The 71,561-nt window shown below is 39.3% G+C and overlaps 4 protein-coding genes across 6 annotated transcripts; 1 reads left to right on the forward strand and 3 right to left on the reverse strand.

Moving 5' to 3' along the window:
• Positions 1 to 13,306: 13,306 nt before the first annotated feature.
• eva1ba (eva-1 homolog Ba (C. elegans)) lies at positions 13,307 to 26,006 on the forward strand. The gene is made up of 5 exons (XM_026185122.2): positions 13,307 to 13,620; positions 13,730 to 13,807; positions 23,130 to 23,283; positions 24,408 to 24,500; positions 24,584 to 26,006. The coding sequence occupies exons 4-5, from the start codon at positions 24,434 to 24,436 to the stop codon at positions 25,009 to 25,011; spliced, it is 495 nt and encodes a 164-aa protein (XP_026040907.1). The 5' UTR covers positions 13,307 to 13,620; positions 13,730 to 13,807; positions 23,130 to 23,283; positions 24,408 to 24,433; the 3' UTR covers positions 25,012 to 26,006.
• Positions 26,007 to 29,012: 3,006 nt separating this feature from the next.
• Positions 29,013 to 41,552, reverse strand: sh3d21 (SH3 domain containing 21). The gene is made up of 17 exons (XM_026185370.2): positions 41,210 to 41,552; positions 40,445 to 40,602; positions 40,276 to 40,333; positions 39,217 to 39,323; positions 38,197 to 38,287; positions 38,055 to 38,116; positions 37,934 to 37,973; positions 37,430 to 37,524; positions 36,995 to 37,096; positions 36,610 to 36,661; positions 34,505 to 34,558; positions 34,297 to 34,414; positions 33,327 to 33,492; positions 31,921 to 31,989; positions 31,605 to 31,801; positions 29,980 to 30,043; positions 29,013 to 29,834 (listed from the first exon to the last, which is right to left on the reverse strand). Exons 1-17 carry the CDS (start codon positions 41,211 to 41,213, stop codon positions 29,802 to 29,804), a joined length of 1,470 nt encoding a protein of 489 aa, XP_026041155.2. The 5' UTR covers positions 41,214 to 41,552; the 3' UTR covers positions 29,013 to 29,801.
• Positions 41,553 to 42,837: 1,285 nt separating this feature from the next.
• Positions 42,838 to 58,646, reverse strand: thrap3a (thyroid hormone receptor associated protein 3a). 3 transcript variants are annotated; one of them, XM_026184899.2, is made up of 11 exons: positions 58,349 to 58,646; positions 53,221 to 53,365; positions 49,854 to 50,765; positions 48,563 to 49,234; positions 48,292 to 48,464; positions 47,989 to 48,100; positions 47,622 to 47,706; positions 46,266 to 46,447; positions 45,968 to 46,157; positions 45,693 to 45,836; positions 42,838 to 44,277 (listed from the first exon to the last, which is right to left on the reverse strand). In XM_026184899.2, the coding sequence occupies exons 2-11, from the start codon at positions 53,340 to 53,342 to the stop codon at positions 44,038 to 44,040; spliced, it is 2,832 nt and encodes a 943-aa protein (XP_026040684.2). In that variant the 5' UTR covers positions 53,343 to 53,365; positions 58,349 to 58,646; the 3' UTR covers positions 42,838 to 44,037. The 3 variants fall into 3 exon arrangements, with proteins under 3 accessions (XP_026040684.2, XP_026040685.2, XP_026040688.2); XM_026184900.2 differs by lacking the exon at positions 58,349 to 58,646 and adding an exon at positions 53,452 to 53,620; XM_026184903.2 differs by lacking the exons at positions 53,221 to 53,365; positions 58,349 to 58,646 and adding an exon at positions 51,796 to 52,206.
• A 3,147-nt stretch (positions 58,647 to 61,793) lies between these two features.
• LOC145431830 (uncharacterized) lies at positions 61,794 to 65,710 on the reverse strand. The gene is made up of 2 exons (XM_080308043.1): positions 65,618 to 65,710; positions 61,794 to 63,047 (listed from the first exon to the last, which is right to left on the reverse strand). Exon 2 carries the CDS (start codon positions 63,026 to 63,028, stop codon positions 62,492 to 62,494), a length of 537 nt encoding a protein of 178 aa, XP_080164169.1. The 5' UTR covers positions 63,029 to 63,047; positions 65,618 to 65,710; the 3' UTR covers positions 61,794 to 62,491.
• Positions 65,711 to 71,561: the final 5,851 nt, after the last annotated feature.

Genomic DNA, 71,561 nt, shown 5'->3' on the forward strand with positions numbered 1-71,561 from the left:
TTTGCCATGTTGCAACTAGCTTTGCTTCTGTCTAGCTAGCTTGCCTAGGCAGAGTAGTCGAACGCAGATCCACCGAGCGCTCAACACAGACAGCATCGTCAGAAGAAAAGTTGATAAATTAAATAAAAAAATTTGTATTGTTCGATACATATGCGTACCGAACCGAAAGCACTGTATCGAACGGTTCAATATCGATACGAATATTGTTGCACCCCTATATATATATATATATATATATATATATATATATATATATATACATATATTAGGGGTGGGAATTTAACGCATTTTAACATAAATTTAACGCAAAAATAACGCTCAGGTGTGTACCAGCTCACTCCCTGTGGCTGCTTGGCGGGGCCTGGCGTCCATGGCTCAGTTGGGCTCTTTTCGGGGGGTGGGAACCCACGGATCTCGGACCTCTGGGTCTGGGGATGGGTCCACTCTGGCACGGCTGGCTCCCAGAAGAGCCCACAGGCACATCACTATAGCCCCTGTGGCTTCTACACCACACTGCTGGGTGGCCCCATGTCTGGGGCTCTCCTCCTCTGCTCTTTCCAGGAAAGTCCTCTGGATGTCTTGGGCCTGGATCTCCTCCATGCCTGCTTCATGCCTTGGGGGGGCTATGGCTCCGCACACCCTCTAGCAGATTGTTACATGGAGAAACCTTTTGAATACAAGTGCGCTCATGCATACAGGTGTGCACACAGGTGCTCACAGACACAAACTACACTTTTCTTGGCTGCTACCTCAAAGCATATTGTGCACAGTTGGTCTTGCGTGCTACAGAATAACATTCAATATTTAGTATTTATTGTTAGTTACAGTTATCTAGGTTATTGCTGTGGTGTCGTGTTTATTGTGTTGCTCTCTTTTTGCTTGTTTTCTTTCTCTTTTTTTGGTTCTCTCTCAACAGGTGATCCAGCGGAATTTTTCTTTAGTGTCTTCTCTCACTGTCCCTCTTTCCCTCTGTTTTTCTTTCCCTCCCTTTCTTTCTCTCTCCCTTTCCTATCCCCCAGTCATGTCTGTCCCATCTATAATAACTTAAAATAAAATAAAATAAATAAATAAATAAATAATAATAACAAAGGTCAATCAAATGGACCAATACGGCAAGGCCATGATAATCCACTTGGCAAAGTAAATCCGTTGGGCATCTTTCTTGGTCTTCAGACAATAATTCTGATGGCTAAAGAATCAAACGGGACAAAAACACATTTAATCACACTTTCATTCCAAGCAAGGGGAATTTTTGTCAATGCATGATTTCCTGGTATACCGATTACACTGATGCACACATCGGAGCTACAATCAGAAGAAAGCGCGTTGCTAGGACTGATTAGAGGGAAATTTCATAAGACTATCCAGGGGAAGCCTTAATAGAAACATTGTTTTGTGCAAAGTGTGCAGAAAGGAGTTTGCATACCACTGAAAAACTTCAACCATACAGTAACATGTAAATGCAAAATATGTTGCAGTGAGCACAGAAACTGTGGGAGCTGTTAGCGCTAGCAGTACCAGTTCAAGTACCAACAAAAGGTGTCGGCAGCCCAAACTGGATAAAATAACTGGCTTCAGGCCAAAATTAGTAAGTCAGCATCGGACAAACTAACAAATTCTCTCGCAAAATGGACTTTTCTTGACATACAGTGCAGTGAAAAAGTCTGCACCCGTCCTGATTTCTTATTTGTTTGCATATTTAATAACCCAAGTAAATACAAAATGCTGTTTTTAAATGAGGATTTCATTTACTAAAAGAAAAAAGTTACCCAAACATACTGGGCCCCATGTGAGAAAGTAATTGCCCCCTAAACATAATAACTGGTTGTGCCACCCTTAGGAGCAAGAACTCCATAATTTCACTGTGCATGTGCAATGTCAATAAAGGGCTATTCTATTCTATTGGATTCTATTTTATTCTAACTGCAATCAAACATCTGTGATGACTGGCAGTGAGTCTTTCACTGTGGGGGAATTTTGGCTCATTCTTTTTTGCAGAATTGTTTTAATTCAGGCACAGTGGAGGGTTGTCAAGCATGAACGGTCTGTTTAAGGACATGTCAAAGCATTTCATTCTGATTTAAATCCAGACTGTGGCTAGGCTACTCTTGATTTTGTTTTTGTTTTTGTTGAGTCATTCAGAGGTGGACTTGCTGGTACATTTCAGATCACCATCATGTTGCTTAACCAAAGAGGGTTTGAGCTTCAGGGCACAAACTGATGGCTGGAAATTCTTCTTTAGGATATTCTGGTGGAGAGGAAAACCAAATCAATCAGTCATCCAGGCCCTGAAGTAAAAAAGCAGCCCCAGACCATTACACTGCCACCAGCATGTTTGACTATTGGTGTAATGTTCTTCTCTTTCTGGAACAAAACACTTCCAAAAAGTAAAACTTTTGTCTCTTCAGTCCACAATATATTTTCTTGAAAGTACTTGTTTTTTCAGTGCACTTCTGGAGTAATTTTTATAGGATCCTGGGAAGGTTCTTTACTTCTCCAAGTTTCATCCATTTGTGGATAATGGCTCCCCCGTTTTTCACTGGAGTCCCAAAGGCTTAGAAATGGTTTTGTAAGCAGATAGATGTCAAAGATTTTGTTTCTTGGCTGTTTCTTTAGATCGTGGCATGATATTTTGCTTTTTAAGATCTCTTAGTCTACCTCACTTTGGATCTATTTAAGTGATTTCTGGATTCAACAGGTCTGGCAGTAATTATGTGGTTAATCTCAATTAACCACAGGGAGGGAGGCTATTGGGTGTTCACATAAGGTGAGATAGGTTTGTGTAACTTTTTTGTCTTAAAAAATGAAATCATCACACACACACACACACACACACACACACACACACACACACACACAGACACACACACACACACACACACACATATATATATGTTTGATGGTCTGAAACATATAACTGTGATAAACTATGATATGAGGGAGGGAACAAATGCCTTTTCAAAGCACTGTATTGCTGTTAGAGTCTGCTTTCATGCTAACAACAAAGAACCCAGTCAGTTCAAGAACTCAGTAGCCCTGCATTTTGAGTGACAGTTATATAATCTCAGGTGTGCCTGAAGGAAGAGATAGATTACAGTAAGAGGGTGCTTTGATATGGGTTGATGGTGGTCAAAAAGATGAGATATGTCCTGTACATGTCAGGTCTTGCTCCAGCTTCTCATAGGTAGGAGTAAATCATTAAGTGCTTCAGCTGTTATCTGTAAAGGTGTGCATGCATTCACAGAAGACGCTTGGACATTTTTGACAACTCCTGTGCTCTGGAATGCAGTTGCTGGTTTGCAACCAAACCAATTTCCTGCTGGCTTATCTGCAGGCTAAAGATATTTTCTGAGAACAGAGGACGGAGGGTTTTTCCCCAAGACCCTTGAGTTTGTGACAAACTCGGTCTGGCATAATTAAAAGCTGTTCATTCACTTTTGACAGCATTTTGCTCTACCAACTGTGCACCAGTGTCAAAGTGCTTGTGCGTTTTATATGAAAAGCAGCCCAGCTTGTTATCACAAGTGTCAGTGTTTGTTGACTATAACTGCAGGGGTTTGTTCCGCCAAAGAGGTAAATGACCAGCAGCCCACAGCAGTGACCACGGTCCAGATGGATCAGATGGATGCCTCTGTTTCAACAATGTTGATTTAGTCAACCATGAGTCAACAGTTCCCAGCAGAGGGGGACAGTAGGATGGAGGGGGACAGAGGAAAGGAAGTGCAGTGGTGTTGAACGATTACATGGGGCTTAAGCTTCTGGGATGGGGGCAAACAGGAAGCAGATGCCTGAATGATTCACAGGCAAAAAAAGTGAGCTGTGTGTACCAAAGGATTTGGGTGTGGACTGTTATAATTATGTGATGTTGGTGTGCGTGAGTGCATAAGAACACAGCCTGCCTGCTTCTTTTAATTTACAGTAAGACAGAGTCCTCTAAAAATCTATTTTTCAGTGCAAACTTTTCAGAGCGATGAACTAATCTTTTACCCTTTTCATTATACTTAAGGAGATTTGTCAGAGTAGGCCTATGCTACCATACATGTACTAACAGCAAGGTTTGCAGAGGCACAGCAGCTCTACCTTTTACATCTGCCCTGCCATCTGTCTCTTTTGACCTGTTGGATCTTGTTCTCAAAATGTGCTGTCAAGCAAACCTGCACTCTGACTTTCAGCATGGTGACTTTCAACCTGGCCCAGCTCCACAGTCCCTTTCAACAGCTGTGGAAGTGTGTTATTATCTCGATTACACTCCTCTAGCACACTCCTCTGTGCACCACCCTAATGAGAGGGAGAAAAAAAAGAGACAGCATCTAATGACTTTGACCTCCATCATTTACACATAAGTACATGCTTATGTTTGTCCTTTTACATGAATGTTCTCCTTGCGTATGTGTGGCCTTTCACTGTAAGAGAAGTCTAAATGGAAACATATCGTTTGTTGACATCTTTTTTTATAACCATTTCTGTTTCACTATATGCTAGGGCTTTTAAGCTTTTAAGAGTGCTATTCTCCAAAGGCTGCACAATTACTTGTGGTTTATAGTGAAAAACAGCCTTTGCCACATTTCAGCTTGATGTTTCACTTTAGCTTGTTCCCAGCAGTCATAAATACCAAAGACGGCCTGTATTTTTAGCCCATTTTATGTGGGATAATTCAAGTTCAACTCTAGAAATCTGTCTATCACTGTATATGTGAATACAAGTGCATGCAAGTGGATATATGTGTAAGAGATGACTGTTAGGCTGGGAATTCTTAAGTAAAACTGTGGCTTTGAGTCATATGTCAGGATTCTTAAAAAAGGGATGCACCCTGTGGATTTATTTGGCACCCGGTAGTTTGATTAAGTCCCAAGAGGGCGACTTTCTGCCGAAAAGCAAAGGACTTGGCATGAGGGCAAACATATTGTCTGTTTTTGTCTGGTCATAGTCTGTTTTTCTTTGGTTATATCCTGCTTCAAAATAAGCTGATTCCTTGTGTATATAAAAAGGAAAAGTTCTGAGTTTTCTTTATGGTGGAAAAACAGAATCCAAGTAAGTAGTCCGTATGTATAATTAGTTCAGCATCCTCATGTGACTTCACAGATTCTTTCCAGAATAAAAACGCTCCTGGGGCTTTAGGCCAGATTTGAGGATGATCGTTGCACTTAAAAAAGCGACTCTTTAATTTTGAAGCATTTTTTTCCCTTTTTCTTCTTCATCTTTTAACACTGCACAGAGTCACAGTTTTTTGAATCCCAAATAAGATACAAAGCCATTGGTCAAATCAAGTGGGATAGGCTCCAATCCTCCACAACACTGAATTGGATAAGCGGCTAAGAAGATGGATGGATGAAAGATGTATTAAACTTAAATTTAACAGAAAAGATATCTTTTCAGTTTATAAATTTAAGCCTACAGAATTATTTGCAGCATCATTATTAAAAGTACAGGTATTTAAATGGAGTTGCTAAAACACCTCAATTCAGGTTCCAGTTTAGCTCAGTGACTGAGGTTGACAAGATACCCATATGCTGAAATGCAGCAGTCCTTTGCTGTTTGTCTTCCCCTGCACTCTCTCCCCTGTTTCCTGTCTACTCTTCACTGCTGTCAAAAAAGACAAAAAAAATCTGTTTTAAAAAAGTGTTTGGCGATACACAAGAACAATCCATTGGAAGACAATAAAAAACACGACTTTAAAACTGAGCAAACGTGCAGTCAGGAGTAAGTGTTTTATTTGCACACATGTTAAGCAGATGTTTGAGAAATATGTTAATATCTCGTTTACAATGGATTTGTAAAGTGTGTAAGGTAGTTAAATGCACTAGTTTGGCATTCAGAAGTGATCTCTGAAGCATTAAAATTATATTTCCTAACATCAGCAAATCCTTTCTATATTCGTTAACAGGGACTTTTGGACTGTTATGGCTCAAGGTACAACCAATATTCTTGTTCACTGTGAACCATAAACAGTTAAAACCAGCTGAAAATTGCATTCTTGTAAATTGGCCCAAATTGTAAACTAAATTGGTAGCTCTGAAATCCCCTGAGGCACCTACACTGCAGTTGGAGCCTCCACTTGCAACATGTGTGGTGCTCACTGTGTAGTCGAGGATGGGAAGATGGCTGGAAAAGAGACTGGTTTGTGTTTGAAAGGTATTTCAAAAAAAAGTTTCAAGCTGTCACTTCCTAATCTGTGATACCAATAAGCAATGGAATTTTATACTTGGGGATAAACAGTAATCCTTATATTTGGTCAAGCTCTATTGACCAAATTGCTCTTGAGGAGGTTTTGTTTGCATGCAGGTAAACATTTAATGTGAAGAGAAAGAGTTGACAGGTTTCCAGATTGGATGAATGGTGAACATGCTTTTCTTGCACGGTGAAACCAATGATTTGTTTGTTTTTTCGTAAAGAATTCATTCATCAGCTTGTTTGGAACGTGTCTATTTTGCAAAGCTGGAACTAACATAGAGTCAATGCAGGGCAGAAGGCCACAGCAAAGGTATTGTTTGGGCCAAAGCTGGCTTAAGCTGTAGAAGTGGAGTATTTTACATGTGGCAGCCAAACAACAGCACTGTCATTTTGACAGTCAGTATCAGGTCTCTCCTTTTCTCTGCATCTGTGTAACTGTCTGTGTGCGTTCCTCTGCGTGCATGTGTGTGTGTGTGTGTGTCCGTGTGCGTGCAGGAAAGACAAGCAAACTGGCTCCAGCCTGCTCTGGGATTAATGCCTTTATCAAGCCATAATGACTACTTTAGCTGTTTTTAGTGTCAGCCTCAAATTTGATAGTGTGTAAGTGTTGGTGGCCATGGGTATGCTCCAAAACCTCTGCTGTTCTGTATAAACAGCCGTGTCTTTAAAACGCACTGGCTGCAATTGTTCTATCTTGGCTTTTCATTAAAGTGACATCCAACTGAGCTACTACAAGAGCTTGATGTATCGTATGAAAGTGTTAAATGCAAAGTTTTGCAAAGGAAAGTCTGAATACATTTTAAATCAATGTTGAATTCGTCACGATTTTCTAAGCTTTAACAAGACAGCTGTGCTTCATCTGTGAGAAATACAAAGAAACCGGCTTTCATCTCTGTCTGGACTTTGTGTAACAGTGTTTAATATTTTTTTGTTGTTGTTGGTTGTTATATACACATACACATGTGGAGCAGAATATGAACTGTGCTTCAGTGTTTTTACTCTACTTCTTAAATCAGAAACCAGCGTTTCACTGGCTGTATGGCATTGATCAAGTTTTTAATGATTCTCTAAAGGAAGCCATACACACAGTGCTGCATTGTTCATGCTTATTTTGAGGTATATACTTAGCATCTTTTACAGTTCTCTGCACACGAAAGCCCATCATTATGTCTCATGTGCAAACAGATGGGGAGTTTTGGTGTTGCTAGGAGGGGTGCTGCTTGCAGAGGTGGACGGAGGTGGAAATAATTATTCATTATCTTGGACTGCAGCTTTTCCTCTCCTACTAGATGTTGCTCTCACTGGTCTCACAGTGATCCTCCGCAGACTTTTACCCATATAGCCTGTGTATAGAGCACTCTAAGCCTGGCTGTGGTGGTTTGTCAGTAACATAGTTTCCACGTAGTACATACTTGTATACACACAAAGAGCTATTCTTAAATATGCAAAGTAAGGCTGGTTTATAAAAGAACAGTGTGGCCTGTTACATAGTCTTTGTAATGTTATTCAGATGTTTACAGCGACACCGATGGGACCATTGTTTAAGAGGAATATCAGTCCTTTTGAATCAATATTTGTGCTCACGTGTGGTTTTAAGTTGTTTCCCAATTTAAGTAAATTAAACAGGGAATCATACTTAAAACAGTATTAAAATGGATTAAGGACCCAAATCTGGTATTGGAGGAACAGAATAATTTTTAATGATAACATTCAAAGGCTTTTGCAACTCTCTTGGAACAGAGACAGGGGACATCTGTTTAAATCTACTCCTGTTTGTATGTTCTGAACTTATAAAATGCTTTATAATCATTAGCCCAGACTGCCAGAGTCACAGCAATCTGCTTCCCACAACAATACAAGCAAAATCATTACTACCAGTGAGTCACTACATGCAGTGTTGATCTACTAAACATACATGAAAACTATTTATGCCCATTTTTTTTTTTCATATTAATCAGCCTGGTGACAACAGCTTAACAAAGCTAAATGGAGGTTACAGTCATGCCGACTAAACATGCCCCCTTGGGTCCTTTGTGCGGCTGACAGTGGGCTGCCTGTGCACATAGGTGTGGGTGACCTGTGGGGCTATCCATGCAGGGCAAACCTGCACTTATCCCACATGGTACCATGGTCAGTGTGCCCACACAGCGCCCAAAGCAGTTTTGCTCTTATATGGGGCCAAGAGAATTCTTTCTTGGGAACCCAAAAGGGCAAAACTGCCATGGACCCCAAATGGGTTAGTCTCATATGGGCCTCATGGCCTTCATATGGGTTTTCACACACAGAAAACCCATATGAAGTACCCAAGGTATGACGTACCCAAAAGGACAAAACTGTTCTAGGCCCTGTGTGCTGCCTGGTGCTCATAGGATGAATGTGAATTTGCCTTTCCCCACACAGCCTCATGTGTGGCAAACATGAGCTTGATCCTGACACAGAGTGCATTCTGGTTCATCAGCTGGGGAATATCGTGCATTGTCATGCATGTGTTTTTGTTCCTAACTAAACCGTCGGAGAAAGTTTTAGAGGTGTTTATGTTTCTATCTGTTCTCTGTCCAGTATCTGAACTGGTTAACAAACAGCATTAGTATCCCAGGAGTACTGCTGCTAGCATGGAAAAAGTAAAATGGCAAAGTGACTGATGCATAATATTAGCAAAGGTTTAGGTTCCAACATTATCAATTTCACACACAAAGAACTGCATACTTGCATTGATTATTATTTTTCTTATGAAATCCAATAGTCTGCCATGACAAAGAAAACACATGTTTTCTGTTCTGGAAGGAAATTTAGCTCCTGTTACTTTATTTTCTTATTTTAATTTTGTCTTGTATTTTATTTAAAAGCTCCACAAACTTCACCATAATAAGATAAGCAGATCTTCATATTTTGGGAACTAACTGCTGTAAAACAAAGAGAGAGACAGTGAAAGAGATTTAGGAAGAAAGGGAAACTATGCAACTGTCAAGTTGCCAAGATGTTAAGATGTTTATGTAATCTCTCCCCTGAATTTTTGCAATCTTTGTGTTCCTTCCCCACTCATTTAACCCCTGTCAACCCTTCTGTGTCCATTGACTTGCGTAGGAGTGAGCGTGAGCACTGGGAACTTGGGAACAGTGTGCAGTATGTGCATAGACTGCGCCTGAACAACTCAGGATCATTTCCTGTCCTCAGCTTCCAGCCTAATACCAAACAGACCTCTTCCTTAATATCCTTTCTATTTACCACTCCATGGGTGTGCCGGAAGTGAGGTCATGGTCTTCTTGGCATGGTCTTCTTATTATAATAAAAGAACTGTACAACAATAAAAAAATAAAATAAAATAAAAAACAGCATACCTTTTTAGAGGTGTACCTATTATATACATAATCTGCATACCAGATTGTCACCAATGACAGACTTTCTATAGTTTAAAGTACTTCCAGTAAAAATACTTCATAAAAATATCCACAAAGACGGCCGAAGACACATGTGCTGAAAACAGTAAAATTCCACAAAGTAATGGCTCCTGACAGTTGCAGTCATGGTGGAAACATTTCCAAAGATGCGCAGAAGATTTTGGCTGTTCCACTTTCTGGTGTCAGTGAGCCTCCTTGAGAGCATTGCTGACCAAAGATATCTGCATGATCTGCAGAGTTAAAACAGTAAGATTTAATACATCTTAAGAGCTAATCCATCTGTTTGTAATTGTGGAGAAATACTGAGTCGTCGATATGTGCTTATACACCTCTATTCATGTGTTCTAGTGTGTTTCTATGTGCCCAGGTATGTGCATGTGATTTATTATTTATGAACAGGGAGTGGAAAATCACAGCAGGAAAGAGATCAGGCTCGTGACAAAACAAACCCTGTGCACAGGAGCTGCCTTCTCAGGATCCCATCTGTCCCATAAAGAAGCAACTGCAAGCAGATGCCTCCAGTGTGATTGGTTTTTATGGGGGGGCACAGAGGCCAAAAAGACAAGTATGTGCTTTCACGCACTGGAAAAAGTGCAGAAAGCACCTGAAAAAGACCTTGATGAGGTTAATCCAGGTAATCCACGAATGCATTAATGAGCCATTTGTGAAGGGCAAGTTGTTTGTACCTTGACAAACTTGAGGATACATTAAAAATGTTTCTTTTCTCTTTTGTCTTCACTCAAGCTGATGGTTGCTTCAGTGTTACTTCTTTGCAATATTTCTTTGCAGTTTTATGTCATTGTATGCTTTTGATTAAAGAAGGAATGATGCTAATTCTGTCAGGGCGCCCTCCCTGGATATTAATTTCAGTTTGCTGTTGAGTCATAGGGGTGGTGTTTTCCTCCCCCTATCTCTCTCCCCTCTCTCTAACAGGAAGACAAATGTTTATTATTCTTTCATAACTATAATCACATTATTGCAATACTTGAGAAAAAAAAAACGCAGCCGTTCCCTAAACAGATTGTTTTGCATTTACATTTTAAGAAAATTGCGGATGTCAGAAGTGCAAACAGCCTAAGCACTTCTTCTCTACTGTGGTTTCAGCCACCCGAATCCAAGCCTTTCATCAGAGGTTTCCATCTACTGTTCATTCACGCTGCCTCGCTGCGGTGCAGATCCCCAACAAAGGCTGTGCATGGCAACCTTTGGAAAATGAGTGGGTGTGGCAGCTCTCTCACGAAATGTACTGCAAATATTAATCTAGGTTAAATACTGTAGTTAGCTTTTGTTACTATGAAACCTGCCTCGAACACACAGCCTCACCTGATCCTGGCAGTTAGCTTTGTGAGCAAGTGCTATCTTGTTTAACTCTCCCCACCACCACCACTACAGTCTTTACACACTTTATGTTTCATTCTTCCCTACCTGCAGACAGACCTTTGCCAATCATTAGTCACACTCCCTTCCCCCATCACCGTTTCCATCTCCAAAAATGCTGTGAATTTATATTTATATTGAGCACCACACGGGAAGGTTTGGGTTTGTCTGACATGATCCAGGAAAAGTCTGTCTTAAAGCCATACGTGCTCTGTAATTAGACTGCTCTCATTATCTTTAAGTCATTTTCACCTCCTCCTCTTCTTCTGTTTCTTCCTGTTTTTATCCCCAGTCTCCTACCCTTAACATACCCACCCTCCTCAGACTAACCCAGTACTGGCGTGTAAATCAGCCCCAGGGACAGGTGGACATCTGCCAGTTATGAGGAGATTCAGGCAGGAATGTGATAGCTGATGCAGCAAAGAGAAGCATTCAAATTCTGGCGTAAAGGAACTCGGCTTTTCCACTAAAGGTGCTACAGGTTCTCCTTCAGCACCTCCTTCATCGATGCAGACGACTGGGTGGATTTTTGGAGAGATGCCTTCCACTTTCTTTTTGTTTTGCTTGCATCCAAAGACAAAGGGGGAAGCAGTAACTTGAGAAAGTGGTGGTGGGAGGATGTTTGATTTGGAACGATGATCCTGAAAGACCAGTGGGTGCAAAATTAAATGCAGTTTCAAGTGAAGTGAGTGCATGCTTAGATTTTGGAGCCTCCAAACTACGTGGGTTAACGAGCGAAATATGTGGGATCTAGACCAGGATGTTCTTTCAAGTCCCAGAAGGGTGTAGCACAATAAGAGCTCAGCTCTGACACTGACACTCTGGAAGGATAAAATGAACACTTGATTTCACTCTTCTCAGCTTTTCTTCCTTATTTTCCCATGAAGACTATGGGCAAAACTAATGAAAAATGTCACATTGCCCCCGCAATCATATGGCTTCAATAAACCTGGCAAACCCAGAGCTTGGTTAAAAATGCTGGTAGTTAAACTGCTTGCAAAATATGACAAACAAAGGTCGGTGCATGCTGAGAATACAAAAATACTGTTCATGATATGCAGCAATCAAACATGAGAAAAACATTATTATTACCAGTGTTAACTCAGTGGTGCGGTCAATTCCTGATGCAAGATACTTTTTCATGTATCTTGCAGCTGTTCTCAATTAGTATGTCAACTCCTTCAGCGTAGCAGTTGACATATTATTGGGATTACATGTTTACTATGTTTTGTGTGAGGCTGCTTTTACCAGTGCTGTTACCAGTCGCACTATCTCGTAACACGACTCCTTTAAGTTACAAATACTCATCAAAAACACACATTTTGAATTATAAATCAACATTAAGCTTTGTCATTGCATCGTAAGTACACTGAGCCACATCAGTTTTTGTCAAAATAAAGCCAATGGAAGCTTTAGCTTACTTTACTTAAGCTGCATGTACCAGCCATACAAGCCTGGGATAGAATTAATGTAAAGTTATTTAAAACTTTATTTTCAAAGTAGATTTTAACATTCTGAAAGATGCACTTACTTTCTATTTAGTATAGAAGATCAAGGGCATTCGCATATATGCATTAAATATAATTAAGCTACAGGTTATATGAGCATTAACAGTATAAACAAGGGGAATTAGGAATCCTGGGTCTGTCTGCTAACATCTCTAAAGGTTACTAATTAACATGTTTTATTTAATATGTGCAAAAATTAGAGCACAAAAATTGCATGTTGTGTATTCTTGGTTATTCTCTTGAGATTGGGAGGCATACACTGAGAACTAGAATTCACCGCAACAAACAATTTCAGCATGTATTCTCTCCATAGCAATGCAACTTGACATTTTCAAATGTCAGTTATTAAGCAGATTACTCAGACGTGACAGATCCAGGTAGCTGCTGTTCCCTTACAGTCTTTAAACTACACAAAACAAACCGGCGGCCTGCACAAAGTTTTCTATCAACACACTTGAGAGCAGAACTGATCTCATTCCTCATAAAAGAAAATGTTCTTTTAAAGAAATAGCTTGGAGGGAAAGAAGACTAGGATTTGTAATCCAGCATTTTCCTGAAGCTATTCACAACACCCATTAAACGTTTAGATGCGTGGGTGAAAAAGTGCAAAGCCACAAAACAGCAGTTCTTACACCATGTAACATATTGTTTCGTTTCTTGTCAAACTGCATGGAAAAACTTGGGCTAATATTCCTGGAGTTGCGTTTTGCCTGTTTTCTCAACAACAGAGGGAACCCCCGCTCTCCAGTGCTCCTACACACCCTCACCACACTACACACACCACAGCTTTCCTCCCTCCCCTCTTCTTGGAGCTTGCCCTTTTTTGGCTGTTCCTCTTTCTTTCTTTTTTTCATCTGAAAGAGGGATAGTGTGACAGCTTTTCCTGCTTGTAGATTGGAACCGGGAGAGAGAGAACTCTGTTACTCGCTCCGTCTCCAACTTTCAGAGGAAGTTACCACCTCTTCCCCAGACCCTGTACACATACTCAGGCAAACACACGCTCCCTTCAGGACTTGACCACAGCAGCAACAGAGCAACAGTCAAGGCTGCTTTTAATGCCGTGCTCTTTTTTTCCTTTTCTCTAATTCAAAATTTGGAGGGAAGGAAGATTAAGATTTGCAGTTTGCTTTCTGCGAGGACTGAACAGCTTCTCTCAAGAGTGACGGGTGAGTTTAACATTCATATCATAGAAACTCCTGTGAATCACGAACACTATTTTTTTTAAAATTAACTCTTTCCTGTATTAGAGAGAGTCTGAGATTTAATTTGTTTTAGTTTAGAGAGATGCTTGGTCTTGGGAAAACCTTCCTGTGCTACAAAGTCTGATATCTGGTCTTCATCACAGCGAGTCTGGTAAGTTTTTACAAGAAAAAGCAGCTTATCTGCAGTTGTTTCTGTTTTGATTAACTGTGTTCAAAGGTTTAGAGAAGCTTGAGTGAAGTGACTGAGTTTTAGTAACAGCAGTGTGAATACATTCTTCAAACCTTTTAAGCACCTGGCATCTTTTTTACATAAAAACACGTTGTTCTACTACAATCTACTGTCTCGAACTAAGCTGGATCCTCATCTGCCGTGTCAGTGCATCAGAGCTGAGTTAAAGTGTTTTTAGCTTGTAACAGATCTAAGAAGAGCTGATGCAGCACCAGTTCAGACAGGACAGAAGAGCTGGATTTCCTGTGCCTCTGCACATCATTTCTAAACTTAAAGCCACTAGATAGTTGTCTAATAAAAGGTTCAATATAAGCAAACATCCTGTTGCTGTTTTGTTGTGTTTTTAAGGCCACAAAAGAGCAGATTCTTACAGTAAAATAAGAGAGGTGAGAGAATTTTAAAAGCAGGGCACACATGGTGCGTATGGCTCTATTCATCTGTCAGTTTTTCTTTTCCTTTTTTTTTTTTTTTTGCATAAGCACTAAGAGAAGATCATGGTCAACAGCAGCTGACCATATGCCTCATTTCCATTAGTTCTAGCTTTCTGCTGGATGATTGTGGTTAGCACCTCTTATCAGAGAGAAGAGCGCTGATGGGTGGAGGCTGGAGCTGCTCTCCAGTGTCTTTTTATTCACACTATCTGAGTGGACTGCTTGCACTGTAGCCTCCCACATTCAATCAGATAATCTCCCATAGGAAGAGCATGTAACAGGGTTAAATGACCCCTTGGAGCCTGATTATCAAGACTTGACTTCTGCATGACCTCTCCAAGCTATTCATACTAGCAGACTTTTCTTTTTCCAAAACCCAGTTGACTCACTTGTCAGTTGGCCTGTCTTATCTGTCCTGAGGATGGTTGGTAACTCTCTCCATTTACTCAGAGGTGAAAGGTCAGATTCTGACTTGATTTGCTTGTCTAAAGTCCCATGGTACCAATCTGTTTGCAGAAAGTTTCAATCCACACAAAGCCAGGATAAGTCAAAAGAACTTAGCCCAATGGATAGCATTCATAAACAAACCCAGTGCAAGAGAAGGGCTAATATAGGCAGCTAGATATATTATCGTTACTCTTTGTAATTTATGTTTACACATGAACAAATAGCCTGTAATGATGTAATGCTATTGAAGCCCTGCAGAGGTATAGTGTGTACATACATTTGGCTGATTTAGCAGGACTCAAAATTGGGCAACAGTGCTGTTTTATCAAATGTGAACAATGCATTGTTATCACAAAAGCATCCCAGTAAACATTCTCAAAGTCCCATGTGTAGACCACCGCATCAAACTTCATGTTTCCAGTTCTTGGCTTTGGGAGAGAACAATTGTACTAAAAATTGAAGTAAGAGCAATGAGGTAATTTTCCATCAGTGCATGAATTAAGCGAATTAGATCTTAATGCATATGCATTTAGTGTGCCTCTTATGTCCCTTGGACATAACTTGGACAGATGGAAAAATGCTGAATCAGGAGTTCACTGTTGGTTGCTCAGTATTGCAAATTGTCCCAAACAAAAGTTACAAAAGATGGGAATGTCAAAGAAAGTAAATGAAAAAATGTCAGCCAACACCAATGAACCACTTTACCTACATTTATTCCTTGGAGTATTTTCAGCTTGTTCCAACTTTAACATTCCATGCAATGGAAATACGGTAGTTGTCTTGTGCATCACTTTTTAATTTCACATTGATTATCGCTGACATCTTTTTAGGTGAGTTGGGTTTAAAGTTAAACTTGCAGTGGTTTGTTTCATATCTGGATGTACAGCATATGTTTGTCCTAAGGTCAGAGTGCCTTTGATAACCACTGCATGGGGAAAAAAATGCTTTGCCAAAAAATGGTTTATTTACAGTGAAGATGCTGTGATAATGGTTTCATGGGGCATATTTAAGCTAGGATATGAAGTCATGCAGGATCAGATGATCATCAGCAGATCTCTCTGAACAACACCCAGCCCCAAAACAAAGTGCTCCATTTAAACAGCAGGCCTTCTCCTTTTAACTGTTAGTGCTGGTGGTTTTATTATAGCCGCTAACTGTTGTTACCAGGGTTGAAAATGTGGGAAAAATGGTGAGTGTTTATCACTTGTCTAGTTTTTCATCAGGTAAAAACACAGCTCCAAAATCATGTCATTCATCAAGCAGCAGCTGGTTTCACCTTAACGCCCTTTTAACACACTCATATATGTATACAGATTTAATTACTGCACTTTTAACAGCGGTTTTGTTTAACAGTTATATGGCCTTGGTCAAAAGGTGATAGCTAACACATAAAAAATATATATATTTTAGGTCACTGACAAATATGAGTTTGATAAATGAGGTGTCTCCAAAACTATGTTTAGCAAAGCTTCAACTAGCCGGTGATGCCTTCCAGGACTCAGGGCTTATTGTCTTCTAGCGGGAGCCCCACTGGCCTAGACAGTCTGGTCTTTAGATTTCAGTGGATGGTTGACATGTTAAGTCCAGTGGGTTTACCTAAGCTTACACTCCTATCTTGGATACATGTATGCTGAGACATATTTGCAGCTGGACACACACATACTGGAAGAAGAGGGGCATGCAGGAAAAGACACACGTTGAAAAATGTGCTTGAGCATGCATAAATGTGTGGTGGGCATATTTTTGCTTAGGCTGCAATATTTAGTACATTTGCTGTTTGAAACAATGACAAGAGCTGAATGAATGTTATTTAGGCCCAAACTCAAGGCATTATTCCGCAGATATAACAATCAACAATAACTTGGCTATTATGTTAAGTAATATTTGCACCCTACAAGAACACATAAAATTAGCTCAAGTGACAACAAAAGCACTGTCAGCAAAAGTCATGTCACATTTTTATTTTTGTCTTGCTGTAAATAAACCCAGAAAATTGAAAGGATTAGTTTTAGAGCACCATGCCATCTTATAAACTATCATTTTTAAGCTATGCTATGATCTGTGCTCTAAGCACCTCCTCACATCTCTATTGTAAAAATATGACACTATCATGATCTAAGAGTTAACCATAACAGATGACAGCGCTGTTTTTCTAATTGCTACTGGTTACTAAAAGAAGTCAGTAGGAGCCACTACCTCAACAGCCCCTAAAATAGTCATACAAGCAGCCTTCACTTTCACTACACAAACTCAGTCCTGCCAGAGCAACACTTCGAAACTCCCCAAATCTACTGGAACTGCAACATATTTGTGGATAGCCTACAGCGAGCTGTATGGGCCCAATCATGGAAAGGGCAAACACGTGTTTTGTGTCACAGAGTAATCCGTAGGGTCCATGTAATTGATACAGTATGTGGTGCTGGCTTGCTTGCTGGATGATGGCCAAGATCAATGAAAACGATGAGATCATGTCTCTATTTTTGGAGATTTCAATTTGTGCTGATCTAAAGCCCAAAGTAATTTAGGGAATTGTAGAGGAACGCTCAAATGAATCGATCTAAACATCCAGGAATTACTCAAACAACCTATAAGAAAAAACTGTACACACACGAATATATAAATAAACCTTTTCAGCACAACACACAATGGTTGTCATAAATTGGATTCCCTACTGCCATCAGCTATTTGACTTATACCTTGATGACGTCAGTATTAAGAAGGAGCATGGGAAATCTCTCCCTGATTTACATAGCAAAGCATTCTCTCTCTCCCTCATATCAGGAACACATCTGGGTGCTATTAACCACTTGCTCTAACCCCAAGCTCAGTCCTGCATCTCTATTACCCTCCCATTACCTGCCATAACCCACAAAACATATTCTCCACAGGGCGAGCAGTACACTGAGGTTCACTTCTTCATGACATGAAGATGGAAAGGAATTAATCAGGGCAAGAGATGCTTTGCCCTGAGTCTACCACTGCCATCAAGTTGGACAGTGAATTCCTAACCTAACTGTTGTTGAAAGCTAAATATCTGTTGTAAAATAATTGGCTGACAATACTGCCGGGAGTTTGTGTTCACTCCTGGAAAAGGGTTTGTCCTTGAAAGAAAAGCTGTTGTTCATTAGGCTTATGTAAAATACAGTACCCAGTGCCCAGAGCCATCAACGCATAAAAACCAAAGGTCTTTTTCAGCATCATATCCAACACTAAAAGATATTCAAGACATTCAAGACTCTCTAAGAGTCTCAAGAGGAAACTTGATAAAAGCTGGGCATGTCCTGACTTTTAAATTTGCTATGCTGTTTGTCTTTGCAGCTGGCTGTAGCTAGGGTGAGTAGTTCAGAATGGGGTCAAATATGATTGAAATTCTGTTTGTTTTTACCAACCGTGAATGTTACATGGGTAATTTTTTTTTCTCAATGATTTAATCATGTTCTGTCAAACTACTGGGAGTGGTTGGGTTCTTGTAGTAGTTCTTGAAAACTGAAAGTCTTCATGTTCATATTGGCAAAACAATCTTCAGTCATCAGCAGACAAAGCTTTCACTGTGCTCATCAACCTTTTCTTGAGCTGAGGCTGGAAATAAATGCTGACCTTGGAAACTTGAGGTAATGAGACAACCTGCACTCGAGGACCTCTCATTCGCTTTGGACGATGCTCATACTCTTCACCTGCAAATGTGGTTTGAAGCCCCACAGGCACTTAAATTCATGGGAAGTTTGAAATCCTGCTGGTCTGTGATAACAGCGAAAACTTCATCTGCTTTTGTAATCAGTGTGATTCTAAATGGGCAAAAGAGCCAGGACAAGACAGCAGGTATACTTTATATTTTCAACTCTCATTTCCACTGTCAGCCCCAAAAAGCTTTTTTTTAAATCTTATTTGCATGTTAAAGCTCTTCCTAAAACACATCTTTTTCTGAGAAGTTACGTTAACCACTCTCTGTTTAAATAAATGGTGGAAAGAAACATATCATTAATTTAAAAAAAATACTTGATTTAGTTATTAACTGTTTGATCATTTTTCTAACCGTTTGGCTTTTAAGAAGCATTTTAAGAGCAGTGGTTCAGATCTGCTGGCCAGCTACACCCCTCTGTGTGGAGTGCACCTTCCCTCAGTATTCCAGCTTCCTTCTACAGTTCAAAGACAAGCTTGTTAAGTTAACTGGTTATACTAAATTGGTGTGACTGTGAGCATTACTGATTGTCCGTCTTTGGATGTTAGCCCCGTGATAGTTTGGCAGTTTGTACCTTGTCGCTTGCCCCATGACAGCTAGGCTAGGTTCCAGCCCTCCCACAACCCTCAGGTGGATTAATGGTTAAAGAATACCATATCTCTGTCCTTTCAATATTTTTCTAAAAGTTATAGCATAAAAATTTGGCTTTATTTGATTGTTTTTTGCTGATAAATACTACGCCTGATCAAACACTCTCAAACTCTCCAAGCTGTGTCTGCTCATGTTCAACCTGGGTTTCTGCATCTTTCCTGATGTTACCCTTATGAATTTTTTGTTTCCAAATGGAACAACCTTCCTGTCAAGCTTTCACAACGGGGTAGCAGAACTGACAGAAATCATAGCTTGAAATCCAAGATGTTGGTGTCAAGAGTAACTTGGAAGAAATGTACTTTTACTTTCTCCAGAAATGCAGCTCTGTGCAACCCTCCGCCGTCTGAAGAAAACTTACAGGCAGTTCCAGAAGAAATTACCCTTCACCCTGTGGACATCCATGAATGCTTTCACAGACACAGTTGACAGAGATCTTGGTTTGGACAATGTTTCTATTTACCAAGTGGAAAGTAATCTACTGCACTTCTGCTGTTTTGCGGAGAACTTGAAATTCCATTATGTTTGAGTGCTTGGAGACGGTTCGCTGGCTTGATTACAGGTGTCTGATAAATGGTGTGCACATACATCCAGCAGATATTTTTGTGATACAGTTTCACATTCTTTGGCATGTGAGCCAAAACGAAGCTATGATTCAGTAAATCTTTTTTTTTCTTTTTACAGGAACTTGCACGGTTTCAGAATGAGATCTGAAAGCTGGAAATAATGCGTTTGTTTGATGTTGTGAATCATTTAGAGTTTTTTTTTTCTATCGGCAGCTACAGAATAAGAGCATAATTAAGACCAAAAAAAGATGCTATAAATCCTACACAGCAAAATCTCCAGTGTTAAATTAACACTGGAGAGTGTCTATATGGGTCCACACCTCTGAGTGTTAAATACAACACTGTTGAGTGTTAAATTAACACTTTTGACAGTGTTATATGTTTAAACGTAACCTAGTCAGTTTTGAAGATTAACAAAGACTAACACTGATTTTCTAACACTGGAATATTTCTAACATTTTGAGTTATTTTCCAGTGTTAGAAAATCAGCACTGCTCAGTGCTAGTCTTTGTTAATCTTCAAAACTGACTAGGTTACTTTTAAACATATAACACTGTCAAAAGTGTTAATTTAACACTGGAGACTTTGCTGTGTAACAGCACCTTTTGTGATCTTGGCTACTAGAGAGAGTCTGTGTGTGCATGTAGATCTGGGCATTTTCATTTTGTGAAGTTTCATCCCAGGCAAACCACAGACACACTGTCTGTTGTGCTAGGAATCATTGCAGCTGCAAAGAAATTGGAGGTATTAAAAATATTTATTTTCTTCTGTGGTTCAGTGTGTGTGTCATTACAATGCGGAAATAACACAGACAGGCTTCCTTGTGTAATCTGACCTTTTCATGTTCTGTGTATAAATCAAATGTGGCTTGACTCCTCGCGTAAATTCCACTGAAGAGTTACAACTTTGACTTTTTCATTGTGGAAAAGGAGCAATATGGTTGGATGGTTTATGAAACTACTGTAACTGGTGAACTATCCAAGGGGAAAAGTGCGTCTATTCTGTGACAGACCTTTGCCTTGGAAAGCTGCCCATCTAAGGAGCCACCTGATAAACTGCTCAGCTGACATCTGTGTACAGTAAACAGCCCAGTCTATTCTGTCTCAACCTACTTATCTAAGACAATGAAGCAGAGGAAAGGCTTTGCCCTGGATGTTGCCTCTGTGGAAAGGGATAAACCTTGTGGGAAGGAAGAGCAGTTGTGGTTATCACCACAACAGCAAAAATATCACACTGCATAACATTTTGTAGCTGGTCCTCCACTCAGCTATTTCTTCTAAACCAAAGCAAACAATGCCGGGTCAAAAATAGCGCCTGACCTCTTCTCAGGCCACAACGTCATGATGTGTTTATCTTGGCTTCTGCAGTGATCTGACACAAACAGCTCATTGCTGAGTGACACACACACACATGCACAGAGATGAATGGTAATTTAGTTGATGCCCTTTCCATTTGTTACTGGAATAATAGCTGTTTTGATATAACAGGACATAAAATATAGACTGTGTGTTTCGCACAGAAAAAAAAGAAAATAATGTCAGGATGATGATGATTTGAGTGATTATTTAATATTCAGAGACATGAAGAAGACCTCAGACGGGGTGAGCCTAAGTCTTTGACCTGAGGGTATGAGACCCTCAGAAATTCTGCCTTTTTTGGACCTTAACAGGGCCAAAAAAGGTAGAATTTCAAAAGAAATGCCTCTTTCTGCACTTCGAACCAGATGAGTAGGGTCACAATATTTTCCAGGCTGTTAAAAATTTAACAACTGTTTAAGTAAAACATGATGGAAATAAATGATACATCAAGTCCCCAAAGCATGACTGTTTTCTTATAATGAAGGTCTCCTTTTTAAAGCTTTCGGGTTGTGCAAAACCTGCAAAAGAAAAACAGATTGGGTCACTTTGAGAACATGACTGAGAACTGAGTCATGATACAGTGCATGCTGCTGCAGAGGAACAGGTCTGTTAATAATTTCCTTGTTTGACTAAAACAAACACACAACAAAACAACAAGCCAGGATAATTAGTGTTTAAATAGGTTTTAAACAGCTCTCCAGTTATCATTAGCCACCAGTAACAGATGCCAAGATCCTAAAGCTCAGTTTTGCTGCATAGCGGTGTGAGTAGAGGTCAGTTAATGTTCTGTAGGTACCCAATCATTAGCTTTGACCTTGGCTTAAAAAGACTGTAGTCATCCGAGCCGTTTACTTTATTACCCCTGGGACAAAAACAAAATATTTCATTTAAAGTCTGTGCTTTTCTGCTCAGCTTGGATAATGATGATAGATTCCATTATGTGGATTCTATCATCGAGTGGGATTCGCCTCAGCAGGAGATCGGAAATGAATCTGTTCATTATTTGTTTATCTACTTTTTATAAAGAGAGGAAGCTTGTTTGGAAGACAGTGCACGGGTCTATCACTGCATCGTGGAGCAGCTGCCTCCTGTACGGCTCAAGGTGGTCAGCCTGGAAAGCATGCTCCCACAGCGGCCGCTATGTCACTTGCCCCCCCGAGTGCTGTTTCAGTTAGGCACTGTGTAAAGTGCATAGGATCTGCCAAGAGTCAGCAAGATCAAAATCTGCCCTGGAAAGCTCAGAGGCTCTGCTAAACCAACTGCTGCTGGCAGAGGATCTTTTTTCCTAAACAGGGGTGCAAGTCAAAAAACTCCACAGCTCAGCATTTTCACAGCGCTCAGCTCTGCACCTGGCATGTAAACCGCAAAACCCCCAGGATGTTATAGGGCTTTTAGTAAGTATAGAAAATTGATTGTTATTGTTCAAGGTGCTAGAAACAAAAAGAAAAATCTCAAGTTCGTGTCACTTGTTCAAAGTTCAAAATGTTCTGTTTTGTCATCCTTGCACAATGCTGCAATGAGAGAGCAGCATTACAGGTCCCTGAGGCTGGAGAGTGGAAACACCTCACTTGTATTTTACTATTGATGACAGCTTTACATCTAATAGGTGTTTTTTCCCTACAGAGCCAGAAGGGGACCCTATGTTTTTGGGGATTTTTTAGCTGTCAGTACTCATTTTGCTAGTATCTTTGTAATTGGATCTGATGTTGTTCCCAGCTTTCTATGCATAAAAGTCTAAATGTGGAGTATCTTCAAGTCATAGAACAAAGTCCCACTAAGTTCATATCACAAAATAATTTAGTTCCCAAGATCTAATCAAATGTATTTAAAGACATCAAAAAAAAATTTACTTTTTCTTTTAGCAAAAAAAAAAAAATAAAGTTACTTTTCATGTTGCTTTTATGACACTAATATGCACAACTTGGCCATACCTGTGTTTTTTTTTCTGTGTTGGAACAACTTAAGCACTAAAAAATGCAAAAAGTCTGCCTCTGGTCTCCTGCTGGACCACGTAACCTGCAATAGGTCTGTCTTTGTTTGCATTGCAGACGCCTCACTGAGTTTGGCTCTAACATAGCTTGACGTGTCTGTGTGTGTATTTGCTCTTTTTTTCAGGGTGGCCAAATCAACTATTTAGCCTGAAGACCAAAGATCACAAGCCGTGATCCAACAGCAGAGAGAAAAGAGGAGCGTGATAATTTTGCATCTGTTCTCCAACTTCTCAGAACAATATGAACTGGAACTGAAGCTCCATAGTTTCATTTTTGTGGTAAGTTTTATACTTTATCTGCACTCCCCTTTCTGTTTACTTCTACTTTTACAAGAGAATGTTTGCTGTGTTTTAAAGTTCATTAGTGGGCCATATTACATATGGTTTACACATGTGTGGTTTCATGCTTGAATTTTACTAAAAGTTCCATCAACAAGTAAGCACACATGCTAAATAAATTATTGAGGTAGTCACATCATGATAGAGATCAGACATTGAGATTATCACTGGGTGCAATTTAGAGGTAAATGGAAACATAAACATGTGGTTTGTGCAATATGAACGAGTCCATATGATCTCTATAGGCACAGTGACATGTGGTTTAACTTAGAGAAGAGCGCACACAGGTTAGAGTGAGATGGTTGCAGCGCTCGTCATCATATCTCGTGAACAGAATGGTTTTTTTTCCACAGTCAGCCACAACACAAAGCACATGCTAAAGAGGGATGGTGCTAACGTGTGTATGTGTGTTATTCTGAACTGGTCTTTTTTCTGTTGTCACCAGCACTCTTTTATGTAACTTGGTGCAGCTCTATGATGCCATCCTTGGGTAGTGACAGAAGTTATGGCTGCACATAGCAGCGGAAGAAGCACAACAAAGTTCATTTGACTGACAGGATATGGGAGGATAAGGCAGCTTAAATGTCAAGGAAACAATGGCTAAACATTAGAAAAATGTCAACCGTGCACTGGCTGCTTCCTCTGAGCTTTACAAATCGATCTGACAGTCCCATCTGACACGAAGGAGCCCGTTGCGGCTACTTGGGAAATTGACTCTTGACCTCATTTATATAGGGTTGTCATGGTTCAGAGAGAATGGCTGAGGCAAAGTGCCATGTGCCAAATGCATTATGATGATCCCACATCAAGCTAGTAGTTAATAGTGACACAAAGGAGCTTTTGTTGGGGACTCGAAGGCCTCATCCCACCCACCAGGCATATGAAGAATGTTGTGGTCAGTGGGTTTGACATCCCGGCGCTGCACAGAATATAAACCTGGAGGAAAAGAAGTCTGGCAGATATTTCAAAAGCGACTTTTAGCACCTGGAAGAGAACTGATTGATTAAGTGTCTTGTATCTTATAGCAGTCAGATTAAATATTGTGTGTCAAATGTCTGCTACAGGTGTAAAAGAAGAAAACCGAGTCACCATGGATGTGAAGAAAAAGGAAATGGACCTCCTAAGTAACAGCATTGCTGCCTATGCACACATCAAAGGTAAGCCACAGTGTGAATTTGCCTCTCATTTTTTAACAACATTTAACTGTATCTAATGCAGTTTGTTTTTGTCCCTTCTTTAGCAAATCCAGAGAGTTTTGGCCTTTACTTTGTGCTTGGAGTGTGTTTTGGCTTGATACTCACACTCTGCCTACTGGTGATTCGGATCTCCTGCAAGCCACGCACTACCATTACCCCCTCCACTCCTGAGAAAAAAAACTTAAAGGACATCAACGAGGAGGATGAGGACAGTGATGACGATGATGAAGATGAAGAAGTGGACGATGTAGAGGCGACTGTTCCGTTGCCCACCACAGAAATCTCTGTTGGCAATCACACCAGCCAGTCGGATGGGACACTGAGCGTGAATGTGTTTACTTCAGCCGAAGAGCTGGAGCGTGCACAGCGACTGGAGGAGAGGGAACGCATCATCCGAGAGATCTGGAGGAACGGCCAGCCAGATATCCTGGGGACAGGAACGGGAACTATTGGAAGAGTGCATTACTACTAAGAAACATGAGGCTAAGGAAAGTGAGCCCTGAGGAAATGAGACATAGACTTTTGGGTGGGCCTGGTGTCCCTCAAGCCCGAAAGCCTGCGTTAGATACAAAGTGACTGGATATTAGTCATATTTGACATACTTAGCTCTGACAGAGCAGACTGAGATATTGCACTTCTTATGTAGCATTGATAAATCTGACTGATTAACCAAACCAATGGAGGTCTCAAGGACTGAATAATTCATATGGAAGAGATGTGGAGTGAATGTGGGGAATGATGGGACACTTGAAGTAATCAGTCTATTAAACTTGGTGCTTAATTACAGAAATGAAAAGTAGATTTGTGTATGTAATAAATGAAAAATGAAAGTGTCAATAAGTAAAAAAGAACTGTTTGTTTAAACAAAGACTATTTCCACTAACAATTCTCACATTATAGGATAATGAATTTGCAGGATAAATCAAAGCACTTCATGAGCATATATACGTGTATTCAACAACATCAGATACTGAAGTCCAAAGGTATATACTGATCAGCTTCAAAATGAAACTCTATCTAATTGTTGATGTTCTTCCTGCACTGCTAAAACAGCTCTGAAATGTGGAAGAATAAATACCACGTTTGTAAGGCTTACTGGGATGGGAGGAACAGGTACTGAATTTTAAAATAAAATCCAGACCTCAAAGTTTTTCAGGAAGAACATTAGTATTGCAACATGATATCCAGTGCTATTGATATATTAATGCTGTGGCTGATCAGTGTGTACAAATCTAATAGATCTAATCATGTAAAAAATAAATAAATAAATAAAATAAGCAAACATGTCAAAATGTCAGAAAAACACAACAAGAATCACTACACCTTTGGGCCATAAATATATTTTCAATAATAATAATAATAAAGATGGAGAAAGATCACTTTTGCCACTTTTATTTCTCAATATCTCCTATGTGACTTAAAAAGTTAAACAAATACAGTGTGAAAATAAAAGAATTCTGTCACAAACGATCTTGTGATGTTTGCTGCTTTTTACAGCCTGTTTTAATCTGATCTGTAAAGGGAGTGACTCAGAAAGAAAGAAAGAAAGAAAGAGCAAAGTATAATTTATAACAGGAGAAAGGTTTCTCACATTTGTGCTTGATGCACATTTGTTCTTGATACAACTATTCAGTTTGGCTCTTGGCCACTTTAACACAGTTTTCTTTCATCCGCTGACATCCGGAAACTACAAAAGCTAATGTTTCCCTCCATAAAGCTAAGTAGCCTGCTAGCTTTTTAGTCTAATACATGCTAACTCTGCTACCTGTTGCCACTGCCTTTGCAGTCGAAGCTGAAGCAGGGTTGGAGTAAGGCTCTTGGCCAGGTTCCATGAACTCTGTGGTCTACACCACAGACCTCTAGTGCTAAGATTTGTCTGACATGTTCAGCGTCTCTGGAACATGAATCTTTTCGACTTATGTGACCTGTTGGTTTTACACGTTTAACTTCAAATTATTCCATATATGTAAGATGGGCATTAGGATGTTGCGTGAACATGCTAGCTTGTTAGTGCAGCACTGAGCTGTTAGGCTGTTCACCTGCATTTTTTTTTGTTTTGTTTTTGATTGCTTATCTGTTTTTTCAGAGCTGCCTGATAATATCTGCTAAAACTGCTCATTTTTTGGTTGATAACCTTTTATATGCTCGTGGCTAATTTCTTCTCCTGCAACCCAATCCTAATTTACTTTCTACTACAATGCTAACCTGCTAACCTCTTCTCTTATTCTGTTGACCTCATGGTTGAATTGTCTTTCTTGGTGCTTTTACTGTTTCATATGCCCATTATGATTTTTTTTTTCGTGCTTTTGATTCAGATTTAGAGAAAAATAATGGCATGAATTAGTTTTGGATGCCTCCTGTGGTGGAGAGGGTCTCCCATAGCTCCCTCCAAGTCTGGGTCACTGCTGTAAACTTGGATGTAGTTATTAGCCAGTTATTAGTGAAAATGAAATTGAATTTAATCCAACGATGACGCTTGCAACCTTCTGCTGCACTCATTGCCCAGTTTCTCTGGACTAGGTTGTATGTTGAAGGTGTTTTGTTTAGAGCTGACCACAGAGGCCATTAGCATGGCTCATGCACACAAGGTGCTTACTTGGCAGCCTAATTCCATCTGTGGTCTCGTGCAGGGTAATGGCCCCAAACGCTTCACATAATGACTAAAGTCAGACTCTGTTTCTAATGTGGTCTTCAGAGACGTGCTATCATCACTCCCACAGCTCAGCTGCTCTGAATTTCAGAGCTTAGATGTCCAATATCAACTCTGTGTATTAGTGTAATAAATCTGTTCCATGTGAGTTTATAGCTTGGAACAATGTTTGGTTGCCAGTAAAGACTTACAGAACATTGATGAATTGTCCACACTGGTGGTGTGTTTGTGTTGAATATTATCACAAGTCACCCTTCAGCGGTTTGGTGATTTACAATAAATGTTAGCATGAATTCTTGACACATCTGTAAATCCATAGAGAGGGTTAGTATGCACTAAAATACACATCATTGTAAGGCAATAATATTCCTTTTTTTGGGCACCCTGAAGCCGGTCTGGTCCTTGTGCTGCAGGACCAGATAGGGCTCAGGTTTGCCTTCGGGTCTCCGATTTCTGATAGCATCTTCTGTGTTGAGGTCTTGGAAAAGGTTCTCCTGTGGTCAGTGGCTTAGAGAAATTAGTAGCTTTGATTGTGTGCAGTCCTTTTAAGAGTCCAAAAAATATATTTTACTAGAGTCACGACTAAATATTGTGAACAGTGTCATTTTCATTTTGCTTAGGGCAATTAGTTCCAACATATATATGTGTATTTTTTACATAGGTAAAGTTAAGTCAACATCAACATGATTGAAATCTAGTAACCAAAGCCATAACTGAACTTATTTGACTTCAAAGTTTAAACAATAAGAAAATATATCTGTATGGATACCTCATTAAAGGTGACGTCTTTAATTTACGATTAAACAATGAGGAAAAATATGATAATAGGTTTACAGTTTGGTCTTCGAGAGGGGGAGGTGGTGCTCATAAGCACTGACCTGCCCTTTACTTGGCTTCTGGAAGCTGGACACTCAGTAGGAAGTGGGCTTCTAGGGAGGACGGGATGTTTAAAGACACTTACTGGAGCTAATGTTACTGCTGTTTCAGGCGATGGCTCAACTAAGGGGCTATAGAGCAGGCATTATGAAATGACGTGCTTTTTAATTGTGCAAAGCTTCACGGTTCCAAAGTAAAAAATAGCTGAGCCGAGAATCAGAATACAATGTTCCTTTTAAGCTTAGATCACAAATCTGTACAAGCTGTACAAATCCAGATTTGTTTCAGCATCTGTCTCGCTTTCTTTGTCAACATCTTTCATTATTTCTAAATTTAACTTGGGAATTTTTTTTTGTGTGTGTGTGTGACCTTTGGGCTCTGATAACTTTTTCACTACTCCATTTTCAGTGCTCTCTACAGAGTTTAAATTCCACCAGTGTTACTGTACACTGTACAGAGTTCACCATCTAAGACGAAGGAATAAAGTATCTGTGCAGATATTCCACTTTATTTGTGTATCTCTGGTGTAAGAAGAACTTACCTTCTATAAACATTTAAATCACATGCAGTTCTTCACAGAGAGGACATTATTGTTTTTAGATATCCTATGAAAGGTTTCTGCACTGTCAGCAGACTCTTTGTTTTACTGTTTGTCCATAAAGGAACACATCAATAATGGGCATGATTAACAATATTTTTTTGTTTCCACGAGAGTTTCAGAGCTTGATTCCTAAATAGCTCCAGGTATTGTTCATATATGCTCTTCACAGAGACACTACCATTAGCATGTTGTGAAGACTGCATTGTCCAAAGCTGTTCCTGCGATGGGTGTAATAATTTCTCAATAATTTTCCTCCCATGTGTTCTGCATCCACTGATGAGTCACCTTTTGGTGTTTTATGAGTGAGTCAGTGTTTCTCCGACACAAACTGACCACAAACTCCTGGTGCATTAAATCACAGTTTTATTTCTTTTCTTTTCCTTTTTTCCCCCTCTTAAGGCACTACCCATTAACATGAGCCACTCGCTTAAATCTTAAATGTTAACACAGTTACTGTTTGGATGAAGAATGTATTTCTTTCTTCTATTTTTCCTTCTCCAATGTGAGGTTATTTTGCCAGGGCATTTCCATAAATCCCAGCAATCACAGAAAAACTTAACACCTTATGTAAAAAAAAAAAAAGTCAAAGAGGGCCCCCTAGTGGATCTTTGCAACATTACATTACATTGCATAAATTCACTAACATGGCATAGTTTGGACAGTAGTATCTCACTTGACATTCAGGTAACAAAGCCCATTATGATGATGTAAATTATCCTTTAGCTCTTTGTAAAAGACTTAACAATATTTCCTCCTATGTACAGCTGCATATATTACAAATTCTGATATTAAAAATAGCCTAACCTGTAATCCACAATAAAAGTAATAAAAAAGAAAACATGTAAAACAGTAATTTGCTTCCAGGCGTACCCAACTGAGGACTTGTATGAGATTTCTGGCATTCCAATATCAAACAGCATGTTACTTAAAAGTCTTCTGGAGGATCTGGTTCTTTTGCTCCATTATAGGAGTAGCTTGATATTAACTCCAGCTATACTGTTTAGGGAGGGTTTTTTTTGTTGTTTTTTTTACTTTCTCAATGTCAGAAAAAAATGTTCATTTTCTGAAATTTGCAGTCCAAGAGCTCGCATGGCACAGTGTCAGACAAGCAGCTTAGTCACAGTCTGTGTTGGGATTATTGCTTCATTCTCAAACTCTGCACTTCCTCCTGTAAGAAACAACAACAAAAAGAACCCTTTTAAACAACTGATTATACTGCGCTCGTGATCTTGGAACCACAACTGCTGCTTATTTTTTCACCCATTATGCAGCAGGCAGTAAGTAATAACACTCACAGAAGTCAAGACACTGACCTGCAATGCTAGTCTTTTGTTTCTTTCATCCCTCAGTTCTTCTTTCACTTCCTGCATGTCTCGCCTTATAAAAAGAGACAAAGAGAACAAAATGAGGAGGTTGGAGATGCTGGTAAGTCTAAATAGGTCAACAACACTGTGCAGTGCCAGTCAAGATAATAATACATTTAGAAAGTTACTTCTGTAGCTCTAACAGGAAAGACATTTATTTTAATAGTTTAATTTTATTGAACTATTATGGTAATATAGGTTTTTGCAGATATGCTAGGGTATTGGTGTGGGTGCAATTTATTTAAAAAAAAAACAACAACACACAAACCTCAAAATCTGGTACTCAGATATGCAAATGTTTTAAAATGTTTGTTTTTGTAGATGCAGCTGTCTAAGTGAAAGTCTCTTTTTTGTCTCCCTTGGGAGAAATTGGGGTTACACTACACAAACCCATTGCAATCTTCCATACGCCACAAAAATAATGAATACATACAGGGATTGTTTAAAATGGGTAAATAAATAAATAAATAAAAACATTTATTCGCTAAAAAAACCCGCCTGTTTGATGATCCAAACTGCACAGGTTAATGACTAACTCGAGTTTTTACACACATACGTCTCAGCAATAAAGGACTTCTGTTATATTTTTACAAACTATCACTCGCTATACTTTCTGAAAACACACGGAGGTGTTAAACCTAAATCAGTTTAAGATTTCATTATAGTCAAGCTTGCAACTGCAGCCACAGCCATTCAGCAGTTTCATACTTGAAATCACCAGGTGTTATAGTCGGTGGTATGTTTGAGCTTGTGAGTCTGAGCTCAGAGCAGACAACACCTCAGATTTACAGACAGATCGCCACATGCCTTTGTAGGTCTACCATAGCAGCCAAGCAGGAAGCTGCTGGATCAAAATGTTTAGCTGCATCTATTAATAACTGTGTAGGCATTTACAGACCTATGCATGCATTATGCACACACTGAATACACATTCACAAATATCAGTTGCATTTAGAAAATCTTTTTATACGTTTAGAAAACTGATTACACAAACACGGCTTGAGATACAGTTACAGAAGTCTTCACACACATCCCATTAGGATTTGTGTATTTGCCTGTAATTAACATATACTGTCAAAGGTTTTACTGGTATAATGCAAAACGTTCAGCTACTGAGTGACTAGGGAACAACAGTAATTTGAGTTTCAAACTGATGGTTGGTGAGTTCAAAAGGCTTAGGAAGATCACTGATCAGGAAATGAAATGTCTACAGCTCTGCAGAGTGTGGCACATGTTTATCACTCAGGCTGCTATAACGTTTCAGATCAAGAGATACGAAAGAGCTGTTGAGTCAGGCTTTTTTTGTTTGGAAGGGAGGGGGGGTTTCCTATGATGGAACATGCACAGTTACATTCATTTGTATTTCTCTGCTAGGTTTGAATTACTCACTTCCTGTGTATGTTTGTGCTACAAGGCATCTTTCTTTTTTTATTTTAGAAGAGGGTTAGCTGAAATGTAATGAAGATCTTTTTTTACAAAATTGTCTTAATTTTGTAAAGTAACTTTAGGCCTGTCATAAACCTGTCATGTCTCAGGTTTCAAACATGGCTACAAAACAAGTGAGTTGTACTCACTCCTGTCGTTTCTCAAGCAGCTCCAAAGTCATCCTGAGCTCTTTGATCTCAGCCTGCAGACTTTCCACAGTTGGCTCGTCTTTAAAGGTCACAGTTTTGTTATCTACGAGAACTTTGGGTGGTGCTGGTCGAACTGGAGGTGGTGTCTTGGGTCGAAGATCGGGCTTTGGAGGGGTGGGCAGAAGATTTTCTGTTGTCTGAAATGATTTTAATTGTCAAAAATATTACTGCACATTTTCCTACATAGAACAACTTTTTGAACTCAAACTTATGTGATTTCATTCATATTTCACCCAGAACACAGAGTGTTACAAACCTTTTGCAAGCCAGCCAGTATCTCCGTTTCAAACTTTTTTGGTTCTGCATCTGTCTGGTCCGTGGCGCTCTAGCAGTACAAAGGAAGAACAGTCAAGTTTAAATGTCAATCATTGCTAATAGTCATTCTTCACAGCATGCCTTAGGATTTCTGGTTTTTCAGCTTTGCAGGATTAACAGCTAGGTGGGTTTTTTGGGCGGTCAAGTACAAGCTCGCTTTCTCTTTCTTCTAATTCTTTCATTTTTTCCAGATGAATTGTTATGACCAAGAAGTCATTACAAGTGTTCTTGGTCAGTGAGCAAGAGGGCTGTCCATAAAAACTGGTCACTTTTCTGTAAAATTGTCTTCTGACAGCGTTGGGAGAATCTGATTGGGACCATGTGTAGCATACATTAGGAGATGGTCCCTTTCAGAAACTCTCAATATGCAGAGCATGAACCAAAATACATGAATGGAATAACAGTTAGCTGCCCTAAAGTCACAACTGCACAAATCAGTGCAACCGGACACAGCATGGACTTTAAACCAGGGAGGTGGCAGAGTAAAGACTGTTTATTGTACTCTCAAATGATATCAGATATCGTTAGCATTCCCATGTACACCTCCATGGGGTACTGTCTATAAAGGTTCAGGGCTTCATGAGTGAAGATGGTCTCAAAACATAACAACAAGTGTGAACTGCAGAGGCACAAAGTTAATAACATTATTATTATTAGTAGTAGTAGTAGTAGTATGGGCTTATGGTATATTATTGCTAAAAATGGTTCTAATCCCAACATGGACACAATATTTATAAGAATCACTAAAACTATTAAGGACTGTTTCAAACAACTGTGCTTTAACTGACTGCACAAAATTAAACAGAAAACTGATAAACCTTTGATTCATCTGCAGAAATATTGGTTAACACTGTATCAATACCCAGAAAAATACTTGATACCCAATACTATTTTTGATGCCACAGGAGCAAAAAAACCCCTCAAACCCCCAAAACAAGAATGAAGATTAGAACAAGAGCAACAATAATATCCATGTTCGGGTTGTTAAAATGGAAGCTTTTTTGACTTCTCAAAATTCCTCCAGGTGTTTATTCTTGTAGTCTTGTAAATGTCAACTGCTTCAGCTGCTGGTAAGGGGAGGGCCTGTGTGGACGCCTGCATGCAGGTACTGTGTAAAAGTTGTGTGTCGGCAGAAGGAAGCAAAGACGACGCTGTCCGCATCAATACTGTTGCAAATGAGTATCTTATCTGACAGTCGTTTTTAGTATTGAGAATGACTTGTTTTGACAACCCTACTCATGTGGGTATGCAGGTTATAATTTGAGTGTTTCTTGTGAAGCTCTTCACATCTGTGTTATACACACTGCCACACAGATCGATCGGTATTGGTCGCTAATGCGGACATACTTGTGCTGCTATGGGGAGTCCTGATGGTGGTCTCCTCTGTGGAGGTTTGGCTCTGTTTGCTGTGGGATGGCTCAGCTTTTCAGTCGGCAGTTCCAATCCATCAAACTCGTCAGTCTCCTTCTCCTCCGGTTGTTTCGGTGGAACAGTAGCCGCATCACCATTGGTTCTACAGAAAACAACAATATACCTTCGAATGAACACTTTTTTTAAAATTACAGACAAATAAAAAAAGAAATCTATTGATGTGAAGAAATACTGATGCAGAGGGTTGGAGAGTTTGTATGTGGTTTCTGGTTTCCTGAATAGAGTGGGCGCTGGTGCTAGTGCAGGTGCAGGTGCAGAGCATGGCAAATGAAGTCTTGAAAAATCACTATAATATTCTCTGTATTCAGAGTTACTACTTAAGTTTTATAACATTTTAAATGCTGGTTATAACTGATGTGTTTGTTGAAAAATCAGCCTGGCTGTAAAAGCCTTGTGGGATAAGCTTAGATAAACATGAAGGAGGAGTCTTAAAAACGCTGAAAAAGGCAAATTTGCACGGAAACGCTTTTCAAAAGTGTGTTCTTCTTCTCAAGACGGGCCTGTTTTTGTTTTCTCAATTTTGTGTGTGTAAGGCTGTTTGTGAGCGATTGCTCAGGAAACAGGAAATGGGCTGCTCTCGTCTGTTTCGGCCTGATCTGACTCATCCCACAATTTCCACTGAGCCACTAAATGTCAGGCATCCTGGCATTCTTCTTTAAGGAAACCATAGCAACTGGTGGTTGCAACCAAAAACCTTTAACATCTAAATGCTCCACTGTTGGTGCCAGACCAGAGAGGAGAAAGTGTTCCTGACATTTTCTGAGGGCCTATTTGCTTTAGAAAGGCTGCATATGAATAACTATTCTGGTCAGGTCTCCAGAAAGTGGTTTCACATGGAGTTACAAGTAGTGAGAAAGAACATCACAGACGCTTCTGTAAAACTCACTTTGGTAAAACCTTGTTCGGCTTGTCTTTGACTGGAGGTGGGCTCGGTTTGATGATGGGTGGAAGTTTAACTTTGGTTGGAGGATTGCTTCTTAGGTCTTTAGGCTCTGGTTTATCATCTGCAAAACAAAATCATCACATTAGTCCACAGCAGGATTTTTTTAAGATGAATTAGTACAAAAATAAAAGCATCTACCATCTCTACCTACTCGTCTTTGTTGTTGTTGGACCGACTTTCTCCATTGCTGATTCCTCTGTCTTTACTGCAAAAAAAAAAACCCATTAAATTAAATTTTACCGCTGATCACTAGTTGCATTTGTCACACAAATATAACAAGTCCTCATTTAAAATGCTCAAGGCACTTTATTTAGTATGGCCATAACAATGGCAGCACAGACAAAAGCAGTGATGTCCTACATTGTGCTTTTGTCAGGAAAAAAAGGTCTTATCAGACATTTGCAGTTTCGCTGAAAGTTCTCTTGATCAGCAGAGCATTTCCCAGATGTTTTTCTCTGTAGCAGAATGAGTGAATGAGCATGCTGTCGCTGTGCTGTAGGGCATGCATGCTGAGCAAACATGCCATTGTTTAAATAATACTGTATTTGCAAGTGTGGTTTCTCCTGATTTTGATTCTGATTATTCAGCCCTCAGTTCGTGATAAAAAGTGCATGACTGTTTTGCAAAGAACTATAAGACTGTCCAAAAAGCATTATGGTGTAGAAAAATGCTAATGGTGTTCAAACGTAAGGTTTACGAGTGGCGTGTTATGGAAAAGATATGCACGTAATTAGAGCAAATCAGGTAACAGCTAGATTTAGTAGCGATGCAGTTACAGTTCCCAGGTCTTAACTGGCACTCTGGGTCATCTCATATGAAACAAATACAGCCCGTAAGAGGACTTACCTTGGAGAGAGGTTAAATCATTAAAGTTATGTGACAGATCTCTGTTTGTCATGCAAGTGAAGTGATTACTCTCAAACAGATAAGATGAGCTGTGTGGTTACAGGCCTGCTGAATGAATGCAATCTAAGAAGTAAAACTGCTCCAATGCAAAGACCTCAAGAAATAGGACAAAAAAAATGTTGCTTTAGTCTTAACATCAAACTCAGACATCTATAACGGATCGGATGAAAACACAGGAAGCCTACCTTGAGTGTTATGCAACGCATTGTGCAACATTCCCCTCGTAAATAAACCATCCACAGAGCAGAAGAAGCTCAAGTGCTGCTTGTTGCTGGTAGTGGAAATCTGTGACAGAGCTCTCATCTGTCCCCCACCCCCTTGTTTCCTCCAAGACTCCTAAACTATGTCACATGACCAGTTTAACCATCCCCCATCTTACTACGGTCTGAGACTTCCTGTGAAAATCTTTCAAGTGATACTGTGTGGAAATGATGAGTACAATTTGGTACGAGGCTGCACTGTAATTCTCATAGTACTGGTGCCACTTCCTTTGGCCTTATTTTCACCTGCCTATTTAAGTTTCAGTGAGGGTGCATATTTTGAATCCTTTTAAAAAGCTGTCTGGGCAGACACTTTTGATGCTACAAAACAATTTCCATGAACCACATCCTGCTGTGTGATTCATAGATTAAATTTCTACCTCTTTGAAATTCAAAGGGTACATTACTGGGCAGTCTCTTCAGAAAATATTAGATTTCAGACTAAACTAAAAAAGTTAAAAAGTCAATAACTGCTGTGATTGATCGCTAACGTTATCTTCTAAGGAAAAATCACCCCCCCCCCCCCCCCCAAAAAAAAAAAAAAAAAATCAGGATCCAGGTTGCCAGAATTTGCCGCTCTTTTGCATTTCTTTGTGATGAGTTTTCCCTGCGTGGCCCCATTTGTGGGTTAGAGAGTTTATGCTGTGTGCTACAGGGCAGAGTGTTTAAATCTGTTTAACCTCCTTTACATGGTCACAAGATGAAAACGTTTCATATCTACTGTAAATGTTACTAGGGCGTCTGATAAATCGCTATGTGGAATGCATGTAATCTCAAGAAATGTTCAAATAGTTCCTCTGACTTCAGGGTATTTTTTTCCCGCTACGTCTTTATTTTCTCATAGATAATAATTTAAAAAAAAAAAAACTTTTATATTTTATTGAATTATTATGTAACTGTGTAAATGTTGACCTGCCAAACCCATCACAGGCCAAACAGTCAGCACACTGCCAAGCAAAACACTGCTGCAGTCAGAAATTCCGACTTGGTCGTGAACCTCTAAATGTCAAGCTCCACATCATACTTTCAAAGAGCTTCAAGCACTGTGCTTCTTTATTTGATCAGGGAAACATTCATGCTGTTCTCTTACCTGAGAGTTTCTTGGAGTTGTTACGTGCAGGTGGTTGGCTTATGGTCCCCGTCTACAGGAGGAAAAAGAAATGAAAAAGTAAGTTTTCTGGTACTCCATGTGCCTTGTACTCTGCCCCATATTCTACACACTGTTTCCACAAATGGGAAATTTCAGTGAGTAACTCCAAAGCAGACGGTATTTAAAGACAGTACTGAGTCACTGAATACTGGTTGCAGACATGCTAAAATAAACATAATGTATTTTATTTTTAAAGGACATTTTAAAATGACAAAAAAGTATGCATAGCATCAATTACTCCGAAGCATGCCCATGGTTTCATTGCAGTGCAGTTAAACTCCAGTCCAACAGGGTTATGTTTGAGATTGTGTTTTTGTCCACTCACTTGCAAGCTGTTTATCGGTGAAATCACCATGACAAAGTTATCAGGAAAGAAGCCGCACCGGCCGTTTAGCTCTCCCTCCCACCAGCCTTCATCTGCTGTTTCCTTTAGATGGTGATTAAAGAGTCATTTGAGAGAGGTTAAAACAAGCTTCTGTCCTTAGGGATCTGAAATCTCTGAACCTAAGGTCATCAAAAAGTCAAGCAGATCACGACGTGTCAACACGAAGTAGCTATCTCGAATATTTTTTCCTTAGCATGTCTGGAGTGCCACATTTCTGTCCTTAAGCCTAGTCAGTCTTGAAAGTGACACAACTGGTTTCTCTGGAAGAACCATATGGTACATTTTAAGAAAGCAAATTATCCAGGAATTTATTAGTCTGTCATAAGTGTGACAGCATAGAACAGCTGATAAAAAAATAAAGAAGTGTGCTCAAACCTTGTTCAGTATCTTAACAACATCTCCTTTTTTCAGCTCCAGCTCATCCTCAGTTTTGGCCTTGTAGTCAAACATGACTTTGCAACACTCTATAGCTGAGGAGATACGGTGTTAAGAGATAACATGATTATTAACTTTGCAGAAACCGTCGTACGTGTGAGGAGGTTTCACTAGTGATGACTAATTCTATCCACCCTGAAACAACACTAAATCAAAGAACAGCAAAGATTACAAAAGACTGTAATACTTGAGGTAAGTTATAAACCTTTAACCCTGGAAGATCGCTCACTTTGATGTCTTTGTGAAGTAGTAAATCAAGGAATATTGCTGTTAAGTATTTTGGTTTGACCCCACCCATAAAGGTAAAAGTACAAGAATTTACCACTTGTCCTACTGACGTTGTATACTAGTCTAGCAGCTTTTAAAATGCTGTTCAGAAATAGAACCAGTGTCTCATGTGAGAAAGCTAGCATGTGATGTAAATGTATAAAACTCTGAACTTACATTTTTTTGCTTTGTTCCTAACACTTGCCCTCTGAGTTATCTGAATGGGAACAAAGACAGCATTAAGTAAAAGGAACACAGCTCATACATATTTAAGAAAAGTTTTTCCACTGTTACAAACCTCCTTATTGAACACAGCGTCAGTGAGTTTTGGTCTTGCCTTGCCCTCATTGTATTTTACATCTGTTCAGATGAAAAATGTTAAAAGTTATATATGAAAAATGAAACTATAAAAAACTCTGTTAATTGACTTTGCCACCAACCTTTGGGAGAAATGAAAATTTCTTTGACAAAGTTTGATGGAAATGCTCCTAGTTTGCCATTTTTCACCCCCATCCACCATCCATCTTCAATCTGTCATGCAAAGTAGGTCATGAGCCATCAAAATTCACAGGTTATTATATATTGTACAGAAAAACAAGTTCTACAATCTCTATTGTCATTGGTTGGTGCTATTAAACAAATTAATGAGAAAATTAAAATCTACTGAGAAGTCAAGGAGACTTGCTAACAGCCATAACCCAGAAAAATTAATATTATTTTACTGAAATCGGTACAATACTCTTAGATTTCTTGTAAATTGTGGATACAGTCAGCCATCAGACCCACAACCATCTTATCTGTTTTAATTCATTTTTATTTGATTATATTATCTGTCTGTTCAGCACTTTGGCTGACACTTGATGTCTTGTGCTATTTAAATAAAGATGACTTGACTACTACTCAACATCGCTTAAGCTAAAAATATGTAAAATTACAAGTAAATAGCTGCACTACCACCTTAGGTTTACATGAAATATCATCTTGTAGTGCATTCCAGACACTTGATCGGCCTGTTTAAGGTGTCTGACGAATGATCCTCAGAACTGCCAGGACTAGTCTGATCAGTTCACATGGGATTTCAGAAAACGTATGCTTGCTGTGAACTATGAGTTTAATTATAAATAAAAAGAAATCGATCAAATAAAGCCATATTCAAATCTTTGTTTATTTACCCAAAGAAGTTCAGGCTGAGCAAACACATCGACAACACCCTGATTTACATATCATCGCTATAGTGCAGGGTTCTGACTACAGGGCAGCTTCAGGAAGTGACAGGAAAATGCCTCACTTCTCAGCAGCTGCTATCAGGTATTCACTATCATGTCATCGCAGAGATTTCTTTTCACCAGCCACAACCTAGTTATTTTAAGCCCATAATCTACTGCTAACATTTGACTCACAGTTTGGTATTTAGAGGCCAGATATAAGTGTGAAAACCATAAGGGTGATAAGAACTGTACCTCCCTGACGATCTCTATAGTCTCGCCAGCAACCAGCTCCATTTCGTCTTCATTCACGGGACTGTAGGGAAACAGTACCTCACATTTTCTTGTCGGTTTCTTCTTTGCTAAAAAAAGAAAGAATTGTCAGACAAAGTAAAGTTCATAACGTTCTTCTAATGAAAAAAAAATGGAGCTCTTTAACAGTGTCTTTGGGCTAGAAAGCATTGTTATCAAGTTTCAACAGGAAAGTGCTAAGATTGCATAGCTTGGAGCAATTATTCACGTTCTGAGCATGTCTGTTCCCACAAAGTCCAATTTTTTTTCTCTGAATTAGATATACTTTGCATTGCAAGGATGTGGTAAATGTCAAGAGCAACCTGTTTTGAATATTATTGTAATAAGTATTTTTACTGTATTGCTGTGATGGCTCGTTTTGTACCAAGAGTCTTTTTTTTTTAGCAGGAACTTTACTTAGAGTAGTTTTAAATGACGCTGCATTACCAGCGTGGTTAATTTGGATCTTTTGCACACAATTGGACTATTCTAAGTTAGTGATCGCAGTGTTTTAGAAATTCCTTTTATTTTACAACAAAGCAGTTGCTCATATTTTAATTGTAATGTGCATCCTTCTCTAACCCAACTGGTCGCGGCAGATGGCCGCCCCTCCCTGAGCCTGGTTCTGCCGGAAGTTTCTTCCTGTTAAAGGGGAGTTTTTCCTTCCCACTGTTGACAAAGTGCTTGCTCATAGAGGGTCATATGGTTGTTGGGTTTTTTGTCTGTATGTATTATTGTACGATCTGCCTTGCAATATAAAGCACCTTGAGGCAACTGTTGATGCTGTACAGCTGAATTAATATTGAAGTGAATATTGCATTTATTCATTAGTTTTCTATCATTTTTTTTTCCTTTTTTGGAAAGCAAAGTCATTTCATAATTGCGTTGGGTTTCAATTTTAAATCATCTTTAAAAACTGCTTTAAATGCTTTCTGATTAAAGCGTCTGCCACTCCTGTCCTGCTTTTTAAGGTTATGACGCTAAAGAACAGAAAGTGCTGATAATTCAAACTCTGCATTTTACTTGTTCTAATGCTTCGTGGTTCCATCTTGCTCTCTCCTCTCAAATAGACTGGGACCTCCTGTTAAAACCAAGTAAGTCATATTTTAAACATGTTGCACGCAATGTAGATGAACACAAATATATCCATAGCAAATAGTACAGTACTGTGGACAGTAAAGCCTTGGCAGACCTGGACAAAGTTGGCAGGAAAGATGCCTTTCTTCCCTCTCAGCTCCCCATGCAGCCATCCTTCCTCACTGGCCTTGGTGACATTTTTGACCACATCCCCCTCCTTCACTGTGAGCTCGTCGTCGGAGTTGCTCTCAAAGTCGATTAGCACCAGCACCTCTACAGCGCATCCGTAAATGGGGCAGATAATTAGATTCTTTGCACAAAGGCTGGTGTAACTTGTCTCACAAGTGATGTGTCCTGATATCTTAAAAAACCAAGACAAACCCCTAAGCAGTGGAGGCTAGAAACAAATATGAGCTTGAATGTGGATTATTACAGTTAAAATGCTTAGTTTTCATTTATCACAGAGAAGTGAAACAACTATTCGTGTTGTCACTATTTTCCTGAATATAAAGAGAACTTTAGAGATTCTTAAAAGAACTGAAAGTGTGGCATTGTTATCTTGGATGTATGTAAAAACAGGTTTTCTCTAATTGTTTAGCAAACACAAATCTCGTAGATACAGTCTGTGCAAGAGCTAGAACGTACACACTCTAGTATCTGTAGAGTAAGGTTTCGTATTTTTGCATGCCTGTACATGTCAGGTACAATACATAAATTCTTGGAGGAGCATTTCAAGCAGATACAAATCCATTAACTTTTGTCAGCACTTTGCAGCTTTTCTTTACCACTGCCACGAATTCCCAGCAAAAAGGCAACTGTTAGTCAAAATACTCAGACATGACGTTGGTTTATTAAGAAAAAACTGATAATGCTGACTCACCCATAGTTGTCCTTCATTCGATCTCCCTTTGATTTGAATATGTAATCCCTCTACGAAGCAGCAAACAAACTCTTTGAGTAGAAGGAGAACTGAAAGAGTGTGGCTGTGTGTGTAACGCTGCTCGATATGGCAACGAAGGACCTTCTTCCTACTTGTCAAACATTAACATTGAGCAACTTTTCCTGCGGCTAGTCATGCTAAATCAACAGCAAAAAGTAGGAGTGGGTCAGACAGTCAAGAGAGAGAGAAGGAGGAGAGAGAAAATAAGGCAGAAGAACAGGTAAGACAGGTTTCTAGTGAAAGAGTAACTCTGATAAGTGAGACTTATGAGAATGACAGCATAATTAATGTGCAGCAAGCAAAACATTTGCCTATGTAAGTTAGACTTTATGAGCCACACAAGTGCATTTTACTTCCAGTCAGCTGTACTGTCATTTGTACTGCCCCACCCAATAATCTCAGGCTTTCCCAGAAGTTGAACCAACTCAACTAAACCATAACCGTAAATGTGTTTGTAGTAATAATTTTGTAGTAATAATAACGTTTTTACCCCATAATGTTAAGTGGCAGGAGATTTACAGCAAACAAGGGTTACAGCCAAAATATACTGTGATTGCTTTTTATATAATGTAAGTTAGTTGCATTAACAATGACCCTTATCTTTTCCTTTAACTCAGTTAATAGGTCACTGGCTTTAGTCAACAGACAAGATGAGCTCCATTACTTCCTTAGTTTCCATTTTGAATGTTGCCAAACAAGTCAAGTTATCATTATTTCCAACTTTTAAGATTTCACTTAGACCAGTTACAATAGGGAGTATGAGATGCACACTATCCAAATGTTTAGGGAACGTTTTGGACGAATATCCCACTCTAGCCAAGCCTGGGAGGTATCTGATCGGTCACTATTTAGCTGTGTGACAAAGAGCTCCAATATGCAACCAAATAATACAAAAACACCATGAGCAATAGAAAGAAACTGGGCAGATGGAGTTAGGCTTTGTTTGTAAAGAATGTTGTATTAACCTAATCATTGAATGACAAATATCCAGAGTATTTAAAACATCCTTACTTTATATTTAGTGCCTTAATATTTTTTATTTCACTGTAGTGGTGAAAAATGAATCAATTAGTACAAACTGACAATTTTTACTTGGTGAATCCAGTCACTTTTGACTTCAACCTGCTCTGATACAGTGATTGGTTGATAGGTGTTTGGTTGAATGGGATGTGCACAGGCACACTGTAGCTTTAGGCTGGGTTGTTTATTCAACTCCCAGTGACTTACAGGGATTTGATTGCTTTGATTGAAGCAGGTGATTTTGGCCTTTAGTCAAAAAAAAACAAAACCATGGGTTGTAACCAAATCGGCTCCACCCTGATACACTCTTACCAATATTATGAAAGTAAAGTGCAAAGTGTGGTTCACTCATAGCACACAAACATAATATTTTTAGGCCACACCGACATAGGTACTTCTTATTGAATCATGAGCCAGCCTAAGTATGTTTAAGAGCCCCATGGTGTGTGGACCCTGGGAGCACCATCATTTCCATACACAGAGGTAAATAAAGATAACCTAAAAGACTGTAAAGATTCTTTTTAATTAAAGACACATACAGACAAATGTCAAAGTAATCAGTGTTTCTTTAATTTACAGTCTCTAAGAAAACAAAAACAAAAACAGTGACCACAACTATTTAAAATATGCAATATTCCCTAAGAAGTCAACCTTAAAATTTTAATCTGTAGGCCTATAACATACGCAAGTAAGACCAGTGCACCCACAGCAAGGTATACTTGTACTTGCATAAATGAGCCTAGAAACAAATAACATTGATATGCACAGAATAAACATTCCTGTTCTGTTTTACAAACTTGGATAGACTCTATACTAAAATTTTTAACTACTTCTCTCATTGCGTTAACAGTTGCACACAGTTAGCATCACTGCTAAAATCTGTTTGGTTAAATAAAAGCTTGCAAACATAAAAATGACAATACAATCTATAGCAGTGAAAACAAATTCTCTGTTACAATCGAAGTCAGAATCCTGCGTGGCCAAGTACAAATACCAAAATTAAAGTCTTTGCAGAAAGAAAATCACTATCAATATTATACACTAAAGTGGTATCCAAAAACAAGCTAAAGCTACTATTCGGATAGTAAAATGTTTCACAAGCTTGTTAAAAGGCTTTTAGCTAGTGCTGTAAAATGGTTGTATGCTTTATAATGACAGACTGCAGGGCACAATCTATGACCCTGTGCAGTTTGGTCCCATTGTCAGATCAGTGTTATTTCTGCCAAATTGGCTGGACTGTGGTGTTTTATGTCATCACCAACAACATACTTATTGCTGAGACATAGCTCAGAAAAACATAACATATAGTCACTGTTTGCAAATTAAATTAGATTTTAATATATTTGCAGTACAATAATTTATCTTGTTGCCTAACTGATTTGATCAAAAATGTGCAGTTCTTTTTTGTGTTAATTCAAAATTGCAAGTTATTTTCTAACCATCCTAACCAAAAAAGTGTAAATATTAATATAATGCTGCGTGAAAGAGATTTTAATTTACCAAAATAAAGCAAAAGCATAAAACTTTAAACTTGACAAGAAACTGCATTTCACTCTTAAACAGCGCTTTTACTAGTCTTGATGTAGGAAATGGTTGTGTCAAGTCTGAAGAAATGAAAACAAAGTAATATGTTTCATAGGAATATCTTAAAACATTTAATCTGCATTTATTGATCCATTGGATAAAATCACTCAGTCAGATCTTGTGAGAACACAGAAGATACGATTTTCTGCAGATTCCTTTGCTACTCAGATGTTCTCTCCATCAACTTCTGCCCTTTTATGGTCCTGTTCTGTCTCTTCTCTCTGCATGCCACCTTGCTCGTCATTGACCTGGAATTTATCGAGGCCCCATTTTGGATAGATGATATTGGGACCTCCAGTGGCTTTGCGGATAAGGAACCTCGCTCTTCCGCGAGTTAAACTTCCCCTCCCTCGACCTCGATTGTCTGTCCACTTGGATTCTGACTCTTCATCTCTGTCGTCGTGCTAAAAATGTGGGAGAATGTGAGAGACAATTGTCAAGGCTCAAATTCAACACATTAAATGCTGAAGCTGAAAAACAATTTTTTGAAAAATCTATGTTAGCCCTATGATCAGCTAAATACCATTCAAAGGAGAGAGTAGTCAGTTTATTCACTAACCAGGCTGCTAGCTGTCGCTAGGTAAAATCAGCCACAAAGAGGGTGCTACACCAGAAATCTCCCTGTGACCCTTATGGTTACTAGCAGACTATAGCAATTTCTCATAGTTGCATTGAAGACTGAACATTCGTTACTACTTGCTGAGTGTTAGTGAAAAAGAGCAATGCAAACCTGAAGAACAAGAACAACTTTCCTTTTAAGGGTCAGATGTTTCTGGATTTTTGTTGCACTTTTAACAATTTCACTACTTCTCAGCTAGCAGTCGCTTTGTGGTTTGGCAAGCAAATTACAGGTCACCGTGGCAACTTCATAATATCAAATCAAATCACTTTTTATTCTCACATCACATGTGCAGGTACACTGGTACAGCACATGCGAGTGAAATTCTTGTGTGCAAGCTTCACAAGCAACAGAGGTGTGCAAAATGCAATACAATAACATAAGAACAATGCTAAAGCTGTTTGGTAGGGCACCATGCCTTCTTTGAAAGCACCTTTACTTTCATTGAGTGACTGCATGCAACCACTCACCAACTAGCTAGAGAAGATACATTTTCTTCCCTGGTGAGTTAAGGGGTTGACGACTCTGCTCTAGGCCTGCATGATTGGGTCGTTAGCAACTGATTTCACAATGACACCAGCAACCACTTGTTAACTTGTTGGGGAATGCACATTTTTCCACAGTGACCAGTGGTTGCCAGGAAGTTACTGGCAGGTCTATAACCCAGTGTAACTGAGGTATAAGTGGTTAAGCTGATGAATGGCTGAATGGACAGATTTTCACATTTTGAATTTGATGCCAACAATGTAGTAAAATCATGACAGGGACATGTTTACCACCATTTGCATCACCTCTTCTTTTAACAACCATTCTAAGCATTTGGCAGCTGCTTGATATATAATTCCAGCTGGTCAACAGTTTAGTCCTCCTTAGTCATATTCATGGCTTCATAATGCTCCACATGTCGGACGAATAGATGTGGAATGCAGCCAGGCCGCTTTAGCACCGGGACTCATTTACTGTGGAGCCATGCTGCTATTAATAAACAGAATGGTGCCTGGGTGGTACCATACATTGCTTCAAAACCTGTATGTATTGTTCAGCATTTTTTCAGACCCTCAGTTTTCACTAGATGTGCAGTTTAAATGTTTGGCAAATAATTATATGCTTCTATTGTTTACATTTAACACAGCCTCTAAATATTTTCAGAAATCAACGTTGACAAAATAAGGACAGAGATAAGGAATGAGAAAACCTTACCAAGTAATATTTTTTGCTCTTGGGAGTATATTCTGGGTTCCAGTCTTCACTTTTTTGGTGTACAACCATGCTTACAGGATTACTGTGTGAAATGTTACCCTGATAGTTCCCTTTGCTCCAGTTCCTTCCACGTATTCTTACTTGCTATAATTGGAGAAAAAGAAAAAAATGCTCAAAATATGCAATACATAGCGATACATAGCAAACTGTCTATGATGGGAATTTTACATTATATTGTAGATATTACAACAAATCAAGCTTTTTATTGGCCTTACAAATCCTCCATGTGGATGTCCACTTTCAGCTGAACCTGATGATTCCCTTTGGCCCAGTCGGTTTTTATTAAAGTCTCCATTTTTTGAATCAGGTTTCTCTTGGGGTAAACCTTCATCTTTGTTAGATTTGGAGGATGAGGAAGATGAGGATGAAGTGGAGCGAGAACGTTTCTTCTTCTTCTTGCTTTTCCTGCACAAGGATTATCATGCAAGCAAATTCTTTACATGCAGCTGTTTATAGTGCAAGATGATTATGTCATCATAATGGTAGATACAAGTACAGAACAATCGTGCATACTTTGATTTCTTGTGGTATTTATGGAAGTTTTCCACAGATCTCTCTCTGCTAGAATCTGGGGAATCTCCCGCATCTCTTCCCTGATCCTCGTTATAATATCTTTCATGGGTCGAATATTTTTTACGGCGTTCAATATCCAAGCGAAGGTCCATTGGGTCACCCTTGATTTTTTCCCCTCCATCCTGAGCAAAATTAAAACAGAACACAATGTCGTGGATAGACTTTGGATTAGCATGTGGAGGGCTGTCAGTCTTCTCTGAGCTAAGCGGATTTGTAAACTAAATAGTGAACTGCAGGGAAAAAGGGCAAAAACCCAGGTGACAACCAGCTGGCATGAATAAAACCAAGCTATTTTTGAGGGAATTTTGAGTGCATTTAATAGGCCAAGCCAGTAGTTTTGCATGTTTTTAGTGTTTCCTAAACATCTACTTTTCCAAATCTTATGTTTTGATGATCAAATTTTACATGACTTCCTGGTCACAAAAGTCTTCATAATTTCTTTAGATAGGTGGTTCAGCACAGTTAACATGTAGTTAGCCTTATCCATCCAATCTATTCAACAGCAATAAAATATCCAGCAACAGATTCACATATTTAAATTCCTAAACTTCAGCAACATCACATACTCGTGTTTTTCAAAACACAAAGGTTTGTTAAACTTTCAGGCCATAACAAGTTGAAATCATGTCATATCTTATCATATAGTATCATGAACCAACACCAATGGATGGCAGGAAGAAATCAGAAATCGGGTTTGGAAAACGTGGGAAAAATGCCGAAGTGTAAACATGGATAAAACATGCAAAACCACCAGTTTGGCTCTTTCACAACAGTGACAGACAAGGCATGTGATTGTTCATGCTAATTTCAGTTTACTCAGTACTTAGTATTTCCTCTGCATGTTTGAGAGCTGACCAGATGTATCCATGCGCATCAATAAAGAAATACTATGATGGTTTACTCAGAATGTTAAGCAAGTAAACGTAAGCACAGGCACATGAAGTGCCTGCTGTTGGTTATTTCCGTTCCTTATTTTTTTAAAAGAATACTTACGAAGACGATTGCTTAGAGTCCCTTGAACAGCTTTGGCACTGAGGCTTCCATTTTTGACCTTATTTGATTCATTAGCCTTGGTCAGGCTTGTGCCCACAATACAACCCATTCACCATGTGAGGCGATATAACAAACAGCAAAGTCAAAGTGCCTTATTTTGCATTTGCTTTTCTTAGACTTGAGCATCTCCCTTCAAGGAAAGCCATGGGCTTTCAGAGAGTGCAGTCTAAAGGCATGTGGCTTTCTCACTTGTTTGAAGTTGTCTTATTCCAATATACTTCATACGTCAAAATGTTCAGTCACCTTGTAAGTGCCATCCTCTGAGCTTTTCATCGCCTCAAAAAGTTGAGGGTGTTTCTTAAAAGCACTTGGTGAAACATCGATTCGCCTGCAAGAAAGAAATCAAGATGGGATAAAAGAAATGCAAGACACGTGCCATAACAAACAAACGGTCAGCAACACTGAACTGGAAAGACAACACGAAACAGAAAAAAAGAAAACTGCTGGGAAAGTAAAACTGACCTCCACCAAGCATGAGAACAAATAAGCCAAGATAGTCTGTAGATTATCAGGGAGGAAAGGTGAGAAAAAATACCTGAAAGCTGTTAAAAGAGGAGGTGAAGCCACAGCACACTGAAGGTGAGAGGGGTCACTCAATAGGCGACTCTACCTGTGTATCTCTGGACTTTTTCTTGGCTTCATCATTTCCTTCTCTGCAGCTTGTCTTTGGTACAAGGTGAATCGCTCATTTAGAGTCATGCCAGAAGATGGAAAGTGCTGAGCTGATTTGGTAACAAAGTAAGAAGCAAAAGCTATGGTTACGTCACATTTTATTCAAGAGGCCATTGTGAATAATAATGCTGAAAATCAGTCAAGACAAAATATTTGATTGTTCTATGAATTTTGCATCATAGAGGGTATCGAGGGTAATGATTTGCAATCGCTCGATATGGTTTAGACACAGAAGACTCACCTTTGATGTGGTGAACAATGGTGACAATGTGCTGAGCAAACAGCTCAGAGGGACTTCTTTGTAACTGTGCAGCCTTTACATGCTGGAAGATGGAGCGAAATTCCTGATCCTTTTTAGAGGACTGCACAAGGTCCTGAGACAACTGTCGCTCTTCAGCTAAAAGATCTGACGAACTGAAATGATAAGTTCTTTAGTCTCTTGAATTTCTTTTGAATGAATAATGACATAACATTAAAAAAAAGAATTATTGAACCTATTGAACAAGGCTTACCTTATCAGGCTATCTCCAAGGAAATCCATTCTAACATTAAATTTTGCTTCCTGTTTTCTTGAGGACATGACAGGCGGGTCCTCTACTCTGACCTCAAACGTGTCTCTGTCAGAGTTCCTCCGCAATGGTGGTGTAGGAGATGGGATAGATAGAGATTCTGCCGTCTTCCTGGCTTTACAAATCAAGTCTGGGGACAGTTCTTTGAATTTTCCCGTTAACTCCCTTTTGGCAGCGGCAGTGGCTGCTGTTTTATCCTGCTTTCCACTGAGATAAAGCTCCTCTGCCGTGGCATCTTTGTCACTATTAGCAAACTTCTGCCATTTCGCAAAGCACTCTTCAAACTGTTCTCGGGCTGATGGAGCGACCTTGGTCTTTGGCTTATAGGACACTTCTCCATTATTCCAATTTTTTGGAAGTGATTTAAATTGAGGCTTAATGATCATCTCATCCTCTTCTTCCCCATCAGCAGACAGAAATGGTGAGGCTTTGAAAAAGCTGTTCAGAGACACTCCAGCATCATTATCCTCTTTGTATTTTCTTGATACAGAATCAGAGACAACTACAGAAGCTTTGCCATTTACTTTCTCTTGTTCCATTTCCATACAGTTTGCTTCTGCGTTCCTGGCATTTTCTGAAGCAGATTTAGCTTTAGCTTTAGCTTCCTCCCAAAACCTAAAGAAGGAAAAAGAGATAAAAAGCTCTGTCTAACTCGAAAACCTGATTGTGAGACAGCTGCAAAAATGAAAATAACAGTGAAATATAAGCATTTTTTATCAGGGAAGCACTTTAGTAATGAAAATAAAGAAGAAGAAGGATGTTGTTTTCACTTGGAAAACCTTTAGAATTCCTGTAAATGGATACAGTAGCTGAAGCTTGCAAAGTTTATAAAATGCAAATATGAAATGGTTGTGTAGTTTACCCAAAGTAAAGCTCAAATGAACCTGCTGTCCATTATTGGACTACCAAAAGTATATTTGTAATGGCTTCTGGTACATTTGCCTGATGTTGACTTTTTTTCATTGTTTATTGTCGCACCACTGTCTGCTCAGCTCTGATGCATACTCTGTTACATGTCCTGCACACACAGCCGAGCCAGGCTACTTATTTGTAATAGATTTCTAACTAATTTGTAACTATATTGCTGGAAAACCTAATCTATCCATTAATATGGAATCAAACCCAAAAATCCACAATCTGCATTATGTGAGGCTCCAAACAGAAGAACCAAACAACAATTTGTGTTTCAAGTTACTAAAAATTGTCATGAGTGTAAACATAAAACTGGTCTTACTTCCTGAATGCAATGGAGATTGCTGTTTTATCTCTATCCAGGTAGTCTTCTTTGGAGATGTCAAAGCTGGAAAGGATTTGATTTAGACCTTCATTTGAAGGTTTTTTAGCCGAGGATGAACCACACACCATCTGCCAGGTGGGGGTGCCATTGGGTGTGATGCCTGTGTTTTTAGTGGGGCTAGACTGGTTAGCCGTTTGGCTGCTCTGACCAACAGTAGCAGCAGAGCCTGCCAGCGGACTGTTTTTCTTTGGACTGCTGCTGTAGTTTGTCAGGCCTTTCCAGTTCCCCTCAGTTCTCCCACCGCCAGCACCTTCTATATCATCTCCTGCCAATAACTCAACACGCTCCCCTGACTCATCCTCTCCCTCTCCTCCCTTTTGAACGTCCTTGGAAGCCAGCTGCTCATCTTTCACATCTTTTGAGGTTTGGTTAGCGAGCAGGGAGGCCGGCCTGCATTTAGGAGAGGAGGAGTGTGATGAGGCAGAAGAATGCTGCGAGTGTCTGGATAAAGGAGAACAGGATTTGTCGGACTGGTGAGATTGACCATGAGGGGAGGTCCCACAGTGTTTCTGAGAGCGTCCTTGTGAATGGTTTTGATGTTGTTTCTGTTGCCAATGCTGTTGCTGTTGTTGTTTCTGATGATTTTGTTGCTGTTTTTGAGGATGCTGCCTGAAATTCTTCCAGTTCTGATGATAGTTGTTGTTATTGTAGCCACGTCCACCTCGTTGGTAGCGTCCACGTGGGAAGTAGCCCCGTCCTCGACCCCTGAAGTTATATGGCCTACGGAAGCCGCGGTGATAGCCCCGGAAGTCCCGGTTGTTCTGGTAACCTCGCGGATATTTCTTCTCCCGGTTATAGGATGGAGAATAAGATCTTGATCTTGACCTTGACCGAGACCGAGATCTAGAGCTGTGAATGAATAAAGAAGACAACGAAAACATTACGTTTATTTCTACAGAGTTTGATATAGATACATTTTCTCAATAATGTATTGCCTCCAAAATAGAAACAGTAGATCTTATGTGAAACAACACTACCAGAAACTATAAACCACCTACAATTAACAGTTTAGAGCTGAGACAGACAGATGCTTGGTTAATATAAAAGGGAAAAAGGTGGAGCATATTTGCTTTGGCTCAATGACATACAAAACTAGGAGTACTTGGATGATTGCTTACAACTGTTTAAAAAAAAACAACGTTTATTGCTGGTCTGAAAAATTGAAATGACATATCTATTCATAACTATTCAAATTCTAGGGAAGTTTACAGAAGAAAAACACACAGCTCCTATTATTCAGGATCATTTTGAAAATAATAACAATCCTTAATATTTTGAAACAAATGTTTTGAAAATAATCCTTAAATTCTGTGACGATGTATAACACTTGAATATATGTTATTATGATAACACATGGAGAACACAACATGTTGCGGAGCATACTGCAAGGTCAGATTAGACCACAGGGTGGCGCTGCTGCACTTCCAATAAAAAGCCTTCCACAGCGTGCTAGCCTTGACTTTTTACCAGGGCTTCAGATTATAACAGTCTGTTCTTCAGTTTTCTCAAATCAGCAATTTAATCAGAACACCATGCTTTTAAAAGTACATTTCAACACTGTGTCCACAGCTGTCCACTGTCATATTTGAGAGTATAACTGTTTCAGACTTCAAAGTAGTAGTGCAAAGTATCTACTGCTACTTGTATTTAACTGCATCTTCAGCAGCTTTTATAAAGGATGCATTTCTCACCACCACCCTCCTAAAATGTTAAGAGTATGAAGTGATTTACAAATAATTTAAAATCTAAAAAATGCTGCAGAGCAAAAGTCTAGATTAATGAATTAAAGCTGTGCCAAAGTACATGCAAACATAATACTAAACTAGATAAATGAACTTAAATTTTAAAAAAAAAGAAATAAGAGAAGCATGTAACTCACCTAGTGTGCTTTCTCATTGGAATACAGAGGCAGTGCAATGAGCAGCACTGCACAGTGCGAGCTACAAATACTGCATCTCCTCTGCCCAGCTCTGGTGGAACAGGGAGTCACATGGACCGTATAAGGGTGGGAAATCTACTACTGCCTGAATTCTTTGACTCTATGCCTGCCAGTTAAAAGGGCTTTTCAGCACGTTTGGAGAGGATTAATGACAGAATATTGTGTCACACATGGCAAATCTGTTCCACCAAATTGTTGTGGATATTATTTTCTTTCAGCTTCCTGCTATGACTTGTCAGTGAGTAAAAAATCGGCCAAGCGAGAGCTCAGACCATGTACTTCTGTAAACTGTGGCTCTAATTACTAAGTGTGTTATAGCAAGATCAGGTAATGTTGGAAAGAAAGAGTTTAAGCTTCGCACTGGCAACATTTGACAACATGTTTCCACCCAGCACACTGTCAAACCTGCACCTTTAAATGCTCTTTAACCTGACAACTGTTTCTTGTTCTAACATGCTGCCCATGTAAAACATGCAGGAAATTAACTATTTATTTGTGCGTGCGTGCGTGCGTGCGTGCGTGCGTGCGTGCGTGTGTGTGTGCGCAGAGGGTGGGCGGGGATATGCTTTTTTCTGTTTTTGTATTTACATTTTTGTTGTTTTCAAACTTGTACAAAGGTGTGCATTCACACTTTTCCAGTCCTGTTTTGCCTTCCCACAAAGCCATTTGCACACGTGCAAGGTAGCTTCAGGAAGAGTAGACCATTAAATTCCTTCCATAACTCTTATTTATGCTAATTTTAATACAAGCTGTAACACTGCCAGGAAATGAGCTAGCCTGTCATTTTATTGCCATCCGGGCGTCACTCTACCAGTAGCGGCAAAGGCATCAGACTGAAGCCTTACTGTTTCTTACGAAAGCACATCAAAGTCAGCAGAAAACCCTTCAGTCAAAGCTTCACGAAATAAAAGCACATCAACAAAATGCCTTTCAAAATACTGTGAAATGTGGTACAAAACATTCCCATATGCCACTGTGCAATATTATATTAGACTACCTTAACTAAATTCACTAACCGGGAGCTGAACTCTCAAATATTAATTTCCTGTGGATACAGAGCCTGACTCAAGAGTTTGGGTAGGACTCAAAGGCTCTAATATGCTCCACCAGCTCTGTCTATTCATGTGAAAACCAAACTCTTTAAATCCTACAGATGGCAATCAAAGATACACAAAAATACACAGTGTGTTTCCAGTCAGCCACAATAAGATTTGCTACACAAAACAGATGAAAATGGATCTCAAGAATGAGTTTTTAAATTTTACTTTAACAACACAGATCTGGCAACTAGGGTGGAACTTTAGCAATCAAGGCAAATGCATGTTATCCGCTAACAAGCTGTTGCAAACGGAAGATTGCTCGTACCTATAGCGGTGCTTCCTGGACCGAGACCTGGAGCGACTCCTGGAGCGGGAGGTGGAACGGGATCTTGACCTGGACCTCGAGCGGCTCCGAGATCTCGAGGCTGATTTTGTGGATCTGGACATCACTGCACTCAGCCTACCTCTAGCTGTGACACAAAAATGTTTTACAGTCAAGTTAGGATTGCTGAATATGTATACGGTGCGCCTGTTTAAAAAAGAATTATGACATCACCTGTTCATTTGCAGGAACAATTGGATGAACAATAAAAGAAAGGATAAACAAATTTCAGGAAAGCTGGGTCAAAAATCCCTTAAATGAAAATGTCCAACAGAGATAAACCTTCCAAAATGAGCTTCAAAAACAGTCTTAAAGAAAAAGCTGCATGAAGAAAAACAACAGCTGTGAAAAAGGAAGAGGCCAATCTGTAATAGTGTAAGGTTTAAACAGAAGGAGTTTTATTTATCTCACTCATCATTTGCATAGAGGGCTGTCTTCTATCAGTCACCTGACTAGTTTTTTTTTCAGCTAACCAAAAATATTATAAAACAATTATTCAGAAATAATAATATAATGATAATATAATATTATTATGATAAATAATAATATAATATACAGTTATTAGTATGATAGATTGTTTTTCAATTTCCTTATCACAGAAGACCTGCAGAGCAACATAAAATAACTTAAAACTGGTGACAGAAATGTTGTGTCTCAGTTGACTGTGCAGAAGAAAAAGTTGCCAGTTTTTTAATAAGGCAAAATAATCGAGAAGACAAACCACCAAATTCAGTACTATTTGTATTCCTTTGGGTGTTTGACACTAACATACCTCTAAATATACCTACATACAACATATATATATATATATATATATATATATATATATATATATATATATATATATATATATATATATAATATATATAATATATATATATATATATATATATATATATATATATATATATATATATATATATATATATAGGGAGAGAGAGATATGTTGTATATGTTGACCAGACTCACTGAGTGTATGACATATGAGAATCTGAATCAGAGAGACTTTATTAATCCCAGAGGGAAATTGAGTTGTCATAGCAGCAAATATACAACAAACATCAAGCACTCATATAAAATGAGTGTAGAAACAGAGATATTCATAAATATTAAGATAAATAGATAAATATAAATATAGGTATAAATATACATATACATATAAAATATAGAAATATAGAGACATTTATATATTAAGATGTGCTAGAGATGCTGCGTACAAGGGCTTATTTTGAGGAAGTCATAAAAGCCGTGCTAACCATGTTAAATGCAAAAGCTGCTACTTGCATTTTTACACCACAGCATCGTATGTAATCAAGTGTAAATCTATTCACATAAAATGCATGGTAACACAAGCCTCGTTTAGTGGTTTTTTTTGTTTTTCCCCTTTTCATAACTTATTAAGAGCTTTCATTACTGTTACACTTGCCCCTTGCCCGATCCTTTGTTAAATATTTAACCTACACCATGCCCAGCTAAAACCAGTTGATTTCCTCTGCAGCTACATAGAAATTTGCTTGTGGTTAATGCTCTGCTGTGAATCCGACACCACAGAGATGTTCTCATTGGATGTTCTCACTACATGGTCTGCACACACCGACCTCAATGTACATTAAACTTCAAAGGATGACTCTTCTGAAATCAGGGCTATGCTTGCAAACTTCCCGAATTGCACTTTCATAGTGAGAGGAGGAGTTTAGTAAGAGTCTAGTTTATTCCCTTCCAAGGCCCACAGGGCAATATCTGTGCCATATGATCCACAGAGTACAGTAAAAGCTGGGGATCAAATAATTGATCTTTCATTATGAGAATCATCTTCAGAGATTTAGGAAGGAGGAAATTGCAAGCTACACATGGCATGGATTACAAAAGCACTGAATGCTATCACATGGTAGTCCCAGCGTGCATCCCCGCTACTATTTTGGAGAGTATCGAAATAGATCCAATCCCTCCCACCCCCACCCAACTCTTTCACGTGCTCTATGAACTTCCCACTTCCCTCATTTCTGGCAGCTTGTTTTTTGGCTTTCAGACAATAATTTCCTGAACGTCCAACCTAAATAAAGAGTTAACGCTGAGTTTAGCCTAATGTACACATTTCAGCAAAGGCAGACAGATGTGGTTCTTTGCAGCATCTGGTGGCTAAACAGTAAAATCAATTACTTTTTCATATTAGCTTTTGAATGAGTTTCAGCAGAAACTATGCACAAAAGATCTCTACAAAGCTGTGGTTACTCATTGCATTAAGACTGCATTATTAACACACCACAACCTCATTTTAGCATCACGTATGCATAAAATTAGATGTGTGACCATAACATTGTTTTTCCCTGTAGCTGGTAGAATAAGACAACGAGATCTGTTTTGATAGCGTCACCCTGAAAGTTCAATTGATAACCAGCTGCAGCTGTCTGTGCTCCACAATGTGTGGTCGACAGTCTAATCACTGAGATTGCACCCTCTTGGAAAGGCAGGAGGCAGTAGGCCTTTAATCACTAACTACTAGATTTCTGAACACCATTACTCTTACTGACACACATGCATGCAAATCCACACAAATGTTATTACCAGTATGTTTTTGTCTGCTTCCTCATCCATATCCTAATAATGAATCTATCTATTTGACATAGCCACTACATTTGTGTCAACAACTTAGATTCTTTTCATTATTTGTTTGCTCATAAGCAAATTCAAAGTTAAGGTCTAACCTGAGTCTTACTGGTTTCAATCCAGAGTTTTGAAGGGGGTTTTCATAGCAAGGTTTCTGTAACAAACACAACAGGAACAGCATGCAAAACTAGAAAAGCAGGTCTGCAGTCCAACTGCTAGAGAAGCAATGATGGTGAAGCGCGTGTAGAACGATGTGCTAAATAGACGTGCTCGAAAAACATTAAAATGTCTGTTTAACACTGTCTGGTATTCATGTGGATACACACACACACAAACACACATGCTATTAAGGCTCCCCTTGGAGCAGTGAATGACAGCTGTGTAATCCTCAGCAGCTGTTTATTTCATATAACAGCAAAAGTAGCTCTGATAAACAATGGTACAGCAACATGATACATAGCTCAAAGCATATGAGAAGAAACGCTCACTCATCTGCCCTATCATTAAGACTACCATGCCACAGTGGCAGCTGGAATCACATTTGCTATCTATATATGCCCCCAAGACACTCTTCTCTCTATATCTGAAAAAGCCACAGCAACTGTCACTGGTACAGTGTTTGGTTATTGACGTGTGGCAGTCCCTCTTAGTATTCCCTCCAGGCGCTTCACAGAGCAGTTGATGGATAACAAAGTCACTGGCAGCACAATTTAAGTTTGGGATTAATAGTTGCGCTTTCTTAGGAGGTTAATATCTTAAAAAAAAAAGAGAAAGACTGTTTCTCTAACAGTTGTCTGACATTTGTTTGTCATTAAGGAGCTACTGTTGCTGCTCGAAAGACAAATGAGATTTCCTGCAGCATTATTCTCTAGTAATGATCAACAACGATAGATCAGGACGCTGTTCGACTTGGCACTGAGCTTTACCACAAGCAGCTTCAGCTAGCTTTCTGCAAAGCACTAAACACACGTCACACGAGGGGGAAATTTTGTTTTAAAGTATTTTTTTCGTGCAGTTATACTGTCATGACAACAATCGGTAGTTTAGAGACTAACAAATGCCACTGAATAGCGTTTTTGGCACATATACTCCTGCCTGTAAAAAAATGGCAGACGGCAGAGTGTCACAGTGGCATCCTTACAATCACATGCTTGCAGTTGTCTGTCATCACCACAGTAATGGACCTCTCCCGCATACAAGGGGGAGCTCATCAGCAAAAGGTCCTCTCTATTTTGGTAAGTTGGGACCAGCCTGGAAAATCATGAGTTATACATTTACCTTATATTTCCAAAATACACTCAGCTGTTGTTTATGTTCTTGTGGGCTGGAATCTCCATACAAACCCAGCGGCACTGCGTTTGTTTTTGTTGTTAATTAAGTGGTAGAATGTTTTCATTTCTAATTTATTTGAGCAAAGGTTATTACAGCAATCTGTAAAAAGTAGTAGTTTCTATGCTCATTAAATACAACATAAAAGAAGCCACCACAGTGATGGCAATCACAGAGATAGAGTTCACACAATATCGAAAAGGAAACTAAATTATTTGTTATGTCATGTTATTCCCGGACAGCATATTTGGACACGGCACACCTTTGTGTTGTCAGTGTCTGTGTGTGTATGTGTGCTTTGTTTGCTAAGAAGGCTCAACCTCATAGAGGATGCCACAGTACAGCAGGATACAGGCTTGGTAGTATTTTCAAACCTTTTTTTTTTTTGCCTCTGTGGTCCATAGAAATAGATTCAAGCTGGATCTCAAACCCCAAACAGACAACTACATACGCAGTTCTTTCTGCTATATATGACTTGGCAGGCTTGATTCCAGTTTGGAGCTGTTTACTGTAGGTGGAGGGACAGCTTAGAGAAACGTGTAATCACAAAAGTCATTCTTTCATTGGGCTAACCACCAAAGACAACAGTCAGTCATCTGGTGAAATTAAATGGCTCACTTTACTTTAAGTCCCCATTAAATCTATGGTGGTCTGAGGACGCACGTTGGGAACCTAAAAAAGGCTTCAGGGCTCTAACAGTGACAACCACTATATGCATCTTCAGATCATTTAGTGACAGGGGTGAGAGGCATATCCTCAACGAGACAGTCAATGCATTTCTGTGGCCTAGAAAACATTCATATACGCAGAAAAATTGGTCATTTAAACCAAGAGAAAGACAATACATCGTGATAAGGAATAGACTTCTGATGTTTTATTTGCTTAATTAATATTTACAGCCTTGTTTGAAATGGCGGTTTATTCGCCGAGAAGGAACTTCACTTCGCGGCAAAGAAATTCATAGTTTTTTTCTTTTTTTGTTGCGACAGATGATTCATGTGCTGCTCAACTTCCCCTTCACTTACTGTATTGTATCGTATTACACTTCACTGCCTCTGAAAATTATAATATTTCTATTACCTCTATTCGCTCTTCAAAAAACTGTTGCTAAAAAATAGGAAAGACTAAGACTTACCGGGTCGGCGTTATATTTCAGTGTTGTCGCGTCACATTCAGGAACCCTGGTAAAATATAGTAGAAATGAGTGCAGGCTTTTACTCCTTGGCGAACTCGTCTCTTCTATTGTACCCGACGGTGTGTATGTGTGTATGAGTGTGTGTGTGTGTGTGTGTGTGTCTGCGGTGTTTAGAGGGAGGGTGTGTGACAGCTCCGTGCTGCTCAGAGGTTCATATTTCCTTCCGCCTTCTCGCCACGATTTGTCAAAACACCTTCGCTACCTTGCAGTGAATGAGATTGGAGTTCTGTAGTCAGTGGGTTAGGATTAGGCTAATATGTCTGCTGTCCTGTTAATACGATCGTTTTTGTCACTAAAGCCTAATCCACGACTACAATTCACTGCGCTAAGCTTGTGTTCCTACACGGAGTTGTCCCTGCTGCAGCTTCTGTCTTACACAGTGGTGCTTTGTGCAGTTTATTATAACTCCACTGTGCAGGTCTTATATTTGACCGGGGGGGCTTCATTTAGGGACTTATCACTCGTTTTGAACGCTAACCAGCTAGTTAACAGCATGAGTACTGAAATCTGTTTTCTACTGCTTGTATTTTCAAGCGAGCCTGAACAGGTAATACTATGAAGTGATGTGTGCTGCCTGTGTCTTTATCATTCCGGTACCGTATAATTCTCCGCTAATATCAGTCTGGTTTTAAAAAACTCCTTAAAAAAAGTTGCCCTTTTCGCAGCAATAACTGATGATTTAAAAGATGGATGTGGTGGATCATAAAGTCGACCACTTGGATACATATTCCAACTTTAGCTGTCTTTTGTAGAGCGCCTCAAGTGGACACTGTAGGAATAGCAGGCTTTGGCCTTATCTTTCAGCTCTCGTGGTTGGCGCATAGTTTAAGCACTGAATGTTAGGTGCATGGCCAGTTTGACTGACAAGTGGATGCGGAAGCAGGCACCTGTAGCTAATTTTGGTCATGAAACTAGCCCTTGATTGTGGTTGTGGTGCTCTTCAGAGCATTTTGAATGCAATTCCAGGGCAAATAAAATGGGATTCTTCGCGGTTAATCGCACTAACTACACACACAAGGGTCAGTGCTCGAGCTTTTGTAAGAAAAACTTTGAATTATATTTTTATGCTACTTAGCACTAAACCGCAAACATTTGCACCTGTGTTGCACTCTTAGAATCTATTGATGCACTTTGCTATACACGTTTGCTACCATCAGCTGATATGATGCTCAATTAAGTGTCCACTTATGTTTAAAAATAAAGTCTCCTGTCCTTTCCAGATAATTCAAAAGCAATTGAGCGACTGAAGATTAAAATTTTGTATGTGAAACACACATAAGGTCCATTTCACTCCATATTTGATGAACTTGTTCAGTAAATTGAACCAGTAATTCCTGCAAATGCATTTGTAGTTGGCATAAAGCAACCACTGAAGAAACTAAGGGTGAGCCAACAATAAAAATAAAAGTGTGACGTATTATTTTCAGGGGACAAATTCAGTATTACTAAATAACCTGGCTTGTAATCGATTATTGTGAAATCAGCCCGGCTGTGAGAAATGCTGTTTTGAGTCAGCCCAACATAGTGAGTTTCATAACAACGGAGGAAAAAAAGGAGGACTGGCATTGGAAACAAAGTCTAATGGATTGCAGTTGTATGTATGACTAAGTCACTGGGAACAGAGGATCCATTCAGCTCCCTGAATGTTAATGAGATTCAGGTCATCTGTGCAATATTAAATAGAAGAAGTGTTTCTGACTTTATTGATATTAATTTAAAATAAAGACAATCTATGGTTTACATATAAAATTAATGGTATGACTGATATGATATGTAGGACTGGATCTCTCAGGTTTTCCTTTTTAACCACTGATGATTTCCGACATCCACAAGCATTTATGTTTCATTTTTCCCATTAGCATTATAAAATATATACTAATATTAACACTTTTAAAATCTTACATTAACCTCTTTATCTATAACATTTTGCTTTTGATGTTATTTCTTGAATCTTTAGCACATAATGTAATATGCTGTATAGTACTAACTGTCAGCTGTTTTAAGGGAGTATCTTGGATGCATTTATTTATTTTTTATTACAGACTAATTATTCACACAACCCATCAATTCTGAGCTGAGGAGCATCCAAAAAGTCAAATAAAATAAAAGTCAAATTTCAACAGGTCATCGATAGCACACACTGCCTGTTTGAAGACCTGCTTCCGTACCAGTAATTGTGTGAATGCCTCACAGCATTCACACAATTGAGATCCTGTTTCTCTTTATTCTTTATCTTTTATTATTCTATTTGCTCCGTTTCTTTGCCGCTTAACTACTCCCTCAGTTTTCAGTCGATTTTCACCGTTCAAACTTTCAAACTGCTATTTCTGCTTTCCACTGCTATATCTTTTGGTGATGATAACTTTTATACTTTTTGAGATATTCAGTGCACATTTTTTTTCTCTCATCATATCTTTGTTTGAGATTCTAATTGGTTTGGCGCAGTGGCGTGAGATCTGGTAGCAAGGGTTTGAGTACTACATGTGACAGATGCTGCACATCTTCCCTGCTTAGATGTAATCTGCTTTCTTGACACTCTTCAGTGTAGTCTTTCAAATAAAGCAGTTTTCAGCAGAGTTCAGCTTCTACACAGTGTTTTCAACAGATAGCTCTCCTTCTGCTGTTTTCAGATTCCGCTACACGGCATTCACACTGCATTTTCGCAGGAAATGCAGCATTTTCTAGTTTTATTTTTATTTTTTTTATATTATTATTAGTCCTTTATTTATCCAGGTAAAAAATCTCATTGAGTTTAAAAATCTAATTTCCAAGAGAGGCTTGGTATCATGGCAACAAAATCAAAATACATGTACTACATAAGCATACAACACTTAAAACAAATACAATATCCTGTGCAGATGTCGAAGAAGTATATCTTTCATACTCATCTGATCTATCCAGGTTAGCTATTTAATAGGAATTCATGAGAAGGTGTATTTGCAATGGAAATTCTTTCAACCATTAATGCGCCACTGTGTGCACATATTGCCTTGCACATCCTGCTCATTTGACTGATTCAAAATTCGACTACCAGGAAAATAACACAGCAGAATAGTTGTGGTAGGTCGAGTAAAGTTGGGATCATTAAACATCAGTGTGACTGGATGATGCGAGCAAGATAATACAGGAAGTGGTGTGTTTGCTTGTTTTTGGTTGGTGATGTAAAAGTGACTACTGAGTTTGTCAAAGCCCAGTGCTTATCTTGCAGATAAGACTATCTGTATTTATCTAAAAAAGCTAAGCAAATGACTCAGAGGAGCTAACATTTGTTCAGCAGTGTGTACTCAAAAAAGATGTGCACGTATTTGTTAGAAAGTATTTTCCTGTTTTCCAAACATAATATCGGGACTTATTTACACCCAAACTTAGGACAGTTATCCTGCCGTTTAGAATAGAATATAATTCAACTTTATTGTCATTGCACATGTCACAAGTACAAGGCAACGAAATGCAGTTTGCATCCATCCAGAAGGGCTTTAGCCATGATATAGATATATTACAGAAATGGGTCTGTTATACGTATGAGGGTGCAAAAATGGGTTTACTATGGGTATGTTATAATGTACATGGTATGAAGGTATGTTATGAATATGCTATAAGTATGTACAGGCTGTAGTGGGTATACAAGCTATGTACAGGCTATGAACAGAACAGGATATAAATATGAAACTATACAGGAATATGGAAGTTATAAACAGTTGTAAACAGTTGTAGAATTATAATTATTGTATTGTACAGGATGATTGTTTATACAGAAGTGCAGTTAAGATAAGTGAAATATGTGGCTACTTTCTACAGAGGCTATATAAAGTGCTAGTGGTTGTGGGTGTGTGTATGTTCAGTCCATTATTTTAACGTGGGTCAGATGTCGGCAGAGTTCAGGAGTCTGACAGCTGTGGGGAAGAAGCTGTTCCGGTACCTGGTGGTCTTAGTCCGGAGGCTCCTGTAGCGCCTCCCAGAGGGCAGGAGGGTGAAGAGTCCATGTGATGGGTGACTAGGGTCTTTGATGATTTTCCCAGCACTTTTCAGACAACGCTTCCTGTAGATGTCATTTATGGCTGGAAGTGGTGCTCCAGCGATGCGCTAGGTAGTTTTCACGACCCTCTGCAACGCCTTCCAGTCCGAGACAGAGCAGTTCCCGTACCAGACTGTTATACAGTTGGTCAGGATGCTCTCGATGGTGCAGCAATACAAGTTCACCAGAATGTCTGAGGACAGGTGGTTCTTCTTCAGAGTCCTCTGGAAGAAGAGGTGCTGGTGAGCCTTCTTGACTAGCTTGGAGCAGTTGGTCGTCCAGATGAGATCCTCGGAGATGTGGACTCCCAGGAACTTGAAGCTGCTCACACGCTCCACAGCCGTCCCTTTAATGTAGATGGGTGGATGTGGGTCAGCATTCCTCCTGTAGTCCACGATGAGCTCCTTGGTCTTCTCTGTGTTGAGCAGCAAGTTGTTTACGTCGCACCACTCAGCCAGACGATCCACCTCCTCCCTGTAGGCGGCCTCATCGTTGTCATTGATGAGGCCAATCACCGTGGTGTCATCTGCAAACTTAATGATGGTGTTGGAACCATCGGTAGGTCTGCAGTCGTGGGTGAAGAGGGAGGAGAAGAAAGGGCTCATCACACAGCCTTGTGGTACACTGTGATTGTAGATGAGCAGTGGTTATCGACATGTTGGGCCGGTTGGTTATCAGTCTCTGGGGAAAACTACACATTTTCCTAATTGCAACAGCGAGATCGAAATTAACATATCACTTAACAGCAAATTACACTTTTTATTATACAATAATTTTTGGAAGTTAACTGCTGCACAATTAAAATATTCAGTATGAAATGGTGTCATGGGTATTTCTGCAGTTGGAAAAAGCAACGCACCAACATTCATGATTTAGTATGAACAAGAGATTTGTTTGACTTTGTAGCCAGCAGTATTCATCAGAAACTTTACACAGATGTTTCCCCAAGGATGAAATCATATTTACTTTGGTGGTCTTCTTACTTTTCCTCTAGCACCATAATCAAGATTGCATTTGTGGCTTTGAGTGACAGGATTTCGAGGAACCATTTCGACAACCACTGGAAGGCCTGCCATGAACTATGGACCAAATATTTCCACTTCCACATGCATTTCCGTGAATATAACCAACTGAAAAAACCTCCCAGCTAACCTAAAGCAGGAAACAATATGTTAAAATATGTAAATAAGTACATAGATAATAACCATGAAAATGTATTCCCTGACAGCGTATAACCTCGACAACCCGCTGAGATGGCCTTCCTTTAGCACCTACTCAGTGTGCCCTGTGGCCCCTTCTCATCCATCTCTCTCAGCAGCTCTGCATCATATCACCACTGTCCAGACACCAGGCAGGTTATTTTGGGCAATCCCTCTGACACCACCTTCTCGCTCTGCGCCTGGATAAAAGCATTCATACTCCTCCCACTTTAAATCCTTCCCACCTGTTGGAGCTGTCCGTCTCCTTGCTGACATGCCTGAACACATAGAGCTTTAACATTACTCCTAATAACTGCACTTAAAATCCCCCGGAGGTGTACTGTGAACGCTTGCGAAGTCATATGTTACACACAGATGGCACAAAAAATGACCTGATCTCTCTGTCTATTTGAGCTGCGCTGGAGTGTGTTTGTTTTTTAAAAATACACCAGCTGTTCCACAGTTCAAATATTAATGGGATATAGCATAGATATTTCTTTTTCAAGGTAAATCATGGCGATCGTGGCTCAAGAGTTGGGAGTTTGCCTTGTAATCGGAAGGTTGCTGGTTCGAGCCCCAGCTTGGACAGTCTCGGTCGTTGTGTCCTTGGGCAAGACACTTCCCCCGTTGCCTACTGGTGGTGGTCAGAGGGCCCGGTGGCGCCAGTGTCCGGCAGCCTCGCCTCTGTCAGTGCGCCCCAGGGTGGCTGTGGCTACAATGTAGCTTGCCATCACCAGTGTGTGAATGGGTGGATGACTGGATATGTAAAGCGCTTTGGGGTCCTTAGGGACTAGTAAAGCGCTATATAAATACAGGCCATTTACCATTTTACCATTTAAGGTCTTTAAATCTAACAAAGTAGTTCCAGGTAAACAAATATATTGCCAAGGGACAAAAAAACTGTTAGATGATTCCTTGCTGGCCTTTTTGCATAACGGTATTTTGATATGACCCATCTGGTTGTGGTTACTTCTTGTAAAGAGCCAAACTCCTCTAATAATTCTCTTTCTGGCTGAATCACCACCTAATTCATCTTTAGGGCACCGTGGTAGCAATTTCGTTAAAATAAAGCCTCAATTGTTCGAAAGAGAAAAAAAAACTATTTTGGTCTTTCGCAATACCCATATTCAAATAACCAAATCGTTTACTCCCTGTGCTGATTAAAAAAAATTGCAGCTTGTGAAAAGTCAGAAAAAGTGTCAGTATGACACAGTCTGTGCCAGTTCACATATTACTTCCAGGCTCTGAGTCAGCTCAGTTTCTCACAATCCACAACCTGAGCAATTCTGAGATGCAACTGTCAGCTTTTAAAAACAGGGAGAAATGCTTGCTAAGCTTGATGATTTGAGGAAGATTTTTTTTAGCATATAAAAGGAAATTGCATAACATTTAGTCTGTTTTTATGGTTATGAAAGTGTTCAGTTGTAAGAAAAAATACTTAAAATGTTCTACATTTAAGATCCAACATAACTAAAATACAAGTACTCATTTATACCATTAGACTGTTAGTGTAGCTGTATCATTGTTTAAGGCAATAGCTGGTTAAGGTAGGCTGAATTATAACAAGTGAATGTGCTGTTGTTTGGTAGCATGATCTACATATGCTCATCATATGAAATCTAAACCTGAAATGTATCTGCAGCTAAAAAATTAATACGCTTGAGTAAAGATATTATAATTGCATCTGTTATACAGTAAAATCACAACACGCTGAAAATTGTGTTGTACATACTGTAAAGCTACTAATATAGTAATTACATTACAATACTTTTTCATAAAAAATATCTTGTGTTAAAAGATTTTATGGACTATAAGGCTGGTTTTCAATAGCTGCAAATCCTTCAACACAAATATGTGTGTTTACAATCTTGTTATTTTTGTGTTTAATGCCCACTTCGGTCCATCGTTTCACGTCCAGCTTTCCCACCCTATAAATGATTACATTTGGCCAGAAAGTGAAAACGCACACACTATGACACCACTATCAGTGCTTACCTTTACCGTCACTGTTAACATCAGGCCATCTGACACCTCTCCTAGATGAATATGTCTCTTGTCCTCTTTGTTGTGAACACAGCCAACCCAACTGAGTCTGAGATGATGAGCACGTAGGCAAGACAGCTGCCCGTGCCACCAGAGGGTTCCATGACCCCCATCCAGAGCCTATTATCACCTTCTAGCCATTTCTGCGGGGCTCGATTCCACACCATTAAACCCTGTGTCAGCATTAGGCAGGCAAGAAATGTAGGAACCCAAGATGGGTATTTGGCATGAGGAGTTTAATAGAAACTCTGATTATGAACAAATCAGACGTTTAAAATGAGCCAAAAAGTCATAAAACATTGCACAGCTTTACAAGAGTGAACCAAATGGCAAGATCAGTTTGTTCATAACATTGCTAAGCATGTCAGCTGGGTCGTTTTTTTCTTCTTTCATGGAGAAGAATTGTAATTATTTGAAACCACTATATCATGGGGGCCAAATAACAGATTAGCATGGTGGTTGTGACTGACAAAGAAAAATAGTGTAGAATTTCCCTTTATTTGTTCTTTCTATGGCATTAGATTTGGAAATATATTAGAGAAGATTTGGCAAGTTTTCCATGGGCACAACCCACAATCTCAACTTTGCTTATATTTGTGGCACCAAGTAAGGGGAAATTAACAGGTTTTCCAACAGTATCAGATTTTTTGCCAAAAAATTGTTACAAAGAAATAATCGGCCAAAAACAAATTTTCTTATTTTTTGTGCTAAGTTTGGATATTTTCACAAAGCTGTTCAACATTTAAAGCTTGTGTACCCACTGGCCATTTCATTAGGCACACCTGTTCAGTTGTTTGTGTAAGCAAATATCTAACTGAGTGTTAAAATGAAGAAGAAAGGTGACTTAAGTGATTTTGAATGCAGCATGGCTGTTGTTTGCCAGACAGGCAGTCGTTAAATAAAGCTTCTTATAGCTGAGGCAGTTGGCTAAAATTAAGCCAGTTCTTTCACTGCAGCACTTTGAGACAGTTATCCATGCTTGCCTTTGTTACCACTTGGCTGGATTACTGTAATGCACTTTATTTAGGGGTCAGTGCTTCATCCATTACTCATCTCCAGGGTGCAAAATGCTGCAGCTCATCTTTTAACTGGCACTCGAAATTTTGAGCACAATTTCCCTGTTTAACCTTCATTTCACTGGCTGCCCATTCCTTTTAGGACTCATTTTAAAATTCTTTGAATTGCTTTAATAAAAGCCCTCCATGACCGAGCCTCATCTTATCTCTCTGAGCTGCTCCAGCCTTATACACCCACCCGCTCTCTCGGGTCAGCTGATTAGCTGAATGTACTCAGCATAAACTTAGAGGAGACCGTGCTTTTTCTGTAGCAGCTCCCAAACTGTAGAAGGATCTGCCTCTAGAGATTAGGCAGGACTCTTTTCTGCCTGTTTTTAAATCACTTCACCTTCACCCTAGCCTGTTTTTTTTTTTTTAGTTTATTTTTATTTTAGTTGTTTTTTAGTTGAATGTATGTTGTTTTATATATTTTTCTTAATATATGGCTGTTTTAATATTTATTTTATTTTTGATTTTATTTTTGCCATTTTGTTTTATCTATTGTTCTTAACTTATTTATTGTACAGCACTTTTGGTCTCGTGTTGGCTGTTGGACTTACTAAAATTGGAGAACAGAATAATTTTTAAAAAATGGTCTGGTTTGCTCAGTCTCAATTTCTGCTGTGATATCGTGATGGCATGAACAGAATTTAATGTAAACAATATATAAATAGCAAAGATATGTTGATTATTTGGAAACATCACATACTAATCAAATCCTGGAAAATGCACTTTAACTGTAGTAGAATCTAAATATTAGGAGTCAGGGGTTAGCTGCTAGCTTGAAATGAAAACCAGAACAAAAAAAAGTATGAGTCAGAACAAACTGTGTTTTATAACTTGACATGTCAGGCACAGTATGCAATTTCAAGCTACAAGCACAAGGATTTATTCTTAATATTTTTTAGGTACTGAATATCAATTAAGTATCGTCATTAGCGCCAAATGATGCAATTACAATATCAGCTACAGATGAGATTTATAGGTTTTTCCCAGCTAAGCATCAAATAATATTGAAATCCTCTTTGCAAGAGATCCTATGATCATCTTTTGCATGTTGAAAATTCTTTTAAGTGAAAACAGCTTACTAACTATTATTGTCTTTGTTCCAAGAGATAGTTCATTTGGTTTCTGGAACCAAAAACCCTTCTGGTCTCAGATCAGAAGAAGAAACCAAAACATTCTTTCCTTCCTTCTCTGTCTCTGCCCTGCATTCCCAATGTGCAAGAATAATAAAAAGAAGAAGAAGAAAAATAACAATATAAACATGAGTCTAATGTATATATTTTTAGTGTTCAGTTTCCCCAGCGGGGTGGCTTCTTCTACTAAGTTTGGTTCTTAAGCCCCTCTTTACAGGGGCCCTGCCAGTAGCCCAGACCTAAATAGACTACCCATATGATGCAGCAGGGCCTTCTCATAAAAGATGAACTCTCTCCATGCATGTTGCCCGCACCCACAACCCAGCAGCTGGGTCATTTGGAGTTACAACTATGAATGGTCTGCGTCAAGTGGGGGGTTGTTGGTGGGCTCTGGGTTTCCATGTATGAAGTTTTGATGACTCAGCACCTGGGAGATTTGGAAAATCCAGTTCTAAAAATGTAGGCCATCGTGTGAAGTGCCAAAAGTGTTACAGCAAGCGACCAGGCTGGCAAAGCAATTTTACTCCCTAATACAATTCAATCTATCATGGACAACAAGTGGTAAGACCACGAAACAGCCAGTGATGACTAATAAATGATAAGAAAGTGAACTGCATTGGGATCTAATGCCACATGACATCAAATACTTCAGACTTAGTTTCCTCTTTGATGATTCATCTCTTTTTGTTTTGCATCCTAAGAAGTAATATCCTATTCGAGCACAAAAGGTACAGCACATAGCACAGCTGTCTGAGACTGAGGCGCTTATTATGCTCTTGTGAACTATGGTAACACGTTGGCAAGTCTGAGAACATTTTGCCCCAGCGATACTATAAAGCAGATGTTGTGCTGTGATTCAGCCCTTTCAGAAACTGACACGTGAAATTTCCATCCCTTCTACTGTGAGAAAAAATGTTTCAGCACAGCATCAAAGACTTTTTTTCCACTTTCATATCATCTAATTAAAGACACATACAAATGATCAGACTGAAAGAGGAAGTGTCTTCATCATTTTCATTCGTTTACTTCTGGTAAAGATACGGGGCTTAAAGCTATGACTGTCGTACTGTTCATCTGGGGAGGAAACTATTCCCTCCTGCATTTGTTTATCTGAAATGCACCTGGAGCTTTATGGTGGATAAGAGAAAAACACTCCAACTTCCATCACACCTGCACCTTCTCAAACCCAAAGGAAACATCCCTCAGGGCAGCTAGATGCCCAAAGGATGATCTTTATTTAGGAGAGCAGCTGAGGCCGCCGCTCTCCATCCACAGCTTGGCACAGTCCCTGAGAGCCAGAGTTTGTGATGTTGTTAACTCAATAAAAAATATTACAAGCTCTCAAATCCCCAGCTGCAATCAACAGGACTGTTTGTGTTGAGGTAGGAGGACAAAGACTTGACCTGCTTTGACACTCATGCACGCACCGGGTAAAATTAGTACTTGTGCAAAGCCACCCAACCTTTACTGGCTCATCCTCCTGAACTGTCACTCAGTGTTACAGGCTGTCAACGGTTTCAATTACAGTTAGCGTTCCAGTGGATCACTGGTAACCTGAGAACATAACCGGGAGACAGGCAGCGTAGAGAGCGGCTACATATTCCATCATAAAACGTGCATATATCACATAAATACACCTGAGAAGTTGTTCCGCTTTTTTCCCTCATTGCTTTTCACCCTCCGGTGGTTTAAGAGATATACACAAAACCCATTGGAGATTAGAAACTGCAATATTAAGCAAGAGCTAATGCAACCATGCGTATAACTGAAGTTCAGTGTATCAGTTTTAGTATAGTGCTTTATTTAAAGGCCATTTCTAGAGAAACAAATGCTATCTATGGGTGTATAAGGGCAATTGGCATGATCTGAATTATTTTTATTTGTTGATCTTTTCCTGATGGCATTTAAGGTCATCTTAGTAGCTGTAACTTAATCATAGCAATGAATGTGTGGCGTATTTTATCTTCTGGAGGTAGAACCCTAGGGCTCATGGCCAGACCCTTAAGGTCACTGTGGCAAATGAGTAACATAGAGAGCTGAGGCATCAGAGTTCAAGTGAATGTTTTAGCTATAACAGCTGTCATTTCCTTTAATAATTCTTCAGTATACATCTACTAATGCTTGTTAGTTTCTCTAAACATGAGAAAGACTTAAGATCATATAATTCAAGGCAGGAGTACCTAAAACCTTCTGCTTTTAATATTGCACAATGTTTTGTTTGAAAGCAACAGCCCCACTTGGAGTAAATAAAATTGAATCTGATTCATTAAGTAAAGGCAGATGCCTGCTGCAGGGTTCCCATCAACTTGCACTACTATGAAGAAGCAATAGCAATAGTGCAAGTTGATATGAAACTGTTTGTTCCTGGTTTCCTAAAGGAACAAACTGTGTGAAAATAAAACAAAAATAACGTTTCCCATAATGAAATAATTTAGGCCAAAAAATGGGATTCAGCTGCTTTTAACTGCTCCAAAACTCTTCGAAAAAAGGAATTCAGGAAATGGAGGGCAACAGAGGAATGCTTTTGGAAGACCACAATGACTCACTTTTGGTGAAAAAAAAAAAGAAAGAGAGAAAGAAAGAAAAGAAAAAAAAACAGAAAAAAAAACTTTGCCATGTCTGCTCTCTTTGAGACAGGGAGAGTCAGTGTGACCGTGTGGCATACATTTCTTTTGGAAGAATTTTATTTTACACTATAAAAATATTTTCAACTTCTGCATCTTTGCTGTGTGTTTTTTATAGTGTTCTGCATGAACAAACCAGGCTCATGCACACTTTATGTTGTTCTAATTTGCTGTTTTCCAGCCTTTTTGATGTATTTTATCTTTTAAAATTTTTCCAGGATGAATATATGTGTTTATTCTACACTGCCCAGCTTCTCACTGCCTGCTCAGTTATAGAAGTGGTAACCTGGGAAAAGTAAAATGGGACTTTTCACACTCAGTAGAAAATGGACCGATGTAGTAAGGTCAAAGTAAAACCCACAGCATGAACACTAACAACTGTGTCAACCTCTGTTTTGCCAGTAGACACTGTGTTTATGGACAACACTGCTTACTCTTAAGTAATACATATGTTCTGTTTGTTGTCATTTTTAAAATTTTGTCTTGGATTTTTGGGCAAATTCATTATGCGGAAATATTAACGGGAGGATTTAACCTTAAACAAAAGTATATTTTCTCACTCATGTTGCATGTCGGCAGCACGGTGGCACGGTGCAACGGTGCAGTACAAAGACATGCAATTAGTGGGGATAGGTTAATTGGAAACTCTAAATTGGCCATAGGTGTGAATGCGGGAGTGACTGTGAGCGCGAATGGTTGTCTATGTCTATGCGTTAGCCCTGTGATGGACTGGCGACCTGTCCAGGGTGTACCCCATCTCTCGCACTAAGACAGCTGGGATAGGCTCCAGCGCCCCCCGCGACCCTGAAAAGGATAAGTGGAAGCGAATGGATGGATGCATGTCACATGTCAACAAGCCATGAAGACAAGGTTTCATGTTCTAAGATTTTAGAACTTTGTTTGGGGCATGGAGTGGAAATGTTCAGTTAAAATTATAAAACTCTTTCACAGTTAAAAGGTGAAAATCTTTCAGCATGGCATTTAAAAACATACCATTACATAAAGCAGGGGAAGTACAATGCTCTTTGGTACAGTCCATAAAACAGCACTCATATGTTGGCTGTGAGATGGGACCATG

Source organism: Astatotilapia calliptera, chromosome 11 (genome assembly GCF_964374335.1).
Source record: "Astatotilapia calliptera chromosome 11, fAstCal68.1, whole genome shotgun sequence".
Lineage (NCBI taxonomy): Eukaryota > Metazoa > Chordata > Actinopteri > Cichliformes > Cichlidae > Astatotilapia > Astatotilapia calliptera.

Coding starts and splice junctions, on each gene's coding strand:
- sh3d21 (XM_026185370.2), bottom strand. Junction 34,559..36,609: donor CAACTCCAAGAAACTCTCAG/GTAAGAGAACAG, acceptor TTTTTTTTGCAG/TAAAGACAGAGGAATCAGCA. Junction 29,835..29,979: donor ACAAAAGACTAGCATTGCAG/GTCAGTGTCTTG, acceptor TGTTTCTTACAG/GAGGAAGTGCAGAGTTTGAG.
- LOC145431830 (XM_080308043.1), bottom strand. CDS start 63,028: ATGAGCCCTTTCTTCTCCTCCCTCTTCACCCACGACTGCAGACCTACC.
- eva1ba (XM_026185122.2), top strand. CDS start 24,434: ATGGATGTGAAGAAAAAGGAAATGGACCTCCTAAGTAACAGCATTGCT. Junction 24,501..24,583: donor TGCCTATGCACACATCAAAG/GTAAGCCACAGT, acceptor TCCCTTCTTTAG/CAAATCCAGAGAGTTTTGGC.
- thrap3a (XM_026184899.2), bottom strand. CDS start 53,342: ATGTCCAGATCCACAAAATCAGCCTCGAGATCTCGGAGCCGCTCGAGG. Junction 50,766..53,220: donor TCCAGGAAGCACCGCTATAG/GTACGAGCAATC, acceptor ATTCATTCACAG/CTCTAGATCTCGGTCTCGGT. Junction 44,278..45,692: donor AGAGCAAAAAATATTACTTG/GTAAGGTTTTCT, acceptor CCACATTTTTAG/CACGACGACAGAGATGAAGA.